Raw genomic sequence first — 72,089 nt, forward strand, 5'->3', positions numbered from 1 at the left:
TTTTTTCGAGCCCTGGTATACGGCAAGTATTATTCGAAACAAACAAAATGCAAAAAAAAAAATAATAATGTAATATTAACTGTATATAAATGTTAGAAGATGTCAAATGTGCACAAACGATAAGTGCATTTTTCGACGCCTTAAGTTCTTAAACGATCATTTGTTAAGTAGGTGAAAGTGAATATTCAATCATTAACCTGGTTATTATTAGTAATAAGCAAAAAAGTTTGGTCAATGTCATAATATTTAGCGCATTTGCTATTGTTGTTATTAATAATTTTTGTCATTAATAATATTGTTGTTATTAATAATAGCCAGATTTGTTACTGTGACTTCAACATAATGTATTTCACTGAAGTAAATGCTTTAAAATCAACTCGTGAGCTGTCTCGAATTGCAGACAATTTATTAAATCTATATTTGTAGAAAGATATCAAAATTTATGAACTCAAAATTTCGAAAAATATCATATATATATGTTACAGTTAAAGTAATAAATCCGGTTATTATTGATACTAACCGGTCAATATTAATAATAGCCGCTTCTTTTTCTTCAAAGTGAGAAATAAAAAGGGGAAATTTCCGTATCGTGAAGTTTGGCAGAAAAATTGCCAAGTCAGAGCAACTTACGGGCAGCACCCTCGAGAAACTTAAAAAAAAATTAAAAAAATTCTCAGAAAGGAACCAACACGAGGGATTATAACTCGTAGCCACCCTTAGGGAAACATCTACATGTTTTTTGCTTTTTTTATTTAAATTTTTCAGTTTAAAATCAATTTAGGGCCTTGGCGATAGTAGTTGGCATAGCAGATCACGATACGGAAATATTCCCAATAAAAACGAGAAGGAATGACATTGATCAAACTTCATTGGTTATTATTAATAATAACCGGTTACTGTGATAAATACGCTTAAACTATTCACTTTAACCGGCTTTACTTGGTTATTATTAATATTGACCAATTAGTTTTAATAATAAACGACTATTCACATTGACCGTAACCTATATATAAGCCAATCAAATTAAACTTTTAAAGGTATTATTTTAAATTCAATTGTGTTCCTTTCCAGAATATTTCGAGATTCCGTTGCATAAAATTGTTTTTATTGCAATTACGATTTTTATTCGATTTTGTAAATATTGCTTTAAGCAATGTAGCGTTTTACTTATTTTCTTTCTGCATAAACGGAATACAATTTTGAAATACTTTACATTCTAAACTTTTTTAAAATAGTTTATCTTTGCATGTCTTTTTTTTAAAAATAAATTTCTGTCATTAAACTGCACCTTCACTTATCCAGATTATGTCGATATTAAGTTTAATACATTTATTATTTTGCATTCACGGGTTATTAACCGATTTTATACACTTTCTACCTATTATTTCATCTATGTGGAGATCTATTTTATGCATTTAATACGCATTTATAATTCTTCTCATTCAAAAATGTTTTTCGGCATAACATGTCCAATTTTTAGACCTAGTGTCTTTGAACCCAACATTCAATTAAATTCCCTTCTAGATTATGTGGAGAGAATAAGCTTCACTTTAGCTTCGTACATTACTAATATATTAAAAGGGATTAAGTTAGTAACAGAAACTCCCCTCCTCTCAGAATATTGGCAGAGTATTGATTTAATTAGAATAGTTACATGAATGCTTTTAGACTTCAGATTAAAGGAGACCCAGATAGCAAAATAAGGTTTATTTTCACTCAGCAAAAACCTTTTAATGTAAACTTCAAAAGGTTTGTTATGCGGTTTATGTCTAAACCTTTTAACGAGATCTGTCACTATATGCTCCATTCTAGGCACATTACCCTCATCCAAAGACTTGGAAAACAACCTTCGATATAAAAACCTTAAATCGAGGTTGTCTCAGGGTTCAAAAAAAGACTGTAATGCAATTATTTTGGTGGCCTGCGGCACTCTTCTGAATTTAGACACTTCTGTTTTCCACCAAAATCCCCAGACATGAACATTATTGAAGATATTTAGGATGCCTTGCAACGTGATGTTCATAAGATATCCTCACCCCCTCTTACTCCCACTGGTTTATGGATAGCCCTGCAGGATTCATGGTGTCAATTATCTCCAGCACTACTTCACACATTGATCGAACCTATGCCACGTCGTGTCGCGGCACTTCTGCGTGCTCGCGGGGGCCCTACACGATATTAGGTAGGTACACCAGTTCTTTTGGCTCTTCAGTGTATTATACTAATATATAGTTTGATATAATAAATGTTCTATATTTATATAATATATCGTCTAATTTATCTTATCATCAAATTTGTATTATACATCGCTTAATTTGTTACATTAACCCACGAACGTAAACAAATACAAACTGGTTTCTGCCACTTAAGAACAATAAAGCTGTATAGTATCACCTGATAACAAAAAATTCACATAGAATCTTATAGTGCGTCGAACATGTTGTTATTTTATGAAGTTTATAAGCATTTATATTTTTAGAGACATTTTCAAACCAACAAACAAATGCTCAAAAAAACGCTTTGAAAGCAAAAGTCATTAACTTTCTTCATTAATCAGATTAAAACGTTCCCTAAAGACAATTGAAATGTCATTAAATCCTTCATAATCTATGATTAATAATCCTTCTTTAGGAAACTTCTTTCACTCATTTAACCTTCAAAATGGTTCGCAAACTTTATAATTAAGAGCTGCAAATGATTCACAAAACTTTTATTCCGTTGAAAAAAATGAGAGAGGAAAAACCTCTCTTTTTAATTTGTGCGAATGTTCGAGGAAGTTAATGGTCAAAATTCTTTTAAAAAGTCTCATGCAGTTTAGACAATGGTCTGAAGAACTACGTTTTTTGTAGTTAGATACCGCAACAACTATTTTATTACAAAAGTAGTAAGCAGGATGATACAATATAGACTAAAATTCATAATTTAAAAAAAGATTTGAATATTAAAAAAAAAAAACTTAAAAAATGGTTTAGAATAATAAAAATGAATTTAGTTTTGATGAATTTTATTATTTCTCGCCTTTTTGCATTTTTCTTGACAGCAAATATTTATTTTTTTATTTAATATTTTATATCCGCCGTTGAACAGTCGATCCAATCTTGGGTTTACGACTACTAATGTTCAACTCCGTAGTCTTGTCATTTTGCACCAATCCAGAAGACAGGGAAACTCCTGGACCCCCAGAAGTATTGATTTGTTATGGAAACATGGAAGACTTTGCGATTCGACAGATTTAACGTGCATCAATCACCATTTACTACGCGGGGTATCTTCGACCGGCGGGAATCGAGCCCACGAACAATTGGATATGGGTCCAGTGCTCTACCAACCAGGCTATCCCGGACAAAAAATTTTATTTTAAGAAATGCTAAGAAAGTAACTAATATTTGATTTTTTTAAGTGTTTAAAATTTAAGCTACTTAGCTATTAAAAAGGAAAAACACGCCCCTTTTGACTTCAAATAATCAAATTAATTAAGACTAACCGTGGGTGGTTTTTGAGTTTTTTTTTTCCTTTGTGTAACGTCAATGTGGATAAGTTCCATCAAAAAGGTTTCAGGAAGCTTAATTATTAATATTTACACTATCCCAGAGAGCAAAATGAGGTTTATTTTTACTCAGCAAAAACCTCTTAATATAAACCTAAAAGGGTTTTTATGCGGTTTACGTGTAAGCCTTATAATCTTGAAACGAGACTGTGACAATCTGGTCCATCAAAAAAGTTTCAGGAAGTTTAATTATTGATATTTACCACTATCCCAGATAGCAAAATAAGATTTATTTTTACTCAGCAAAAGCCTTTTAATATAAGCCTAAAAAGATTTTTATGTGGTTTACGTGTAAACCTTATAATCTTAAAACGAGACTGGGAAAATCTGGCGTATTCTACGCACATTACCCTAATACAAAATCTATAAAAACCATAAATCGAGGTTGTATTAGCGTGAAAAATCTTTGCATAAAGCTTGTCTTAAGTTGAAAACAATCTTAAATCTAGATAATTATAAGGTTTCTTATCGCAATGTCTTGTACGCTCAGGTAAAATCCGCCTTGTCATGAAATTTCAATGGACAATGCAATTTGATCCTATCGCTATGTGTGACGTCAGATAGAACGTCATTATGGACCTAAGTGACCATTTTACCTAAGTGACAATACTTTAAAAAAAAAATTAAAAACAATTTCTTAATCCTTTTAGGATGAAAGGTTTGAAACTGCAATATTTCTGCTTTATAGAAAAAAGCTTTTTAGTAACAACATTTTTCTGACAATAAAAAGAAAGTTCCGACACAAGGTTGCCGTAAGGTTATTATGGGTTGTTGTTGTTAATTTACGTCGCACTAGAGCTGCACAATGGGCTATTGGCGACGGTCTGGGAAACATCCCGGAGGATGATCCGAAGACATGCCATCACAATTTTGATCCTCTGCGGAGGGGATGGCACCCCCGCTTCGGTAGCCCGACGACCTGCGCGCGAAGTCGAGCACTTTACGGTAGTACAGTTTAACGAGGACCCATACCGCACACCCTCGGTACCTACGCAGACTGATCCAAGTGGTTACCCACCCGCACACTGACCGTAGCCAGTGATGCTTGACTGCAGTGATCTGCTGGGAACCGTGTCTTAACGATCAGTCCACTGCTGGAAGGTTATTATGGGAATGGTTTCTAATAGTAAGTTTTGTTTGTAATTTTAAACGTCGTGAGCGGTAAATCAATTTAAGAAAAATATTATAATGACTTTAATAAATCACAAGGGTTGCAATGATTTAAGTGTTATTCTGAGTTTCTTATGTTTCCATCTGAAGTCAAACGGATTTTTCATATTGAAAGATTTTTTTTTTAATGGCGGGCACTTGGGGGTTGTCCCATTGGCCATAGAAATGCCAGAACTGCTACTCTTTTCTCGTTACCCAGTGGGCCCCTGTCACGGCGGTGGGGCAGCGCCGCCCACGTCACACAGCCACAACCCGTTTATAGGGCGGGTCACATTCACACAATCACACACAAAGGGGAAAGGACATTGAACACAGGGAGAAAGAAACATCCATGCCCTGCGCAGGATTCGAACCCGCGACCAGCGGCTCCGCAGTCAAGCAATGCTAACTACTCGGCCACCAGGTCGGCATATCGAAAGATAAATAACCATATTCTAAACAGTACAATAATAATTAAAGATGACGCGTTTTTAAGTACAATGGTATGAATAAATCTGTAGTAATATACTTGAGAGCATGGTTTTCGAAATCATGTATTTACCTGTGTTTCGATTTACACTGTTTATTATCCGTAAGCTAAATGGAGTTATTAAGTTTCATCTCCTTAAGGAAACTGAAATATAAATTCTAATTCTTTACGCATTCCCCTTGTTAGGGAATAGGAGTCATATTAATATCTTTGAAATTTTTACTTCAGTTCATAAATATATAAAATAAAATTCATTTATTTTCAGAATTCTGTTACGTAATTTTAAAAATATGGTACCCACAATTTGGTAGTACGGGGATTTTTTTTAACATAGTATAATATTTAGTGATTTTATGTAAAATCTTAATTATCAGGTGATGCTATACAGCTTTAGGAGTCATAGGGATCGTAATAGGAGTCGTATACATATTAATATGACTCCTATTCCCTTGTAAGGGAATAGGAGTCATATTAATATCTTTGAAATTTTTACTTCAGTTCATAAATATAAAAAATAAAATTTATTTATTTTCAGAATTCTGTTACGTAATTTTAAAAATATGGTACCGACAATTTGGTAGTACGGTAATTTTTTTTTAACATAGTATAATATTTAATGATTTTATGTAAAATCTTAATTATCAGGTGATGCTATAAGCTTTACTGTTTCTACGCGACTGCAACCTATTTGCACTTTTTAACCCTCCTGTATCAATTGGTTAAATTAGACAATATGAAATATAAATTCAACGACTAAATATTTTAAACGATATATTATATAAATATATTTAGAATATTTTCTACATCAAGCATTATATTAGTAAGAGGGCTATTTTTTAAATAAGGGCCGTTTAAAAATAAAAACCAAATGAAAGAAAATTTTCATGATGCAAATTTATTTTTTGATTCTACATACGTTTCTCTTTTTTTCAAAACAGTTGTCAACTTTGTTTAAGCACTTATCATACCTTACAACTAGATTTAGAATACCCTCTTCAAAGTAACTTGCCGCCTGCTATGATAACCAAGAGGCAACCGTTTTTCACGTCTTCCTCATCGTTACACTAGTTGCCCCCAAAATGATGGTGCTTGAAACATCGGAAAAGATGAAAATCACTAAGCACAAAATCTGGTCTGTATTGAGGGGTGGTCCAAATCTTTCAGCCCTCGTATATTATAATAATCGGACGAAATTATTAGACGCTCTATAGTACTTTAATAATTGCATGTTTTGCACGAGTTTATAGGCCATACTTTTATACTTAAACATACACGTAATGGATTTTTATGAAAAAGATTTTTTATACACTTTCTATTTGTATTTATCTTTAGCGTATTGCATTACAGTGTCAACCAATTGATACACGGACGCAAACAAATATAAACCGGTTTGTGTCGCGTAAAACTAATAAAGCTGCGTAGTATAATCTGATTATTAAGATTTTATAAAGAATATTATAGTGTGTATAATAATTTTTCCAGGGACTGTACAGGTGAGTATTTGTTCTGAAAAGTTATATTTATAGGCAAATGTCTGACAAAACTCAAAATTTATTTGAATTATTACATCCTGGAAAAAAAGAAATGTAAATAAAAGCTGGAAATGAAAATACAGTATAGATAGAAATCCAAGGTTTCACACTCCCCCTGTAAAAAATTGCTTCTAAAAAAGTATAAAGAATAAAATATAGAATTCGTAACACTTAATGCGTTATCCTAACAAATGCATACTTAATGCATTATCCTTCTAAACAAAATCTCCATGAAAAAAATGGCGAAATCATCAATTTCGTTTCTTTTCACAAAACTTTCTAATGAATGAAAGCACGCAACCCTCTTTTGAAGTACGCCTACCGTCATAGGTAAAGAGGACAACTTTACCTGAAAATGTCATTAAGTTAAGGGCTTTGTTACTTCAAGTAGTAAACTATTCTCCATCTGAAAAAAATACAGTTTTTATGTTTCAAAGATACAAGCAGAATGACGCGAAAAACATTTTCCTCTAACGCCTAGAAAGTGGGGCTTCAAATCAAATGTTTCATAGCAAAAAATTCTCACAACCGACGCTTCTTAAGAGTATTGAACGTCTAACAGCGCCAATTACAAAATAAAATAAAACTTGTAGCCTATCATGATCAATCGAGATTATAATTAGGATAAATGAATCAAAACGCGTAACTAACTTACAGTCAAATTATTAGACACCCTATAAGATTCGATGTAAAATCTTAATTATCAGCTGATATAGCTTTACTATATCGCTTTATTTTTATGTAACTGAAACCGGTTTGTACTTGTTCACGTTAGTGTATCAATTGGTTAAATTAGGCTCTATACAGGGTGTTCCAAAATTCTCTTTACAACTTCAAAAATTCATAACTTCGAAAATAAACAAGATATTTATATTCTGTCATTTGCATGTATTACTGCAACTAATAAAGTTTTGTTTAGTACACTTCAACATGCGCACCATTGGTGGCCCTAAGCACTTCCAGTCTGTAATCAATTTCAAGCCAGGTGATGTAAAGATAATTTTGGAACACCCTGTATAATATAAATTTGACAATAGGGTTAATTAGACGATGTATTATATAAATATAGAATATTTATTATATCAGGCATTATATTAGTATATTATATTAATTAGATCCAATTATTAAATGTACTGTAGTTTTTCTAATAATGACACGATTTGCACGAGTTTATAAGCAGTACTTTTATATTTAAACACACATGTAATGGGTTTCTATTCAAGGGATTTTTTATATACTTCCTATTTGTATTTATTTTTAACGTATTGCATTACAATGTTAACCCACTGATACACGAACATAAACAAGTGCAAACCTGTTTCATCCGAGTAAAAACTATAGTATCACCTGATAATTAAGATTCTGCATGGAATCTTATAGCACGTCTAATAATATAACAAAGAACTGTACAATAATAATATAGTGATTATAGGATATGTGAAAACTTATTTAAAAAAAAATCAATTTTTTTCACCTTACAGTGCCAGTCTTGAGTTGTTAGCATAAAAACCATTTATTCGGTTAAAATTGCTTTTTAAGTGTTGTATTTTAAACTAAATATGTGGTGGTATTGTCTTTTTGGCTGTTGGTCAGAAATACAACGAACTAATCTTCCCCTATTGCAAGGTTTACCCTCCCCCCCCCAAAAAAAAGTAAAAAACTGCATGACTTCCTTCTACATCTATTATTTGAAACATTTCACCCTACGTAACATTCATAAAAGTTTTGAAGAAAAATAAATAATCAATATCGTTAATTTTTTTAGATGTTACTAATTAATCTATTTTTTAAAATTATTTCTTACGTTCGAATGCTTATAAAAGTGGCAAAGGTATTAAGGATTATTTATTGTTACTATAACAAAAGTTTATATATGAAACAAAACAAAAATAATGCAGTGAAGTTACTTTAATTTTAATTGGGTTGTTTTTGACTTTAAACAAAGTATCTTCATATAAAATCTTGCGCTGGGAATTTAATCAAGTTATATATTATGACCGAGTGCTTCAATTTTAAACAAGCTATATGAATTTTTAACCTAGTTTTAGGCGCGATATAGACATCTATTTTTAGAATATAGATATAGAATATAGATATAGAATATAGATATAGAATATAGATATAGAATATAGATATAGAATATAGATATAGAATATAGATATAGAATATAGATATAGAATATAGATATAGAATATAGATATAGAATATAGATATAGAATATAGATATAGAATATAGATATAGAATATAGATATAGAATATAGATATAGAATATAGATATAGAATATAGATATAGAATATAGATATAGAATATAGATATACCAATTGAGTAGTTTAAGTAATTTTGAACCGCGATGGCTCAGGAGATAGAGCGTTCGCCTCCCAGTGAGGTGAACAGGGTTCGAGTCCCACCGATAGCTGGTGGATACGAATTCCGCATCCGACTTGCACCGACCACAGCGCTGACGTTAAATATCCTCCGTGGTAGACGGATCTCGGAATGAAGTCCCTTTGCCGTCAGGCTAACTGTGAGAGGTTCCCGCGGTCTTCCTTTCCATGTGACAAAAATGCGGGTTAGTTCCATCAAAAAAATCCTCCGCGAAGGCAAACTTTCTCCCAATACTCGATCCAGGAGTTCCCTTGTCTTCTGGATTGGGTTCAAAATGACAAGGCTGCGGAGTTGAACATTAGAAGTCGTAAACCCAAAAATTGGGTCGGCTGTTCAACGACGTATATAATATAAAATGAAAAAAAAGTAATAGATTTTTCTTTTTCTTTCTTTCTCTTCTTTTACTAGAAATGTCCTTTTTATACAACACGGAGAATTTACTAGAATGTTTTTTTCCACGTGTACATTTTCTCTACCGACAAATACATTTTAAGAATGGGATTTTTGCTTCTCAGAGATATTTAAAAAAAAAAACAAAAAAAAATACGTAGTTTAAGTGCTGCTGCTAATTTTATTGGTTAAAAGTTTTCAATGTTCTTCAACGTTTGTTTTCAATTGAAAATTGTTGAAATACTTTAAAGTCTTTTTTAAAAAAAAGTGATTCACTGAAACTAATTAGTTGTCAGGGAATCTCGCTTAACCGAAGAATTTTAAAGAGGAACGTCGATAGTATCCTTTAACAATAGCTTCATTTTAAGAGGATGTAAATAGCTGAGCAAATGTAAAGGATGTTTTTTAGTATATTTAGAGTGTTAACAACAAAGTTATTCGAATTTTGAAAAAATGGAGTAAAATATTCGTTAAAACAAACCCCATTATCAATTCTATTTGTCTTTAATTTAAATTTAATTTTTCTTTTCTTCAAAATTAATTTTTGTAAATAAAGAAAATAATAAGAAACTCAAACATAAAAAATAATTTTAGTTCCGTTTTGGGGAGGTTCAGTTTCGTTTGTCAGCATACAAAAAAAAATCCTTTTTAGAAATCGGAGCTCAAAAATTTATAGTTTTTTTTTAATAGCTTATGAACTTCAAATATATTGATTAACTATATTTGAGAAAATATCTAAACATAAAAATATAATATAGATATGTAAAAATATAATATAGAAATGTAGAAATATAAAAATTGAAATTTCAAATATAGATAATTATAATTATAATAGTAGTAGATAGAAACTTTCGCTGAAATTGATAATTTTCCCTCAGTCTGATACCTTAAGAAAAGACAATTAAAATAAAAATGTGTCCCTAATTGAACTAGGGTACTAGTTCAACTAAAATTTTAAATTATAAAGAGTTTTTTTTAAAAATTAAATGAATTGCTTTGACAAAACGTTTTGCTTCAACATTTCCCTTTACTGCATTAGCAAATTGGCAAAATTGAGAAAAAAATTATGATCAAACCTATAAGAATATGGTAAAATTTAATGCTTTTCTTTCACTTTGGAAACTACAAATAATTTGGTAGTTTTTACTGAAGAACTCTGGTAGTTATGTTCGAAAATTAATATAAAATGTGGTAATATATTAATTTGTTAAATATTGTAAAATTTGGTAATATTATCATGATACATTATGCTACGGTATAAAAACCATTTATTCGTTTAAATTTGCTTTATAGTTTTGTATTTTTTTAGTAAATGTATGTTAACAAGGACTATAAATTTTAAAATTAGAATTTACAGTCAACTCCATATCATATGAATAGTTAGTTGTTCTTGCTGTTTTCGGCAGGGTTTGTGGTTGCTCTGGGTTTCCAGTGGCGCCATCTATGGCCAAGAATTCGACTTCTGCCACACACATACGTCACATCCATTTATAGGGTGAACCCATTCATACATACATTCATTCATCCACAGATCGTTATATTGACCTGAATCAGAGAACGATCGATCTCCAATGCAGTACCCCCAGAGGCATTGATTTGTTATGGGGACATGGAGGACTTCGCGACTTGACAGATTTAAAGTGCATCAGTCACCATTTACTACACGGGGAGTTTTCAGCAGTTGGAGTTCGATCCCACGAACTCTTAGACATGAGCCCAGCGCCTTACCGACCAGGCAATCCCAGCACATATGAATAGTGAATTTAGGTTTTTATTGCCATCAGAATTGCAGTTTTCTTGATTACCAGAAAGGACACTGGCAGTGCGGTAATTGTACCAGAATTTCCTTCTCTGTGTACAATTATAATGCGAACATCTAATCGTCAAAAATCAAAAATGTATATGATCCATTTCCTTTTTTAAATGCAACAAATATAAAATTCATAAGCTAGCACAGAGATTCATAATTTTATTGTAAGTTGCAGATTACAAGCATTTAAAATCATTTTTAACAAACGAAAATGCATAAAATTTCGATTTTGTACATTTTAATGCTGTTTCTCAATTTTGATTTTTTTCATTTAATATTATTTCTTTCAGAGCAATAAGGCAATCCTGAAAAAAAAAAATAGAAAAAAGATATTAATAATAATTAAACAACAAAATTATATTTATTAAAAAAATATTTTACTCCGTCCAAGGAAATTTTTATTTCTGCTTAGTTAGTAATTCTTGGTCAAGTTGTTCTCTGTTGCCATTTTAATTTTTTATTTTTATTTTATATACGTCGTTGAACAGCCGACCCGATTTTGGGTTTACGACTACTAATATTCAACTCCGTAGCCTTGTCATTTTGAACACAATCCAGAAGACAAGGAAAACTCCTAGATATTGTAAGCAATGGGCGAAATTTGCTTTCGTAAAGGACTTTTTTTGATGAAACTAACCCGCATTTGCTTCAGAGGAAGACCCCGAGAACCTCTCGCGGTTAGCCTGACAGCAGGAGTAATTTAACCCATGATTCGTCTACAACTGAGGATATTTCACGTCAGCACTGTGGTCGATGCAAGGTGGATGCGGATTCGTATCGACCAGCCATCGCTTGATTTCGAACCCGGTTCAACTCATTGGAAGGCGAACGCTCTATCCCTTGAGCCATCATGGCTCCAGACTGACCCTAGACCGGGATCGAACTCCGGAGCCCTCGGTCTGCAAATTTCTTTGCCATATGCTACCTACTCTACTGACTCCACGCTCATACGCAAAACAAACGCCCAAACTGGGAATCGAGCCCACGACCCCGATATTAAGAGTCTCGTGCTCTAAATACAGATATTAGCGCTAATGCATACATCAGCGAATTATAATTGTTGTTTGTTTGTAACAATTATTCATGATTGGTAGGATCCATTTTGCCACAATGTAGTCAGCTCCCTATATACTCATTTTGAAAATGCTATAGCATATAAATGTAGACTAAAAACTATAGTTTTGTTAAAATCTATTTTTCACTGCTAGAAACATCACTTCAACGCTGCTTGACTTGGAAAAACAGTGCTGCCTCTGCATGGTCTGCAAATACTTCGTCAAATTTAATGCATAACTTTCATCAAATTTTGTGAAATGATGCTATTTGTCGAACACTATGCTTATAACTTCTGTATAACTTCTGTAAGTTTAAAACAATGACTATTGGGTCAAGTTCTGCCCGTCTTTTCTATAGAATCGAGTTAACATGTCTTATATTCTGGTTAATTGGAATTATCTACATGGAGAAAGTCCACTACAGTCTACATGGAGAAAATTCACAGTTTTGTGAAAATGAAAACTATATGTGGCCTAAACGTTTATTATTTAAAAGTTTAACGCAATGCCGCATTTTCTGGGCTTATAAAAACTTGCTAAAACTGAGAATAAGGCAGTGATTTTGATAATTTCCATCTGGGGGGAAAAATGTCGCCAAATTGGAGATTTAAAAAAAAAAAAAGTAATAACTCTTAAAATATTTAAGTCATTTGTCCGTTCTAATGTTCAGATAATTCTTCTCCGCAAGACGGTATATGTGGTTTAAAATTGCTTCAAGTGTAGGGCATTTGCACTGTTGCTTTTTATAAAAATTTCTTTGGTGAAAGAGTTTCGAAAAACTACGTTATCTGAATGGGCTTTGGAATGGACAAAAAAGCCTAAAAATTTAAAAAAAAAATGAATATTTATTTCTTTAAATCGCCAATTCAGTGTGATTTTTCTTCTTCAGCATAAACTATTGATTTTCAATTTTTTTTTTAACGAGTCTCGACATTACAACTATGCAGTAACTTTTCAAACAATAAAAATTAGGTCACAAGCTCTTTTCGTCTTCACAAAACTGTGGCTTTTCTTTTCGCGCTATTTACATAATGAGCCTAGAGAGCACTGGCTAAATGCCGGCAAAGCTTAACCATCAGGTTCAACTGTTACAAACTTACAACAATTAACCATACATAGATGAAAAGCAAACTTTTTTTTGTGTGATCTTTTTCAACCTAAATGTCATTAAAAGATTTGGTATCTGGTATGTTTATATTTTATATCCGTCGTTGAACAGCCGACCCAATTTTAGGTTTACGACAGCTGATGTTCAACTCCGTAGCCTTGTAACTTTGAACCCAATCCAGAAGACACGGAAACTCCTGGATCAGTACCCCCAGAGGTATTGATTTGTTATGGGAATGTGGAGGACTTTGCGACTCGAGAGATTTAACGAGCATCAGTCACCATTTACTACACGGGGAGTCTTCGGCTGGTGGGGATCAAACCCACGAACTCTTGGATTTGGGCTCATTGCCCTACCAACCAGTGCTATACCGTCCTCAGGACAACCTGGTCGGTATGATGTTGGACTCGTGTTCGTGAGATTGTGAGATCAAATGCTGCCACCCGAAGAATCTCCATGTATTAAATGTTGATTGGTGCACGTTTAATATGTCGGGGCCACAAAGTCCTCCAAGTACCTATCAATACCTCTGGAGGTTCTTAATAGGAGATGGATCGTTCTCTGGTTCAGGTTAAAATGACTGTCTGTGAATGAATGAATGGAATATGAATGGGTCCTCCCTGCAAAACGGGCTGTGATGTGCGAGTGGATAAAATCGTATTCTAGGCCGTAGATGGTACCACTGAAAATAAGAAACATACCCTTCTGCCTTAAATTCGCTTGGTCTCACATAGGATGCTTGGGGCCGGGATAGACTGGTTGTTGGGTACTGGGCCCATGTTCGTGGGTTAGATCCCAGCCAGCTGAAGACTCCCAGTGTGGTAAGGGGTGTCTGATGCACGTTAAATCTGTCGAGTCACAAAGTCGTCCATGTTCCCATAACAAAATCTTGGGGTACTGATCCAGGAGTTTCTTCCAGGAGTTTACTGGAGTTTCCCTGTCTTCCAGATTGGTTCAAAATTACAAGGCTACGGAGTTGAAGTAACCTAAGTCAGTTGAAGTAATTAGTAGTCGTAAACCTAAAATTGGATCGGCTGTTCAACGATGGAAATAAATATAAACATAGGTTGCTTGCTGGTATTGATGTGTGTAACAGCAACAGACTCTGTATCTTTAATGTTTATTGAATCATGCTATGTGAAAAGTGCTCCAGCAATATACTGCCGAATAATAGAAAAAAGCGACGCAAGTTAAAAAAATTCAAATTTTTATTTTTATTTATTTAGCACTTCCTTATTAAAAACTACTCATTGCAAATTTATTTTTAAAAAAAATATATGAATTTTTCTATTTTTGCTTCAAAATTGCGCGGCAACATAATTATTTGCACTGCACAGTGTAGGAATGATTATGTAATCCAAAAATAAAAAGAAATGATTTTGCATGTTTTTCAGAAAAAAATTAGCAAAAACGAAGTTTTAACTTTACGTAACTAACTAATATTTTTAAACGATATCGATATACTCAATCGAGGCAGAGTTTTATGATCTGTATTATTTGCTATCGAGTTTTCTGTAGTTTTAAAATACTAAGAAAACTGAAAACTAAAAGAAACTTAAAAAACAAAATCAACAAAAAAGTTGTGATCGCCTAGTTGCAATCACAGGTTACCCATGGGTCAATTTTTTTTTTCTGGAAGGACTCCGTTAAGCATTTCAAATCATGGGTTGCAAAAACTGTCTCCATTGATGTTTGTTGCTCGGTTTGATCCTGCCTATGTACCTGTTTCAAAATACTTTTCCCTATTCAGTATTCATATTTATATTGAAATCACCGTCAATCCAGTCATTATGCGTTCATAATGGAAAAAAATATAAAAATACTTTAAATTATTTTTATGTTAATAAATTAAAAATGCCCGCTAGTGAAAAGAAAAAGAAAAACAACAGCAGCCGCCATAGCAACGCACTGTGGACAGAAGACCATGATCTTTGACCAAAAGTCAAAAATTAAATTTTCAATTAAATTATGTGAAGGCAGTTTTAATGTAGCCCATATTAAGTATTCATCATTCCAAACATTATAATTTACTTTTTGAACTGACGAGAGTAAAATGTAATTAAAAATATGTTAAATTTTTTTTAATAAGTAACTTTTAAATTTTATTTCAGAAATATATATAGGAAATTTACCTTACTGTTACATTTTTATCAGAGTAATTAGTCTGAAATTATAGCACAATTTTTCAATGTGTTGGATTAGTTAATGCTCTTGACAAACTTATAGTTTACATCTTATCATTTGACATTTCACAATGTTTGAATGACTTTTGAAACTTAGTTCCAAAAAGCTCCACGAGGTAATTAGCTTAACCTTTTTTTTTGTTCTCTTCTTTGAAGTTTCTTCGTTTGAGAGAACCTGCCCCATTTTGCCCGTATTACAAAGGTGGACTAGATATACCGAAAACGTTATTTTGTAATATTACTTCGGAAATATAATTTGCTTTTCATTTTTAGTATAAAATTACGAAAATTATTATATTTTCATTGCTATATTTAATTATTTAAACGTACTATATTATTATTTTCATTTTTGCTCGCCATATTTCAGTCGCCATTTTTTTGGGGGTATTTTTAGTGTATTTCAAAATTTCCACTCTGAATTCAATCTACCTGCACATAAAAACCCCTAAATAAAAAACCTCCAAATTTATAAATTTTTTTTATCGAAATACTAATTTTGACCATTTAACCTTGGATGCTGGCCCACTGTGCATCAAAGGCAAAAGTGTCCTTTTTGAACCTTGGGCCATTAAATCTCAATTCCCATTGAATTAAACTGACAACTAAAAAGGGACTCGTGTCGTCTTTAAAACCACGACAGATAAAAAAAAAGTGAACCTGCTGAATGATTAAAATGCAAAACGTATTAAAATGCAAGCATACTTACATGACATTTCTGGAGTCGAATTTTATACTCTTCGCCCTAAATTAAAAAGAAGAAAAAAACAAATGGAAAAACATAAGAAAAAAGATAAAACTTTGTGGTGACATATAAATATATTTCATTATTTTTTAAAGGTAGCTTTGTTGTGTATTTACCATTACAAAAATACAATTCCAAATCACTAGCATGTAAGACATGTTAACTCGATTCTATAAAGGGGTACCTCTTCATAGATGATAGTTGACAGGGTCGATAACTACTCACTCCCCAGATTGGTGACCCGGACGTGATGTGAACACACTTACCTTGACAGAAACTCCCACTTTGAAATGAACTTGCGTATCTTAACAGTAACGCCCACTTTGATTTGAACTTCAATACTTGGATGGATTGTCCACATTGAACAGTTGACTTGCTACTTGCGACTGCGACATTGTCCTTCTCACGCTGTTGCTTCTCAGTCTCGATCACACACACACATGGTACAACGTATACACTCGACAGCTAAAGGCAACACAGGAGCGACCACAACCGTGATCTTAATACAACTCTCCCGTCTTCTCACAAAACAGCAATGAATCAACTGGTAGTATCCGTTCATAGATTTCTATCACAGCTATAATTCTGGTGGGGGAGTACTGTAGTGTATTTACCCTTACAAAAATATAATTCCAATTCACTAGTATGTAAGGCATGTTAACTAGATTCTATGGTGGGGTACCTTTTCATAGATGACAGCTGACTTGGTTGATAACTACTCACTGTATCTTAACAAGAGCGAACAATTAAAATTCAGAAAATAATTTTTTTTTATTAAATACTGATCTTTTATTAAATCATAAAATAGGCTCTTTGAAAACTGTTTCGTCAAATTTTTCGTACAAGAAAATAATTTAATTTTTCTGAAACTCATTTCCTTTTAAAATATTTTAACGTTAAGTTTTAAAACTGTCCTAAAAAATCGTATCTAGTTAAAAAGCTATTCTTTCGTGGGTCAATATTTTGATGGTATCCTCATGGACTGCGAAGCAAAATGTATTCAGTGGCTCAGACCAACACCAAATTCTTTTTAGATTGATTAGAGTGGGTTTTTAAACACTTCTGTTACCAATTATTTTGAAAAAAGAAAAAATGCAAAAAATCAGCCTATTTTTTTTTCATTTTATTAATAAATACAAAGAACTGAAGCAAAACATAACGTACAAGTTTTAAGTTGAAATTTGAATTTTTTTTTATGTGTAAGAAACCTTTTATTTAAAATCAGTTTATTATCCCGAGTTATTTCGGGGAAGTTAAATATTAATCTTTGTAGGATAGCTCATAAAGTTGCAATATATACATGACGTATGAAAAGTATCACTTTGTGAAAAGTAACACAAAGTGATACTTTTCATACGTCAGTGAAGGAATACGCCATTTTTATTTACCCTTTTTTCTATTCAACCATCGTATATACAATTGTACAAAACGCGTGTGCAATCCCACAATCCAACAGCAAAACTCCCAAATTAAACTTGGCAAACTTCCAACAACAGCATTTTTTGGCTTCCGACCGAGACGTGATAAAACATAATGTACTGGCAAATTCTACTAAGCCCGAGTTTTCTCGGGATGACAAATGTTTGCAATATATACGTATCCGAGATAACTCGGGATAATCACGGAAGCGGTTAACAACTCCCTCCAAAATAAAGTTAAAATAAAAATGAATTTTAATAATGAAGATCAATCTTTTTAACAACAAAACGGATTTATAAGCTTTTAGATTGAATCACTCCATGTTAAATTTACATAAAAAAATCTTTTTCGTTTCTTTTCGGGAAATGTTCAACCAATCACAGAACCATCACGCTTCACCACTTCCCTGATTATCCCGAGTTAACTCGGGTTTGTATATATTGCAAATATTTATCATCCCGAGATAACTCGGGCATAGCAGAATTAGTTTTGTTTTATCACGTTTTTATTCGGTTGGAAGCAAAACAACAAATAACAATAATCCGCTGTGATTGGAAGTTAACCCATTTTTGTTGGGGAGTTTTGCTGTTTGTGGGACTGCAGAAGTGTTTTGTACAATTGTATATGCGACGTTGAATAAATTTACATAGAAAAAAATGGAGTAAAAAAATGGCGCTCGCGAGCGAAAGTGAAAGTAATGCAGATTATGAAGATGTGAACATATACAAAGACTGATATTTAACTTTTTTCATTTTTGATTCCTAGTATTTTTTAATGAAATCAAAAAATATGTTGATTTTTTGAATTTTTTTTCTTCAAAAAAATTGGTAACGGAAGCTGTTAATTCGCTCCTATCGAAGTGTCCTTTAAATCTAAGAATTCTTTTTAATCTTACTTACATGTTCAGAAGAGGTGGTAAGCTCATGAATGATACAATGTAGAAGCTGCAAAGAAATAAAAAACTTTTTTTTAAATAATATTTATGAATAAATTATTAAAGCAGTTTAGTATTATTAAACCACCCATTAAATTTAAAAACTGTAAGAGATTACTAGCATGAACTCGACTGTTAACGTCGTACTAAACCTTCTCTAATGGGCTATTGGCGACAGTTTTGGATTCATCTATAAGACATTACGATACTCAGACAACGCTTGCTCACTACACTTCTACAATTGAGTCCAGACGACAGATAAGGGTAGTATTATCCCCGGCCCACGCAACCTTTTACAGATTTCTCTCCACTTCTAAAACCATTGAGTGCATTACCTAAGGGTGGATTCTGAACCACTTAAATGCAGGATCATATGACTAGCTTCCTGCACGGTTGATCCAATATACAGTCTCTTTCCAAATTCTTAGACGCACTCTAAGATTTTATGTAAAATCTTAATGATCAGGTGATACTCTATACAGCTTTATTGTTTTTACGAGACTTTGCACATATTTACGCTCATGTATAAATGGGTTAACATTGTAATGCAATACGTTAAAAATAAATACAAATAGGAAGTCTATAAAAAATCTCTTGAATAAAAACCCATTCCATGCTTGTTTAAATGTAAGAGTATTGCATGCAAACTCGTGCAAAACATGTCATTATTAAAACACTTCAGTGTGTCTAATCATTGGGTCGAATTATTATAATACGCTAATATTATGATTGATATAATAAACATTCTATATTTATATAATATATCGTCTAATTTATTCGATCGTAGAATTTATATTATATATCGTCTAATTTCTACAATTAATACACGAACATAAACATGGTCAAACAGGTTTCAGTCACGTAAAAACAATAAAGCTGTACAGTATCACCTGATAATAGTCCAGCAGTGAACTGATCGTTAAGACACGTTTCAGTGCAGATCAACGAAGTCAAGTAACCACTTTGATTAGCCTGCGTTAGGGACAGAGGGTGTGCGGGATCGGTCCTCGCTAAACTGTTCTACCGTAAAGTGCTCGACGTCAAGCGCAGGTCGTCGGGCTACCAAAGCAGGGGAGCCACCCCCTCTACAGAGGATCGAAATTGCGGTGGCAGGTCTTCGGATCATCCTCAGGGATGTTTCCCTGACCGTCGCCAATTAATTGCCCATTGAGCAGCTATAATGTGACATAAGTAAAATACCTGTAACTACCTGAATTTTTACATAAGAGATAAACGGTACTGTACGCTTCATGAAGATATTTTACTTGAAGAATACGATAATATCACACATGTTGATTAAATCTGCTGACACGTTTCGACAAAGAAAGAATGAATAAAATGGCGGCGAGCTAGTGGTAGCATACCCAACCTTGCATGTAGAGTTGCCTTATAACCTGAGACTTACCATCTTAGTACTTATGATCTATCTGAGTTTGTGTCCCGCAGTGGAATGATCGTTAAGACACGGTTCCCAGCAGATCACCGAAGTCAAGCATCACTGGCTGCGGTCAGTGTGCGGGTTGGTGAACACTTGGATCAGTCTGCGTAGGGACCGAGGGTGTGCGGTACTGGTCCTCGTTAAACTGTTCTACCATAAAGTGCTCTTCTTCGCGTGCAGGTCGTCGGGCTACCGAAGCGGGGTTTGCCGTCCCCTCTGCAGAGGATCAAAATTTTGATGGCATGTCTTCAGATCATCCTCAGGGATGTTTCCCAGACCGTCGCCCATAGCCCATTGTGCAGCTCTAATGCGACGTAAATGAACTACAACAACAACTATCTGAGTTTGTTGCTCACCCTATAAGCTGTGTTGTTGTTATTTCCAATGTCACTTGGCATTCTAGCAAGCCTGCTTGGTGAAACCGAGCAAATTTAAGGCAGAGTGTGCGTTTCTTGTTTTTCAGTGGCGCCATCTATGGCAAAGAATTCGACTTCTGCCGCACCATACGTCGCACCCGTTCATAGGGTGGACCCATTCATTCATCCGCAGATCGTAATTTTGACCTGAAACAGAGAACGATCGATCTCTAATCCAGTACCGCTAAAGGTATTGATTTTCTATGGGAACATCGAGGACTTTTGTGACTCGACATATTTAACGTGCATCAGTCACTTTACTACACGGGGAGTCCTCGGCCGGCGGGGTTCGAACCCACGAACTCTCGGACATGGGTCCAGCTCCCTACCGACTAGGCTATACGTGCCTGTAAGCTGTTTTTCTGGTATAGCATACCGAACCGAGCAGTTTCCCCGCGTCATTAGTCACGTATTCTAAGAACTAGACTTCTCTTTTCTTTGGTTCCGTGGCTTCACATTACATTAGACATTTTAAAACATATCTTGAGGTAATGTATACTTCAAATTTCAGTATGAATCTAACAAAGTCACTATGAAACTGTGCACTCAATTGTTATTGCGAAGGAGAATTTACGGAGGGCTGACCCCTATTTACCCCATCTTGCATGAACTTATGAAGTCCGTGATTCCTTTGGCCCACAACTGAGTTTTGCGAAAGGGTTTTACTGTAGAAAAACCGAATGGGAAAATTCTCTCTCTGTCCGAGTTTCAGGAAGCCAACCCTATCGTTTGGCAGCTACTTTTTATTATGCTAACCGGTAAGAGAGGCTTCGAGACGAAGGAGATGAAATGCCCCGTTTATAGAATATTCATTTTTTACACCACTTCCAGAATAGAATATTTGAAGAAGACTCTTACCTCCGCCACTTCGCTTACTTCTTTTTGGCAGTTAAATTGAATGTATGTTTCCACAACATTATTCTCTTTTTTGAATCCATCGTAGCAACCTTTCACTAATTTCCAAACCTGAAAAGAATCCATAGATCTTATTTTTCTTTCTGAGTCAGAAGCATGTCACCTTAGGGCAGAAATTTTTTTTTCTTTGTCACTAAAATTTTTGCCCTAAAAACCTTTTTTCAATGAAAAAAACAATGCAGTTTCAAACCTTTCATCCTAAAATAGTTAAAAACTAATTATTTGTAAAGCTTTTTTTTTTAAAAAAAGTATTGTCACGTAGGTAAAATGGTCCCTTAGTTTCCGTAATGACGTTTTAGCTGACGTCACACAAGCGATAGGATCCAATTGGGTATACTATAGCCTACGTCACAGGTTGTGTTATTCCTACTAAATTTAACCCATGAACGGCATTTTCTGCGAGCCTAACTTCAAACCACAAATAAACAAACGAAGTGCTTGATCGTTTAAATAGCTGCTCGCCAGATTTTATTGCATTATAAAGAAAAGTAATTGATATTCGATGTTTGATTAATAATTGATTTATGTGGATAGTGGCATAGAATTTAGCATTGCGTCATGGTAAATGTTATTCCTACTAAGTGGAAGTAGTTGTGTTTTTTTAATATTATACCCAATTAAGGCTCCTATACTATCAGAGCTGACCTATCAAGCAATATTGGAGCAAAAAAGTTCACAAGTTAACGTTATGTTAGTATTGTGCTCATGTTAGCTCTTTGGAGCAAAAATAGATGATGAGTCAGCCTGTCTAATTCAGGGGCTCTAGCTCTAATGGCATTGTTCATTAAAATTAACATGACAAGGTAGATTTTAGTAGAGAATACAAGACGTTGCGAAAAGAAACCTTATAATTACCTAGATGTAAGATTATTGTCATCTTAAGACAAGCTTTACTCAAGGATTTTTTTCACGCTTGAAAACATTAAGACAAACTCGTTAAGGTTTTTGTATCGAAGGTTGTTTACCAAGGTTTCGAATGAGGGTAATGTGCGTGGAATAGAGCAGATGATCACTTATCTCGTTTTGGGGTTGGAAGGTTTACACGTAAACCTCTTAAAAAAACCTTTTTAGGCTTACATTAAAAAGGCTTTTGTTGAGTGAAAATAAACTTTATTTTGCTATCTGGGATGTGTTTCAAAAAATAAAATGGAAGCAATAGATTTTTAGTGTTATACTTTAATCTGGTTGTATGTACGTAAATGTAATTTACATATATTACATTTATCACAGTTTATTACGTAATTTAACAGATAAATGTTAAAAAAAACTGTTTTATTTGAAAAAAGTCACATTCGATTACTTAATTTAACAGATAAATGCTAAAAAATGCTGTTTTATTTGAAAAAATCACATCCGATTACGTAATTTAACAGGTAAATGAAATAAAAAACTGTTTTATTTAAAAAAAATCATATCCCGATTACATCATATCCGAATTTTTTAAAACAAAATCATGAGCTCTTCCAGCCCAGCTTAGTATGTTCTTGTTGTTTTTTCTTATAATCTGTTTTCATGGTGATAAACCGTCGCCCTCCCCCCCACCTTGAAAGTGCCCGTATACAGTATTTCATTTATATTTTCATTACAAATTTTCATAAACAATCACTTTTTCTCCTTAGGTCGAATGCTTTTTTCCTCGAAAGGTGAATTTAATAACCTGGTTTTTTGAAACGGAGCACATCTTTCTGAATGAGACAGTCTGTAATGAAAGCATAAATACTCGATACTCAAACTTCTGTCAATAAATATTTTTTCTCTCCATATATATTATAATATGTTGCATTATATATTGTATAACATTTTATATATTATATATTCGTTAAAATTACGTTACTTCACCCTTGTATTAAATAGTTCGCTTTTAATCTTTCACTACAGTCTCTGGTCAAATTGTGAGACGCACTATAAGACTCTATGTAAAATCAGGTGATACTCTATACAGCTTTATTTGTTTTAACTCGGATAAAACCAGTTTGCACTTGTTGACGTTAGTGTATGAGGGTTAAATTAGGCGATTTATAATATAAATTGGACTGTTGGATAAATAAGACGATATATTATATAAATATAGAATGTTTATTAAATCAAGCATTATATCAGTATTTTATAATAATGAGACCAAATTATGAGACAGACTGTAGTGTTTTAATAATGACATGATTTGCACGAGTTTATAGGCAACACATTTATACTTAAATATCCATGTAATATTTTTTTTCCAGGAGATTTTTTATATACTTCCTATTTTAATTAATGCATTATTTTTTAACGTATTGCATTACAATGTTAACTAATTGATACACGAGCATAAACAACTACAAACCGGTTTCAGCAGCGTCAAAACAATAATGCTGTATAGTATCCCCTGATAATTAAGATTGAACATAGAATCTTATAGTGCGTCTAATAAAATGGCCAGTAAGTTAGCTTAAATTCTCCGCTGTTAACCCCAAAAAAAAGTTCATCGGTTTTATGACCACGTCTAAGCATTTTTATTTTATATAGATAATGATAAAAATGTCACACTTTTCTAACTACTCATAGTTTTGAATTTAAAAAAAAAGTACTTGTGTTGACATTAATTTTTACTTACGTCGACTTAAAAGATATTTGAAAAAAAAAGAATGACTTACGTCAGGTCCGTCATAATGATTCATGCATCCTATCAGTTCTTCTCTCCACTTTGCGTATTCTGCGACTGTAAACAAATAGCGACAATTGTTACTTGTAGTAGTAATTGTTAAAAATGTAGCATTTTGAACTTCATGTGTTGAAGGGAATGGGGGGAAATAGTGTGGAGTCAACACCAGGACTCGAACTCCAGTTCTGCCGGTCATGAGATGGACAGATAAACCGGCTCGGTTATTATATGTAAGCAGTTGCAAAGATATAAGTAGCTTCATGTGCTAGTGGGTGCGATAAAATTCTGGTTGTTTAACGGTATTAGGTGAAAGCAGTTAATAAACAGTTTTTCTCAAATTTAGCAGTTTAATTACCATTTTATTTATGGTCATTTGACTGTTTTGATTAAATATGGTAAAACAACCATTCAATAAAGTGTTATTTAACCATTTTTTTCAAGAAATTTCTAAAATTGTTCCATTCAATCAATTCAACATAGAGAACGTCTCACCAACTGGGATACAGTAACAATATTAAGTTATCAGTAAAATTTGAAGAATAGTGTAACATAACTAAGATAATTAACTGTAATTTTTAGGATTCTGATGGTGTAGAAACGCTCCTAGAAATCCAGGTCAGTACATAAAAGTTTTTTTGTTTTATTTCAATGGCAGATTAGAGGATAACTGTTGGCAGAAAAACAAACTGTAGAAATAGAACAAGAAGCAATAGAAATAACAGCAAACAAAACTGAGACCACAGTAAGTCTATAAATCGATCTTCCCCTGCCGAACTTTCGAGTTCAGTGCAGGGCAATGACTCAGGTGCTTTGCTTCCATTTCTAAATGAATGTTGCACAATTGACAGAGAGGACATCAATATAAGGGAAGCACATAAGAACCGCCTTCCTTTTATGTGTTTGTCATGCTTTAAGGGTTGTCTCCATTTCAAACGCGGAGATGTTTCTCTTCTTACTCCCGCGCTGAAGCGAACTCTGCGTTCGAGGAGGTGGAGCCAAGTTCCGACTCCTGCTGAACGAACTATAGCATGACATCCCTCAGAACATTACAGATGTGCCAAGGCGATTTGAATTGCTGAGATGTCAGCACCATAGGCGGTTTTATACCTTTCGACAGGAGTGTAAAATGCGAATAGAAGAATGAGAATACATAGAATGTTGAAACACATAATTTTTTTAAATTTATGCAGTTAATTATATATATATTAGCAGCTTTTTGCATATGTTAGCATTTAGCAACAATAATTAATTAGCAGTTAATATTAGCAGTTTTTTGCAAAAATGACACTTCTAAACTTATAAAAATATTATGGGTATTTTTTCTGTCGTGGTAAACTACGTGATCATGAACACCGATCCACTCAGTGGAAAGGCAGTTTTTTTCATTTTCAATTTCTGAGCCTAGAACCCAGAAGACAAGAGAACACCTGTTTAAAGAAAAAGGATCATACTCCCCTCCGAGGAAATTCTTCTAAGCGAAAACTATCCAGCATTCGTGTTAAATGCAGGAAGAGATCAAGAAAACTTCTCATGGTTCGCCTGATACCAATGGAGCTCTGATATGTTTCGACCAAAGTGTGATTCGCATCAGCATGGCAATCTCTGCAGTCAGAGACCGAAAAAAATTTGCTCTATGATTCGTTCATAACTAGATTTAATATCTCTCCGCTGAGCCATACTGATTTTTATGAAAAAGTTGCCATTAGTTTTGTCAAATACACTTATCATTTCATATTTAACGCTCACTATTTTAGGCGTGCATATCTTAATGATTGCTGATAAGCTCCTTGGATTTTCAATTTGAAAAAAAAAATAATTCAAAAAAAATTTTGAATTATGTAAATGGGTGCTATTTTAATATGTATAGTTCATTCACCAGGAGTTGGCACTTGGCTCCGCTCCGACGTTACTATTTCGCTATTTTGGGGAGAAAGTTGTGAAAAATCCTGCACAAGATTAGTATTCGGCGATCGTATGAGAGAAATATTTATTTCGCAATCTTTATGTGCATTCTTTTAACATTAAATATTTCATAAATTTGATGATATATTAGTTCTCTCTTTTCAGTGAATACTTAGTCCTTTTTGAGACATTTTGCTACTATATATTTAATTAGCTAGAGTAACGAAAGGTATAATAGTAGATGATGAAGCGAAGTAAGTGGTTGAAAAATAATTCACTGTTCACGTTTGGCGAGCATTAAGGGTTGTCTCAATTTCAAGTGCGGAGACTTTCAGGAGACTCGTGTGGAGAAATCAAATATTGGAACGATCATGAACCTTCTCCCCCAATGTTGGAATTCGGACTGATGGGTCAACCTAAAAAAAAAATTGTTTGATGGTAGCATACATATCCATCATGGACCATCACGGACCATCATGGATTGTTATTCCATTAGAATCCTCCTGATGGTTAACCACCATAGTATTATAGTAGCATTTTCCATCAGAGAATGATGGAAGTTTGTTGGCATATCAAAAACCATGAATCCATCATGGAAAATGTTGGACGATGGTGACCCTCAAATGATGTTGAACCATCATGAATCGTACTGAAACCAACACAAACCATCAAAACGCTTTGATGGGACTATCTAGAATTTCGAATCGGGTACTAATATAGGTACCTCGATTTCTACTGTAAGTACTGTAACTATACTATGACAATTAGCTTTTACAGCAGACCGAATAGGAAAAGAACCGTAGTCAACTGTTGATTATGGTAATAATTGACAATCAGGTGCTGACCTTCAGCAATAGCATTATACCAAACGATACTGAATGTTAATACTATTAATTTTAATAAGACTGACTTCTAAAAATGTGTTTTGCTTAATCTAATAACGTAAAGCCATGAAGAAGAGCAACACGTAATAAATAAAATAACTGGAATTGTTCTTGATTTAATTGTGTCTGGATATCTCTTTCAATTTCGTGCATGATTTATTGATTATTACCGATTTATTGATTATTTAGTTTAGGTTTCAACTAATATTTATCTTTAGCAACGCGTATTTAGCTTTTAACAATAATAATGAACTGAAAAAGTTGTATAAGCACAAAATAATACGTATTTTCAAGACGACAGTATTTAAACAGTGACTTTAACATTCTTGCATCCACACTTTACCTGAAAGATATCGGATGTTATAGTTCGATTCAGTTCAAATTTCAGCGAATTGACCTAGTTATTTTGATATTAACCAAGTTTTTTTAATTAACACTCCTATGGTTGTATTATATTAATTCTTTTAACCTAGTTTTTGGCGATGTGAAGCCAAATCATGGTGCTTGGGCTAAAACTTTGTATCGTTCACTCAGAAACAATTTAGATTTTATTTATTAAAAAAAAATGGTGACTCTGGATAACTTTTGATCTAATGATCGAATCTTCACGTTATAGGACTCAATTTTAATTGTTTGGGGGTGACTTCAAATATGATAATTAATGAGTACACCCGATATTTTAAGTTCCAAGTCAGACACAAAAACGGTTTCTCTCTGAATAAACGTAACTTTTTTTCCCGAAGGATTTAAATTTCTGATACACAAAATAGAGGAGGCGGCAGCTATCTATCAAGCATCTAACGTTATTAATATTTGATTTCTCAGAAACTATTCAACAGAATTTGCTCAAATTTTGTATTGAGTCGTGTAAAATTTTTTGCTTTAAAATGATGTAAAAAATTTTATATTTTATTACTCAAATTTTTTTTTACTAATATTAAATAAAATAATAAGAAATAATAAATGTTTACTTAGTTATTTTATGAATGGAAGTAACTTTGGCCATACAAATTATATAATAATTTGTATATAATAATTTTTATAATTTAGGTATACAAATTATAAAAATGCTTCAATTCGCTTTAAAAATAGTCGAGATATGGCGAAATAGACAAAAAATTAAATAAACATGAAAGGGTCAAAACTTTCAATCTCCCTCTTGACCAAACTATTGGGACTCAATTTCTCAGATTACGGCTAACCCCTATATTTTGGGGAAATCCGAATCCGTTGAAAAAAAGGTATTCAGAGAAGGTACGTTTTCGAGTCTAATTTCGTAATGTAAAAAATCGTCTGCGCTTCTTAATGAGCATGAAAAGTCGCACGGGCGAGTATCTTTAACCCCCCCCCTTCAAAATTTATTTAAGCATTATTAAATATATAAAAAAATATCTAATTACATACCACACATGACTTTTTTGTAGAGACCTAAGCCTTCAAAATCGCCGACACCATAAGCTGGGGACAAAATTGCCAGAAACACAGTGAATACAATTGCATGCATCCTCAAAGTTTTTCACGTAAAATTCGAAAGTATTTATTTTAAATCTATATATATATATATGCAACCATAGGGAAATTTAAAAAAAAAATGACATAATTCGAAGAATTTGAAAAATGGACTTAATGTCATTGAAGTTATTTACTATCTTTAATAATGAAGAATTATTACACGCACGCACTGCAGTGAACGTGAAGTTAAGGAATAATAAATGGGTTCAATGCAGTTGCGTACTTTTCGATGGATTTGTTAAATACTCTCAAATCGTATGGAGATCTCTTTCTTTTACAGCCATGTTATTAGACGCACTATAAGATTCTATGTAAAATTATAATTATAAGGTGATACTATATACAGCTGTATTGTTTTTACACGGATGCATTTATTAACGCTCCTGTATCCATGGGTTAACATACGCTAAAAATAAATACAAATTGGAAGTATTTGTAAAAAATCTCCTGGAAAAAAATCCATTACATGTATGTTTAACTATAAAAGTATCGCGTATAAACGGGTGCAAATCATGTCATTATTAAAAAACTGCAGTGCTTCTCACAATTTGATCTCATTATTATAATATAATGCTTGATATTGTAAATAATCTATATTTATATAATATATATCGTCTAATTTATCTTATCGTTGAATTTATTTCATATATCGACTAATTTAACCTATTGATACACTAACGTAAACGAGTGCAAACTGGTTTCAGTCGCATAAAAACAATGAAACTGTAAATGTAAAGTACGCACTCCATTTTTTTAATTTATTAGAAAATACCGCTAGATTAGAAAAAGTAATTTTGCCTGGAATTTCATATTTCGCAAAAAATTAATTATCACAATTTGTTTAAAAAGCGATTTAAAGGTGAGAACAGTTTCGCTTCATTTGCTTTCAATTTATTTTTCGCAAGCAGTTTCTGGTATATATATAACAACACTTTTACATTTTCTCTCTTAAATGAGAAACAGAGATTAATTGTGTCTTCGGCGTTTCCAGTAAATTGCTATCCGTTTTAATACAAGGAGCTATTTATTTTATGGAACTTTGCAATAAATCAGCGTAAAACAATTCAACGTATTATTCGCAATATACTAAATATTTTTTTTTTTTATTGAAGGTAAACGCAGTGATTTTCTCAAAGATTTCTCGCTTTTCTTAGTGAATCACTAGGGTTGTAAAATAAAAATAAAATCAAACGAGTAAAAAAGAAAAAACACAGATATAAAAATATAACATTAATAAGCATACATAAAAATGTTAATGGAAGCATCTGGAATTCAGCTGAAATTTATATTTATTTTCGCATTATTCTAAATGCTTTACATTTCTGTATAAGGCGTGTTAGGCGAAACAAGTACCTGCTTTCGGTGGTTAATGAAAGAATTTAAAACATCTTAAAATTTTGCAGCATGTCAACTTTTTTATGTACTTTTTTTTTAGTTTTATGTAAGTGCATGCATTCTAAATTTTATGCCAGTGCATTCTAAATTCTTATTGAAAACTACTTTTTATTTCATTTTATATCCGCCGTTGAACAGCCGACCCAATTTTGGATTTACGACTGCTAATGTTTAACTCCGTTGCCTTGTCATTCTGAACACAATCCAGAAGACAAGGAAATTCCTAGATCAGTACTTCCAGAGGTATTGATTTGTTATATGAACATGGAGGACTTTGAGACTAGACAGCTTTAACGCGCATCAGTCACCATTTACCACACGGTGAGTCTTGGGCCGAACCCACGACCTCTTGGACATAGGCCCAGTGTCCTACCAACCAGGATATCCCGACTCTATTGAAAACTACTGCCTTAGAAAAAGTAAGATTTCCGGTTAATATGATAACGCAAAGGGGAAAGTGAGGGGAGTAGAGAAATCGTATGAACTAGAGCCGCCTATATTTAAATTACAAAGAATAATAATAGTATTTTACAGACTGAAATGTTTTGTAAGCCGTTTGCTTTCTTTTTCTGTGTCTTTACATTATCAGATGTTAAGTAATTTGATTCATAAGAAATCCTCTAAAGGAAAAATCCTAAAGAAATCCTCTAAAGACACCTCTGAAGAAAAATGAAATTTATTTAGTATTATTAAAACGATGCCAGTCAGGATTTATCACTATCAAAATGTTCTAATGAATCGGCATTTAGTACATAAATTTAATTTATCTTTTATTCACGTTTTTTTTAAAAATCAATAGTAACTTGATATAGATTTAGTTAATAAAAATGAGTTTTAAAATTGTTAATATCAACAAGCGAAAGCGTTTTGTACATGTACTTTTAAGAATGCGTATTTTTCGATAATGTAGCACATCACAAAATAAAATGATTCATATTAATTATATTTATTCTAATCTGACTTAGAGAATGAGACAGTTAAATAATTAAAAAACAACCTGCTATAAATTACGTATGAAACTCTTTTTTGATTAAATAAAGCTGAAAGTCGGAAAAATATATTTACTTAAACCTACGGAAAACTATTTTGTTTCTTCTTTACAGTGGATAATATTCCACAAAATGGTGGTTTGAGGGAGGTATAAATCAGAAAGTGTCGAACGATGCAACGCGTTCTCGAACAAACGTATATCAAATTTGCTGCGAATCATTTGAGAATCGCCCATTTGTATTTACAAGATAAAGCAAGATATAAATCTGCACTAATATAAAATATGCTTTGCCCCTGTGTGCATTAACAGCAGATCACCGAAGTCAAGCATCACTGTCTGCGGTCAGTGTGCAGGTGGGTGAACACATGGATCAGTCTGCGAAGGGACCGAGGGTGTGCGTTATGGGTCCTCGTTAAACTGTTCCATCGTAAAGTGCTCGCTCGATTTCGTGTGCAAGTCTTCGGGCTACCGAAGCGGGGGTGCCATCCCCTCAGCGGAGGATCAAAATTACGATGGCATGTTCTCGGATCATCCTCAGGGATGTTTTCCAGATCGTCGCCAATAGCTGTAGTGCGAAGAATTTTAGATTGATATTTTTGTGTAAGAAAAAGAGACAAAAACTAAATGTTTCGGTAAGTAGCTTATATTATATTTTGATAGCATTACTTCATTTCTAATTAACTGTTAGTTTTTACCCAGAAAAATGTTAGTTGAAGCATCTAGAAATCAGCTAAAATGTATATTTATTTTTGCATTATTCTAAATACTTTAAATTTCTGAATGAAGCATATTATGCGAAACAAGTACCAGATTTCGGGTGTTAATGTAAGACTTTAACACATCTTAAAATTTTGCAGCATGTCAACATATTTATGTACTTTTTTTTTTAATTTTCTGTAATTTAATCTGTTAATAGGAACATGCTATATTCTTTGATAATATGCGTCTCAAAATCACATGATTTTCCTCTCTTGTTACCATGGTTACGGAAACTTCCCCCTATAAAACTTCCTTCCTCCTTAAAATTATAATTTACACTACACCTCACTCCACAATTCAAAACTATAGCAAAAGGTCTTATAGGCCTTACTACTTCTCACAACTTATTTTATTTACTTATTCATAAGCAAATGTATGTTTAAGTGATATATGCAAAGACTCAACTCAATTCGGAGGACAGATACCACAAACGATAAAGGGACAGCACAACGATATACCCAAAGGTGGAGGCCAACCTGGACGAGCAGTTTCATCCACCAAACGCTGTGCAAAGCGTTGAGGTAGCGGGTTCGAATCCCGCTGTTACCCTGGATGTATCTTCGCGCTGTCCCTCTGAGTATTGTGCTATCAGCTCTTCCAGTTGACAAAAGTTTAGAAGCCTAAATTGAGCACACAGGCCTGCAAATTTATGTAAAACCAATAAGCCCATGGGTGTGTTGGGATTTAAACTCTGTACCTCAATGCTTCTGATCATTTCGTGGTAGGTTGATACTCCTCGCAGGCTAATTTAGCATCTCTTTATTATTGCTTTATTGAACTTGCATACATTCGCAGGCTTATTTGTTCAATTTAAGCTTGTAAACCTTTGTCAAGTAGAAGGACAGATAGAACAATTTAGAGAAGGACGTCACGACGAATACATCCAGGGTTAGGAAGGGATTCGAACCAGCTACCTCAACGCTTCACACTGCGTTTGACAGGCGGTACCGCTCGGCCAGGGAGGCCTCTTAGCATCTCCGCAAATTTGAAAGTAAAGAAGAAAAAAAAACAGTGGACGGAAGCGTTCTCACGTGAAGTAGTCGTTCTATAAAAGCGATTCATTTTGTGTTTCTTTTCTTTCTGTACAAAACACTGTATATTTTAAGCATACGGGAAAGTGTGTTGCGTTTCTAGGTTTATAATCAAACTTTGGATGGGCGTTTTCGCTTCGTCGTAGTTTATTTCTCTTGTAAGTTTGTTTTCTTTTATACTCTTGGTTATTTAGTTGTGTATATGATTGTTTAATTAAAGCTTTCGAACATCCAAATCAATACAGTTGAATACTTCTTTTAAAATGTCATTTCACTTTAGTCTTGCTACCTTACGACTTCTGAACAAATAAAAATGCAAAATTAGGGTTTAATTAAAAGTAATTTGTATTGTTTTTGTTATTAAAAAGCAAAGCAATTAAAAACTCTAGATATAAATAACCTGTTTATAACCTCCAGATTGCTTTGATGTTACTAAAATATTAAAGTAGATGACATGAGTTGATAAATTTGTGTTGACAAAAACTTTGTATAGAACTTTTGTATAATAGAAGCTTGTTTTTTAAATTACTATGTTTATAATATTAGTTCTTGTCGGAAGGAAAGGAATAATAGCAAATTTTATCTACTTGTCTTTGTTTTAAAATAAAACCTCAAAGTTTTATTTTCGTTTATTTTTATATTGGTTGTCAAGATAAACATGCATATGCAAGATGCAAACTAAGTGTAAAATTTTCCCAGAGTTTCGATTTATGTTTTAGTTTGCTTAAACTTATTCCAGATTTTTCTCAAGAAAATAAATTTCTCATCTCTCATTAAGTCTTCATCTCTCATTTGTATTTACAATTACTTATTAAAATAGCATTTATAACTCAAAATTTTAAAAAGCATTATGTTGGTGCTGCAAAATTGCGAATGAAAAAAGACAGAATTACTTCCCACAATTTTTTATACATAGTGTTCGATTGTGATATATTGAGGTCATATTATTCTTTTGGTATAATTAATATGATTTAAGCCATGGATTAGCCAAATGTTTTAATATAGTATAATTTGGCTGCAGGTTTAGCTTTCTTCTGTGTGAAGTGTCAATAACAATACATAAACTAATCTTGCAGGTTTTGAAAACTGTTATTAATTCTTTCCAAATATTTTGAGTAGCCAGCTTAGACTTTGTTGATAATGAACATTCGAAGTGCAAATATTTATATACAATTTGCATCAATTATCAAAAATTTACAAAATATATATGTATAGATAATTTAGTTCAATGTTAATTTTAATATTATGTAAAAGCTTATAACGATTTTCTACAGAATATTTAATTATTTTAATAAGAAAGACATTGTGAATTTTTGAATATTCGTTTTGATTGAAACATTGCAGTTTAACAATTCTCCTGTGTTCTATAGCTATCTAGAGATGCATCATGTATATTCTAAAATATTTAAAAAAATATCTAATAAATGTTATATTTGATGCTTTTTTTGAGAATTTGAAATTTTCAGATTTCAAAACCCGTTTTCTTACAACTCAATAAAAATGAAAATTGAATACTTTTTTGGTTTAATTTCTCGCTTTATAGATATTTTCCTAATAAAACCCACTAAAATGAATTCCAAATTTAAACCATCAAGTAAAATAGTTGAAAATGACTTGATATTTCTTTCAGAAATGGAAGAAGCTAAAATAAAGTCGGACAATTGTTCAGTAATAAACCAACCACGTTTACCAATTTATTAAATTGTTTATAATTATTCTGTAATTTGTGAATAAAAATTCAGTAATTAGTGAAAAAATGCAGCAGTTATTGAATTCTTGGGTCTACATCATAAAGTTAATTGACTAATAGTATGCAATAATAAAATTTATACTAAGCATATTTATTTTGAAATCTGTTCACCTTATCTGAAAGTTATTTAGAACATTCATACTTAAAAGTATTTAGTAATGAATTGAAAATTGTGAATACAATATGACCTTCGTATTTATTGATTATGATTAATATGTAATTTGTCCATTTAATTGCATCGATAAGATATGATAGAAATGTTCTGACATTTCTTTGTATAAATATATAAAATATGAGTTCTACTGTGCTTTTTTACATAAAACATTGGAGGAAACTATATATTTTTAATTTTTCTTTTAAGAAACTCGTAAATTTTTCCAAGTCGATGCTCTCTCATGTTCTCTTATTTTATAATGAGGTATTAAATACCTTGGAAATTTAATCACTTTATTAAACTAGATAGCTATTAAGAAATCTGTTTTAGTATTAGAAAACTAGTTTAGTATTATGAAGTCCTATATAGATATTAAGAAAAATATCTGAGTGTTTAATACATCTTTCACAATAAACAGCTCTGCATCTTTCAAAATAAAAAATTCATTACGATCCTAAAAAAAATTGACAGTTTCTAGAAAATTCAGCGACATTGTGATAAATTTTAAGTTCGAATAAATTTCTGTTTTTCGGACAGGAAAATATGTTAATTCAAATAAAATAGCTTCGCATTCAACATCAACCATGCACCTCCTAGACCAGGGATGGGCAAATTACGGCCCGCGGGCAAACTGTGGCCAGCTAGAATGTTTTATTCGGCCCGCGGGTGCAATTTTAACTTGCCAATTCATTTTCTTGTCTCCTTTGTTTAAAGTTATTTTTGTCATTTCTATTTTAACAAAGAACTGATGACCTTTTATTTTCTCTATTTTTGTTCCACAAAACATAAATTGATTAAATTAGTTAGCTCAGAAAGCTTCAATTGTTAAAACTTCGAAAGCAGAAGTTCTTTATAGAGTAGCCGTAGATTGGCACCCTCTGAAGCAGTTGTTTCTAAGTATGCCAAATTATGAGTTTTACAAGTCATTTCCAAAAGCTAGTTTCCCAAATTTAATATTTCATGTCCAGAAAGTGAGTGCTATGTTTGCTTCAATTTATATATGTGAACAAGTGTTTTCAACTATGAACCTTAGTAAAAATCATTTCACAAGTAGACTAACAAACATTTGGCCTTGTGCCTCAAAATAAATACATCTCACTTGGGACCTCAATATTAGGATCTTTTAAAAATGAAATCGCAATTTAATTCATCTCATTAAATATTTAAATTAAAACTTGTATGTAGTTTTTTTTAATTTTAGATGTTTTTACTTGGCCCACCAAACTTTTCTCTCTAAATTTTTTGCCCTCGACCAAAATTTCCTAGATCAACAAAACAGGGTTTCACGCGGCTGTAAGATAAATTCTGACGCATTAATAGGTAGGATTACCATATTTAAGGTTTTCGAAGCGTTTATTCTTGACCGCGCCAAGCGGTGCCTAAAGCGCGAGTCTTTCCTGGAGTGTAGCCGGCCCACGAAGCGGGTCTGCGGCTTTTCGGGGCCACTGCGTAAAACTGCATCCCCTACTGGAGGTCCGAAAGGCATAAGTCCCTCTGTCACGGAAACCGCAAAGTAGACGCCCAGAAGACGCGTGTGCGGTCCAGCGCACCTAGTGCCCAATCCTACAACCATACAGACCCACTAAGCCCGTCTGTCTAAGCTTGCTGTAAGGGAAAAAGGTTAATGCATGGAAAACAATTAAAGCGAGATTTTAGAGATTTTGATTTTTGTTAAGTTTTTAATTTTTAATTTCCTCTTCATTACTGAGGTCTGGTTTTTATACTATAACCTTTTATATGGCCTTTTTTTTCTCATGTTGCTAAAATCATTCTGGGATTGAGATTAATTTAAAAAAAAATTATTTAGCATTTTACATAAAATTAATTGTTAAAACCATTTTTTTAAACTGGAATTTGAAAAGAATGTCTTATTGTAAAGAATTGGTATTAAACATGAACCGATAAGTAAAAGTTTATAAATTATGTGATGAAAACTAGAAATAAGCTGGATGAATAATTACGAAATGAAGAACTAGTAAGTGAAAATAGTCCCCCCTGCCTCTTTGACAAACGTAAACTTTACTATTATCCCCATTTATGTAAATAAAGCACTTTAATTGGTATTTTTAGAAGGCACCTGAAGGTAGCCATACGAATAATTATTTAAGATAATAGTTTACCATTTAAAAATGAACGAAGTTGCCGCACGGCCCTGTGTCAAATGTTAAATTGGTTTACTATTCTAAAAATATTATAAATATAAGGCAGGGGTCCCCAACCCTATGCCCGCGGGCACCATGGCACCCTTCGATCGGATTAGGTGTGCCCGTTGCTTGTCGCCAACGATGAAATACTTCAGTTTTCCATTTCCCGTAAAATGTTATGCAATATATTTTGCTTTTTCAATATGAATGATAAACAGAACCAAAAAAGAAATCGCCCTCCCCACAGATATAAGCACAAAGCAAAATATAGCTGACCGCTCGCAAATTGCATATATGAACTCATACTTTGTATGTTTTGCAAGCAATTTCGTAATAATTTATTTTACTCAAGGATATTAATACTAATTATATTCATATGTTAAATTAATTTTTAAAATTAAACTTTTTGTGCATTATATGCAGTGTGTATTATTTCCTATGTCTACCAACTATAAATTTATCTTGAAAAAATAAATGGTGCCCGCCATTCGACCGATATTCTGGTATTTGCTCTTTGGTGCAAAAAGGTTCGGGACCCCTGATATAAGGCGTGTCCATACAGTGCTTTGGTTGTTATCAGTTTAGTTAACCTCATATTATACTCTAGAAAATAAGGATATTTAAATTTTTAAGTTTTGTTACTAGCACTTAACATTGCAAGAATAAAAATAAATTCAATAAGGAAAAAGTGCAAATGTTTCAGTGAATTTTTCTTAGATCGCTCGTTCTATTTCAAATTTAATTTTTTGACATAATATACAAAAATTATGCGTTCCCAAACTAAGTTATTTCGAATTTCGGAGGCAAATAAGTATCTTTCTACCATTAATTACGAAAATTCTGCACCGATGTTAAACTATTTAGTTTAATTAACGCGCCTTCAAAAGCGTGACTTAAAAGTGGATTAAGATACTTTAGTTTCCTCAATCCATTTTTGAGTTTGCCTGACATAATGAATAGAGATTAAAAAATAGTTACAGGCAATTAACAACGTTTTTTAATATACACTGTTACAAACAAATATATTTTAAATATTTGAGAAATAAATCGTCAGCAGCTAAATTTATAACAGAGGCTAAACCAGTGAGAAATAAATTTAAACTCCAAATTTCACTTCCAAACAATGTAATTAAAAAACTTTAAACTATTTGGGATTGGTGACTGAAACTATTCTTTTTTGTCGATGTTAAAATTTCAGGTTGCTAATAAATTTCACTTCAGAACTTATTAACCTTTGTCAATTAGGCTCAAAGCTCCAGTTTAAATGTGAGCATTCTAAAGTACTCGTAATGTGGTAAGAATATAGATTTACCATAATTATATTTGTCGACAAAATTGTGCCATAATTGGTTCTGAAGTTACGAAATTCTATACAATTTATCTAAATGCATAGTGAGCCTTACGATTTTGCCATCCTTTGGCCATTATGGCCTTAGAACAGTGTTTTCCAAACTTATGAATTTTGTGTACCCTTTCTAATTTTTTCGCAACGCTGTGCACCACCGATAAAAAAAATGAATGTATTTTTTTAAAATTATGTTTCTTTTTCTTTGGTACAAAGTTTTGTTAATAAGTTTATTTCAGAGTTTCTGTTATTTGCATCAGTGAGAACGATGATATTGTTTTTGCTGTGATGAAAAAATCACACGAAACTTAAAAATCGTAACTGGCTGTTGACACCATTCATTATTAGCTGTTAACTCATCAAAAAATAGCTAATACAAAGAGACGTAATTGTAAATTTTCATGGCTAGATTTGTGTTAAAATAAAAAATATTTGAAATTTTTGTTTGGGGTTTACCCTTGGGGGTACGCATGTGGTCAAAAAGTGGGAAACACTGCACTTTGGGAAACACTGCCTTAGAATAATGGTCACTGTTGGGGCTGTAGATTTGAGCTTTCCTTCATATCTTTATCGAATGAATCCTGACCTTACGTTCAATGCAAGAGTATAGAACATTTTTATTTTAATTTCCCGTCCATATTTGAGGTTAGATTTTTACTGACATTTCATATGACCTTTTTCCTAGTGTTGCCAAAACAGTATTTGGGATTGAGATTAATTTAAAAGAATTCATTTTGCATATTACCTAAAATTTGATTACTAGAACAATTTTTGTGGTGGAGACGTGAAATTTTAAACGCAGCTACAGTAAAGAATTCACTTTCTATATGAACTTTAGTGCTACATTGGGCACCACTTTTTGACCACATGCTAACCTTTCCTGATACATACATTTCTGTAAAACACTTTTTTCTTGTATTTTCTGTAGGTATGAACAAGTCGCCACACAAATAATAAGTAAAATTAGTTTCGCACAGGCATTTAAAGAATGAACAAAACTGTCAAGGGTTAAATTGGACTTAATATTCTAAAAATGTGATAAACATGCTCCATCCCGTGCGTAGGTTGTCATCGGTTTAGTTATTTTTTACACTAAAAAATAAAAGAAAATAAATTTTCAAAGATTTCGTTACAAGCATTTGTTTTGCATTTTAAGAATAAATTAAGGAAAAACATTTAGTCTCAGTGAATGTTATTTAAATTTTATTTTCTTGCTCATGTAATTTTAAATGAAATTTTGCGAGATATAATATTGGGTTAATGCATAAGTTCTCGCATTTTTTCTAAATTTTTTTGGACATAAAAAACAATTTAATCAATGTTTTCTTCTTTGCTGTTTACGACTTCTTCACAACGTTCAACGAGTTTTTGATGCCTCTTCCGTAGAAATGACACAAAAACGTCTCGAAAAGTCGTCCAACCAAGCTCGTAATTAGACGTCATTATTGAACAAAACTCAGCGTAAAGCACTTGAGCAGCTCTGCGCTTGCTCTATCTAGCTGTTTGGCAACTTAATTAAACGCAAAAGGAAATTGCTGTCGGAAATGCTCGTTTTTGTCGACTTGACGCTCCAATTAAATGCTCTAAAAATTAACAAAATTAAGGTCAGCAAAAAGTGAAATACACTATTTTATAGAGCGAAAAATTCTCTTTTGAATAACACGAACAATCCTGCCAAAACATTTCATTTTCAACGCAAATTTTTTAAATTAAAAAAAAACGCGATAATTTAGGCATCAACCCAATATATAAAAATCATGCGTTGCCTAACTAGAAGTTAATTACGATAACAACCACATTTTCTAGAAGTGGCTCAAAATTAATTTTAGCATTAAAATACATTCAATTCTTATAAATATTTAATACGAATTTTTTATTCACCTCTCCAAATTGATTTAAAAAAACTGTTTTATTAAATACGATAGTAAAACAAAGTTTTCATATTTTCTGTACGAATTTGTTTTACACAGTACAAAGTAATTTTCATATGGCAAAGCATGAAGCCAACTTTCCTTAATTCAAAAGTAGATAGATAACATAAGCTTTTTTAAAATTTAATCTAGAGATAGTTGTTTTAAAGATTATTACTATACTTTGAAATCCGAATTAGCTTAGAGAACAGATTTCTGATTTTGTTTCAGCTTCATAACCTTAATTTTTATGCAAGACAAGATTTCTCTTAAAGAGAAGTTTTTGTTTAAAACTAATCTGCAATGTGTTAGGCTCATATAATTTAAGAATATAAATTTTAATCAAAATAAAGCTATTACTTTCTACTATACTTTTCGTAATTTGAATAGACTTCTAGGGTTACGTTGTTTCTCCCACAAGTTTTCGAAAGTAACAAAAATGATACACTATGAACGTTCTGAGATAAGATTTCAAATGTTTGAAAGATTTTCCAAAAAATTGAAGAAATGAAAGTTTATTGAAAACATGGGTAAACAGGCTTGAAAAAAAGGTTCCGAAATGGTTGGGCGAGCCCGAATGGGTAGCGGTAAACGGCCGTTCTGCTCCCTCTTCAAACTCGTCCATCCTTTTTGGGACTTGAATTTTCAAGTTGGTGCAGTACGGTGGAGTAAGGGCCAGAGTTTCTTCTAATGACAGGGTGGACCTGGACTGCTATTCTAGACCGCATGTTCGTGACCCCAAGTCTCTGAAGAACCCTAGCGCTTACAAATGATTAATATATGCTTTCGTGATGCTTAGAATTCTAAAGATAGCAGCATCGTTGCATTAGTGATACATTAAGAGCTGGTTGGTCAATAGTAAGGGCCTGGACTGTGACATTAGGTTGCAAGTGCGTGCCCTGAAAAACCCAAATAGCTTTAAATGTTTGCACAACTTGGACGTTCATAGTGCTTAGTGCCGTTCATTTCGATGACTACAATAATTTTAACGATATTAAATTTCAAAGTGCTGTAACTTGTTTAAAGTTAAGAAATAATTCAAAATTTGTTAATTCAAATTAGTATTTAGGACTTCATGATTCGGTTTTAAAATTTCAAAGTATCTAAGAATAAAATTTTTATGCAACAGATTTGAATGACAAAAAAGGAGTCGGGGCCATTTCTATATAATTCGTCTGAAGTACAGCGAGAAAACGAATATTTTTCTGAACTCAACGTTTCGTAGAAAAGTATTTTATCTCACAGGATGCTCAGGAGGCTGTGGCAAGAAAAGAAAATAATCAAATAACTCAGTATTTAAATTACATTTTGTAACTTAAGTGCTTTAAAGTTGGTTCGTTTAGTTATAGCAACATCTTAAGTATTAGATCCCTTTTTAAATAACCCATTTAATCTATTTCAATTCTAGCAATTAACATCCCAAGTTAATTGGTTTTATTTTCTCATTTTAATTTTTAATGTTGCTCTAACCCCCTTCTCGAACTGCAAGCCTAGAGATGGGCTTCAGTAAGTGTGTAGGATTGGGTAATAGGTGTAAGGGACGGCAAGAATTGCTTCTGGGTGGCAGGTTTTGCTACCCGATTGGCCTAGACTTGTCAACTCTCCAGAATACTAGTGATTTTTTACCTTAACGACGCTCAAAGCCTTAAAACTGCTTCGTGGGTCAGCACGCCACTTACGGCCATATCCCAGTTTAACTAAAGCATGTTTATACGATGACATCTCTGAGAATCATTCTTTAATTAGTTTTATATGAGAAACATTTATTTGCATATTTTAATTTTAAAATTATTTACTTTTAATTTTATAATGGTTGAACATAATTGATTGCTTAATGTAAATAAGAATATGTAATGTAGAATAATTAAAGGAACATAACTAAAAAATCTAGATTTGTTGAACCTGTAGCTGGCAAATTTTTAAATTTACGGCAAGTTAATCATAGTTTCTATTAATCAGAAAATACCATGAAACAAATATTTCATACTGGTACTTGTTCAATAGTGTTATTGTCAAACTTTTTCTATTTTACGTATTGTGAATCTAGCAATCAGCTTAGTACATTAGTGATATTTTCTATTAAACAAATTAATGATAATTTCTATTAAGCAGAAAACACCATGAAACAAATATTTCATACTGGTACTTGTTCAATAGTGTTATTGTCAAACTTTTTCTATTTTACGTATTGTGAATCTAGCAATCAGCTTAGTACATTAGTGATATTTTCTATTAAGCAAATTAATGATAATTTCTATTAAGCAGAAAGTACCGCGAAACAAATATTTCATACTGGTACTTGCTCAATAGTGTTATTGTCAAACTTTTTCTATTTTACGCATTGTGACTCTAGTAATCAGTTTACTACATTAATGATAGTTTCTATTAAGCAAATTAATGATGTTTTCTATTAAGCAAAAAGTACCACGGAAAAAATATTTCATACTGGTACTTGTCCAATAGTCTTATTGTCAAACTTTTTCTATTTTACGCATTGTGAATCTAGCAATTAATTTAGTACATTAATGATAGTTTCTATAAAGCAAATTATAGTTTCTATTAAGCAGAAATTACCACGAAACAAATATTTCATACTGGTACCTGTTCAATAGTCTTATTGTCAAACTTTTTCTATTTTACGCATTGTGAATCTAGCAATTAATTTAGTACATTAATTAATTTGCTTAATAAAAACTATCATTATAGTTTCTATTAAGCAGAAAATACCACGAAGCAAATATTTCATACTGGTACTTGTTCAATAGTGTTATTGTCAAACTTTTTCTATATTACGCATTGTGACTCTAGCAATCAGTTTACTACATTAATGATAGTTTCAATTAAGCAAATTAATGATGTTTTCTATTAAGCAGAAAGTACCACGGAAAAAATATTTCATACTGGTACTTGTCCAATAGTCTTATTGTCAAACTTTTTCTATTTTACGCATTGTGAATTTAGCAATTAATTTAGTACATTAATGATAGTTTCTATTAAGCAAATTATTTATAGTTTCTATGAAGCAGAAAATACCACGAAACAAATATTTCATTCTGGTACTTGTTCAATAGTGTTATTGTCAAACTTTTTCTATTTTACGCATTGTGAATCTAGCATTCAATTTAGTACATTAATGATAGTTTCTATTAAGCAAATTAATTATAGTTTCTATTAAGCAGAAATTACCACGGAAAAAATATTTCATACTGGTACTTGTTCAATAGTGTTATTGTCAAACTTTTTCTATTTTGCGCATTGTTAATCTAGCAGTCAGTTTACTACATTGATACGCTTGAGTTTGTGACAATTGAAACCTGCATTTAAAAACTCAGACTAGTTAGAGCATTGATAGCTCTAGGGCTCAGTGTCCAATGACAATGTAATTCTAAATAGTTTCTTGACCTATGCAAGGAGAATTTATCGACCTATAATCACGAAAGCGATTTAATCTTCAGTGTACATTTGACTCTATTTCTACATGAGCTAGAGTGCTTAACTAAATCACAGTGCTTGTTGACAATACAGAATTTCTAGGGTTTCAGGACTATCAAATTTTTGACATTTTTTTTCACCAAATTAAAATTATGTTTACTTGAAATTTAGAACACATTGCGAACACCTGGAGTGCTCAAATTTCAACTGTGCCTAATAAAAAGCTGACCTTTCCTGTCCTATTGTTCAAATCAAATAGTTCCTTCAATTTATTTCTATTTGTACTGATTAACCCTAACAAAGTACACATCAATCAGCACCCGTTCTTTCCTTTTATGCAATTACATCAGTTGAATATTATCGTAAATTAAAGTTATGTAGCTTAAATTATTTTTACAAATTGTTCACTTTTCTGCAAGAAATGTTGGTTAATATCTGTGTTCTATGGTACAAAGAACAAATATGTAGAAATTTTCAAATAAAAATTACTCAAAGTCTTAAATTAGAATCTTTTAAATGTCTGCATTAATTTTTTTAAATATCTTATTTCTGCAATAGAAAACCTCAATGGATTAGCATTAACTCCACTTTTTACACTATTTGAGAATTGTCATTAACAACTTTTATTTTGCATGGTTTGGATACCGCTAATAGTTTCCTTACATTAAAGTAGGACATTGCTTAAATTTCTTCCATGCTGCTGAAATTCTAAGAAAAAAATTCACTGTTTCAAAATGTGTGTTTTCAGTTACATAATAAGGATAATTATAATTTTCGAACAGCTGTAAATTTTATTCATTATAGTACTTCCTGTTAAGCTTAATTCAAATTCATATCTGTACTATGTAGGCCTCATTTCTAAAATTGTCAATTTTTAAATTGTGTGTTTGCCTCCTATGCTATTATTTTAAGTTGATAAATTTATTGACTCTAATGTGCATCTTATCATACTGTCATAAATTTTAGTGTTATTGAACAGTAAAGCTGGTGTCAACTATTTTACATCAAAAGTAGAATATCGGAACATTCAAAGTGCTTCTTTTAGTAACTTTTAGTGTTGAGATTTTGTGAGGCGTTAAATGGTTTATAACTATTCAGATTAGCTCCTCTCAACAATCTACGGCAACTCACTGTGAAGTGTTTTAAAAGCCTTATAGATGTCCTCTTTCTCGCCAGGATTTCCCAGCTGTTCACTTCTAGTGTTTTGAAATTTCCATTAATGAAGCCAACCCACATGAGTCTGGTTCATGTTTCAATCCGTTTAAAATGAGACTCTAAATCTAGACTCTCAAATTATATTTAATTTTTTTTGTATCAGCACTTTTGTGTGCCCTCAAATTTTAGAAATGTTATAGTAAAAAATTATAATACTTTTTTAATTGCGTGAGCAGATCAAATTAAAGTAAATATACTTTTCCACGCTTTAAAGGCGTAAGTATCTTCGTCGGCGATAGTTCTGTCTCTGCCAATATTCAAATATTTAGGAAAGTTAATGACTATTAAAATTACAAATACACAGAAGCAAGGTAAATATTAACTTAAAAAAGGAAATAAATGCTAACCATTGAAATAAACTATACAATTAATAGTTATGAACAGGATAACAAAAAGCTAACAATTAATAATTAGAAAAAAAAACAAGTTAACATGGAATCACAAAAAATAACATAAAAAAACTAACAATTAATAACTATAAAAAACAAGCTAACAATCTATAAATAGCAACAAAAAAAATAACAGTTAACCTGTAATTAATCCTTTCATAAACCTACTGTTTGAGTAGTACATATTTAATTTCACATTCTAAATTATAATCATAGACTATTTTATAAGTTTTTAAGTAAGCAATTATAAACTTTTTTTTTCTTTGTGTGCCGTCAAATTTCGAAATAGTTAAAAGTGTACCGCGACGAAAAAAAGGTTGAGAATTTTGCTGCTCTAAATGTTGATGGAGAAATCAGATATACGATTGTTACTTAATGTGCACAGAATCCAACTTATCTCTTGAATATGACTAGCTTACTTTGATTTTCACATAGCCCAGGTTTTTGAGCCACATGCGAGCACATGTCTAATGATATTTTAATCTAACACGATTTCTGTTTTTCTTTCAATCATTTGATTAAAAAGAAATTCTTTTGGTGGCTCAGGGGATGCAATTCAAATGAGGTAATCGTAAGAATTATCCGTATCCGGCATGCACCAACCACTGTGCTGACGTTAAATATTCTCAGTGGTAGACGGATCGTGGTTTAGAGCGTCTTTGCCGTCAAGCTAACCGCAGAAGGTTTTCGTGGTTTTCCTCTTAACTTAACGCAAATGCGGGTTAGTTCCATTAAAAAACAGTCCTCCTTAAATTGATCCAGGAGTTCCCTTGTCTTCTGGATTGGGTGCAAAATTACAAGGATACGGAATTGAAAATTAGTAATCGTAAACCCAAAATTAGGTTTACTATTCAAAGACGGTTAAGATGTAAAAAGTTATAATATCCATTTAGAGAACGATTAGCAGAATGCGTTGTCTTATCTCAGTATTTTACCTTCACAAATTTTGATTGGTCAGTAAATAGTTGAAGTGCCTGCCTACTTATGTCTGTATCTCATCATAATGATAATTAATAACTATTTGAGTAGCAAGTGCACAACTCCCTTTTTAAGCATTAAGGTTTTTTAACACTATAAACGTTCACAATTAAAACTTTCGTGTCTTGCGTTTTCGTCTGATATTTACTAAAAACTCCTGACTTGGCGATGTCGTTGTAAAACGCAGATGAACGTGTTATGAAACGGAAATATTCATTGGAGTGAACTGAACAAGTATGAAATCCGAATTGGGAGTGGTAAACGGCCGTTCTTCTCCCTCTTCGAGCTTCACACTTGTTCAGCCGTTTCGGAACTTTTCCGTTCTTTCGTCTACGGTGCAGTAAGAACCAGGGTGTCTGAAGAACTGGGTGGTCCTGGACTGTGATGCTAGCCCACATGTCCGTGACCCTAAGTCACTGAAGAACTCTGGTGCTTACAGCTAAATATATTTGGCTTTAAAATTATCTAAATTATTATCCCGCTCAAATTAAAATCTAAAGGGCTGAGGTAGGATAGAGTAAGGTCCTGGATTGTAACTAAAGGTTGCCAATCCGTGCCCTGAAAAACCACCCGGCCCTTTACTAACGTTTAATCTTAGAGAAAAAGAACGTTTATAGGTGCTTGGAATTCATTAATTTCGACGTTCACACTATTTTCCGGTCGAAAGGGATGTTTATTGTTCTTAGATTAGATTAGATAACGGATAGGATGTAACATTTTGAAAATATTAATTATGATTATATTCCAATTTTGAGCTCAACTTGAATCGGGCTCTTAAGATTAGCGTTTAAAGGCTTCAGATTTTTATGTACGGACCACACTTTCTTAATTCCGAAATGTTTTTAGTTTAATGTTAGAAAATATAAATATTGAAGATTAAAATTACCAAAAACTTCTATAACCTGTTCTTGTATAGGGTTCAAAATCTTGGGCTACATCAAAATTGTCTGAAAATGTACTAGCTTTTTTTCGAAAAAAAATAGTTGTGAGGATTCTGGACGTAATATATTAATATTAAATGAAATTACGCATACAATGAGCTGTACATGCTGTATAGAGCTGAGTATTCACAACCACGATAAATTGCATACGATTTGCTGGACAAATCTGCCGAATGGACAAATTCTGAATATCCGGAATCTTTAAACAAATTGGGTGCCGCACTCGACTGATCGTGAAGACGTGTTCACTTTGAACAACCTGCAAAAGGATCGAAGGTGCACGGTATCAGTCCTCGTTATGCTGTTCTACCGCAAAGTGCTCGACTTCACGTACAGGTAGTTGGTCTACCAAAAGCAGGGGAGCCATCCCCACTGCAGAGGATCGAAATTGCGATGGCATGTCTTTTGATTATCATCAGGGATTTTCCCCAGTTCGTCGCCATTGTGCAGCTCCAGTGCGACGTAAATAAAGTACCTACATTTAAAGAAATTGGAACCCGAACAAGAGACAGGCCCAGAGAATAAGGTGAGTTGATTGCATTAATGAGGATTTCAAAGCACTTAGAGGAAGGAAGAGTAGAACTAAAATAAGATTCGTTAGTACTCGATTCACAAAAAGCTGTCAAAGAATTTCACAATAGATTCACGTTGAAACAAAACAAACTTTGATTAATTTTTACGGAAAAGTTCATTTCTGATTTGTTTTGGGAGACATTTTAGTTTGCCAAGAATTACCGTAAACTACATTTGCTAGAGCTCACTATTTCACAGAAGTCTTCAAATAATTCTTCCCTTTTCAATTAATCAAAAGAATGCATTCAATTTTTGTTAGTATATCACATGCTTGTAAAAGTTAAATTTTTAACGTTAACCCATTATATGCCTTTAAATGTTTCAGTTCTCTTTGGAAAAAAGTAAAGCACTTTCTCTTTTTGTTATTTTATAAAGCATGAAAACATACGAAGGTGGGAAACATAGTGTAATAATGTGTAGTTTATTTTAAAACTGTCATATTTGCTTTTTTAGCATAATGTTAGAAGACTTTTGCCTGTGATGAAATTAAATTAATCCTAAATTTCTAGATTTAAACTAAATATGTATCAAATTAGATTTTATATAAAATTCAATTTAGACTTTTTACGAAAGTATTTTCATGTCTTTTGAAATTACAAATTATTCGAATTGTTTAGAGCCAATTTTGATAAATACTTCTGTTCATTTCATTTCTTAACGATTAACTTGAAATCAATATTTTGGATACTTGTTAAAAACCTATGAGAAATCTGTCTGTAACAAAGACAATATAGATGAAAATCGAAACTCAAAGTAAAAATTCACAATTTAAGAACTCCATTTTTCTCGCATTACAATAAAATATATGAATACTGTTTAAATAGAAAGCATTTAGATCTGGTATAAAGTTCAAACTTTTAAATCTAATTTAATATTTTATTTTCAAAACTTGCTCGCATATAGCTGAAGTTAATCAAATTTCTTTTTAGTATCACCTTAGAATATTATTTTAAACTTAATTTTTTACTTTTCGCATGTTAGTACAAAGATACGCATGTTGGCACAAGCAATACTTCATCAGGGGACTATTTTATTTTTAATTTAGCCATCTGACTAAAAAAAAGGCTTCAGCATGTTAGCATGGCAGTCTCCCCTGAGGAAGTACTGTTTTTGCTAACATGCGTATCTTTAAAATTTGTTTGGTTTTAAGCTAAATTCTCCCTTTTTTTTTTATTAAAATTGTGCACTTTATTTCAAACTATTGGTTTAAATATCTGCAAATTCTGCGTCATCAGATTGGATGATCTCCAATAATTTATGATTTTTGTTATGTGCTTAGGTGCTGTTTTTTTCTCTTGTATTTTTCAGAATTTTCTTACTACTTGATATGCTTCTGATGAAATTTCAGATAGCTAGAACTGCACGGGATCAATTTTTTGATAATGCCAAGAGCTTGCAGCGCTCCCTAGTGTAGAGAACACGATCCATATTATCTGCTTTAAATATACTCGTTTATTCTACCCTATTGGTTTATATTGTTTAATTTGTCCTTTTGTTTTGTGCACAGGTACTGCTTTTGTGTCTTGTATTTTTCAGAATTGATTGTCTTGCTATGCTGCTGATGAACACGCTTCGGGGAGCTGAAACTGCTCAGGATCATTTTTAGATAATGCCTCAGACGAGTCTATGAAGAACGGAACAATTTGAAGATATTAAATGACTGTTTTGCAGACAAACCAATGATCCATCGCTTTCTTGCTGGCCTAGTGAGACGATAAGCTTTTCTCGTCCTTGTTCTTCTAAGAACTTTTAAATTAATGCACTTTTCATTTTTCAGAGTCTCAAAACATCACATTGTGATCCAACTGGCTTCAAAGCACTGCAAAAGCAGTAACCCGGAAGTATAGACAGTCGGGAGCTTGCAGCGCTCCCTAGTGTAGAGAACACGATCCATATTATCGCCTTTAAATATACTCGTTTATTCTACCCTATTGGTTTATATTGTTTAATTTGTCCTTTTGTTTTGTGCATAGGTACTGCTTTTGTGTCTTGTATTTTTCAGAATTGACTGTCTTGCTATGCTGCTGATCAACACGTTTCGAGGAGCTAAAACTGCACAGGATTATTTTTAGATAAAACCTCAGACGAGTCGATGAAGAACGGAACAGTTTGAAGATATTAAATGACTGTTTTGCAGACAAACCAATGATCCATCGCTTTCTTGCTGGCCTAGTGAGACGATAAGCTTTTCTCGTCCTTGTTCTTCTAAGAACTTTTAAATTAATGCACTTTTCATTTTTCAGAGTCTCAAAACATCACATTGTGATCCAACTGGCTTCAAAGCACTGCAAAAGCAGTAACCCGGAAGTATAGACAGTCGGGAGCTTGCAGCGCTCCCTAGTGTAGAGAACACGATCCATATTATCGGCTTTAAATATACTCGTTTATTCTACCCTATTGGTTTATATTGTTTAATTTGTCCTTTTGTTTTGTGCATAGGTACTGCTTTTGTGTCTTGGATTTTTCAGAATTGATTGTCTTGCTATGCTGCTGATGAACACGCTTCGGGGAGCTGAAACTGCACAGGATCATTTTTAGATAATGCCTCAGACGAGTCTATGAAGAACGGAACAATTTGAAGATATTAAATGACTGTTTTGCAGACAAACCAATGATCCATCGCTTTCTTGCTGGCCTAGTGAGACGATAAGCTTTTCTCGTCCTTGTTCTTCTAAGAACTTTTAAATTAATGCACTTTTCATTTTTCAGAGTCTCAAAACATCACATTGTGATCCAACTGGCTTCAAAGCACTGCAAAAGCAGTAACCCGGAAGTATAGACAGTCGGGAGCTTGCAGCGCTCCCTAGTGTAGAGAACACGATCCATATTATCGCCTTTAAATATACTCGTTTATTCTACCCTATTGGTTTATATTGTTTAATTTGTCCTTTTGTTTTGTGCACAGGTACTGCTTTTGTGTCTTGTATTTTTCAGAATTGATTGTCTTGCTATGCTGCTGATGAACACGCTTCGGGGAGCTGAAACTGCTCAGGATCATTTTTAGATAATGCCTCAGACGAGTCTATGAAGAACGGAACAATTTGAAGATATTAAATGACTGTTTTGCAGACAAACCAATGATCCATCGCTTTCTTGCTGGCCTAGTGAGACGATAAGCTTTTCTCGTCCTTGTTCTTCTAAGAACTTTTAAATTAATGCACTTTTCATTTTTCAGAGTCTCAAAACATCACATTGTGATCCAACTGGCTTCAAAGCACTGCAAAAGCAGTAACCCGGAAGTATAGACAGTCGGGAGCTTGCAGCGCTCCCTAGTGTAGAGAACACGATCCATATTATCGCCTTTAAATATACTCGTTTATTCTACCCTATTGGTTTATATTGTTTAATTTGTCCTTTTGTTTTGTGCATAGGTACTGCTTTTGTGTCTTGTATTTTTCAGAATTGACTGTCTTGCTATGCTGCTGATCAACACGTTTCGAGGAGCTAAAACTGCACAGGATCATTTTTAGATAAAGCCTCAGACGAGTCGATGAAGAACGGAACAGTTTGAAGATATTAAATGACTGTTTTGCAGACAAACCAATGATCCATCGCTTTCTTGCTGGCCTAGTGAGACGATAAGCTTTTCTCGTCCTTGTTCTTCTAAGAACTTTTAAATTAATGCACTTTTCATTTTTCAGAGTCTCAAAACATCACATTGTGATCCAACTGGCTTCAAAGCACTGCAAAAGCAGTAACCCGGAAGTATAGACAGTCGGGAGCTTGCAGCGCTCCCTAGTGTAGAGAACACGATCCATATTATCGGCTTTAAATATACTCGTTTATTCTACCCTATTGGTTTATATTGTTTAATTTGTCCTTTTGTTTTGTGCATAGGTACTGCTTTTGTGTCTTGGATTTTTCAGAATTGATTGTCTTGCTATGCTGCTGATGAACACGCTTCGGGGAGCTGAAACTGCACAGGATCATTTTTAGATAATGCCTCAGACGAGTCTATGAAGAACGGAACAATTTGAAGATATTAAATGACTGTTTTGCAGACAAACCAATGATCCATCGCTTTCTTGCTGACCTAGTGAGACGATAAGCTTTTCTCGTCCTTGTTCTTCTAAGAACTTTTAAATTAATGCACTTTTCATTTTTCAGAGTCTCAAAACATCACATTGTGATCCAACTGGCTTCAAAGCACTGCAAAAGCAGTAACCCGGAAGTATAGACAGTCGGGAGCTTGCAGCGCTCCCTAGTGTAGAGAACACGATCCATATTATCGGCTTTAAATATACTCGTTTATTCTGCCCTATTGGTATATATTGTTTAATTTGTCCTTTTGTTTTGTGCATAGGTACTGCTTTTGTGTCTTGTATTTTTCAGAATTGATTTGACAGTCTACTTGATATCCTGATGATGGACACTTATTGGGAAGCTAAAACTGTATAGGAATAAAGAATCAGACGAGTCTAGGAAAGGCTGCACTAATTAAAGATATGAATGACTTTTCACAAAAATCTTTTGTTTCCTTGCTGGTCTAGTAGGTGAGACTGTAACCTTTATTTTTATCTTATCCAAAGCCATTTCTATTTAAACTGGAAATTTGACTGAATCATTGGCTTCATATAATATTGATATTCATTGTGCACAGAATCCTAAGCTTTTCTCTCGAATAGGACTAATCTATTTGGCTTTGACGTAGTCCAGGCTTCTGAGCCACACAATAACAAAAGTCTAATGATGATTTTATGAAACATTTCCGTTTTTCTTTTTTATTCATTTCGATTAGAGAAAAATTGTTAATCCTTTAAGGGAACGATTTCCAGCAACAATGCGTCGTTTTATTTCCAGTAATGTTTAATGCACGCACAATTTTTGTGGGGTCACACTGATAACAGTAAATAGTCGAAGAACCTTCTTATATCGGTTTATTAAATAGTGCATAACTTTAAAATTAATGTGAGCATGTTAAACTTTTTAAGCATCAAGGATTGTTAACACTATGAACGTTCACAATTAAAACTTTCGTGTCTTGCGTTTTTGTCTGATATTTACTAAAACCTCCTGACTTTTCGCAATTACGTTGCGATGTCGTTGTAAAACACAGATGAACGTGTTATGAAACGGAAAATTTCAGAGGACATGACTGAACAAGTGTGAAATCCGAATTGGGAGTGGTAAACGGCCGTTCTTCTCCCTCTTCGAGCTTCATACTTGTTCAGCCGTTTCGGAACTTTTCCGTTCTTTCGACTACGGTGCAGTAAGAACCAGGGTGTCAAAAGAACTGGGTGGTCCTGGACTGTGCTGCTAGCCCACATGTCCGTGACCCTAAGTCACTGAAGAACTCTGGTGCTTACAGCTAAATATATTTGGCTTTAAAATTATTTAAATTATAATCCCGCTCAAATTAAAATCTAAAGGGCTGAGGTAGGATAGAGTAAGGTCCTGGAATGTAACTAAAGCTTGCAAATCCGTGCCCTGAAAAACCACCCAGCCCTTTACTAACGTTTAATCTTAGAACAAGAACGTTTATAGTGCTTGTAATTTATCAATTTAGACTTTCATAATATTTTTCTAGCTAAGGGGAAAAGCGTTTCTCTTGTGTTAGATTAGTTAAGTGATAGTTGCATTGTGAGAATGTTAACGATGTTGTTTTAAATTTGAACTAAACTTTAATCGGTTTCTTAAGATTAGCTTCTATAGTCTTGATATCTGTACGAATAAGAATTTTTTGACACAGAAATTATTAATTTAAAATATAGTTTTGAAGATTCTGGGAGCAATGTAAAGCAACCATTCATGAAAGCACATGTGTACAATGAACTTCGTAAGCTGTATAAATCTGTTATGAACAGCTGTATAAAGCTGTATAAGCTGTATAAATCTGTATCGAATTTGAACTGTATCGAAGAGAACAAATCCTCCTTAATGTTCAGAATATTAAAATAAATTGGAACCTGAACAAGAATTTTCAACAATTTTCAACAATTTTTTTCAACAAAGAATTTTTTTCCTGAACAGAATCAATTTTTTAACGGATGAAAACACCGATGTCAAGATAGGAAAATGCTGCAAAATATATAGTTAAATTTAAAACTTGTTCGATTTAAAGAGTATTCAAAGTGTTTACCATTATTTTTATAGATTGATTTATACTTCTGATCGTTTCATTTCTAAATTAAAACTGAACTGGACTTCTATCTTTGTTTGCTTTCTTTTGATTTTTGTTAAAATCAACATCTTTTGGAATTGATAAAAGAGTTAAAATATGAATAAAAATTAAAGCGCAAAATAAAAATTTATAATATGTAAGCCAATGAAGCATTTTCTGATAACATTCTGATAACATAAAAAGTACTTATTATATTTAATATTGTATATATATACTAATACACTACTTACTAGTATGCTACAAATATATAATATATACTAACTATACTATAACTTGTATTTAACTAATCTATTGTGATACGTTTATTACTGCAGATATTCTAATATTGTTCAATGATTTAATTTATCTCAAACAATATTAGTTTTGAATATAGGTTTTATCTGCCTTATTATTGGATTAGATTATGCTTAATTCAGCCTTTTTTTGTGCATCGGTACTGCTTCTGTCTCTGGTATTTTTCAGAATCTTCTTCTTGATATGCTGCTGATGTGAACACGCTTTAGGGAGCTGAAATTGCAAAAGATGAATTGTTTCGAATAAAGCATCTGACTAATCTCTGAAAAGTTGAAGGTCTTTTCAAATAAGTTGCTGCCTACTTCCAATTAACTTGCTGGCCTAGTAGGTGAGATGAACTTTTATTTTTCTATTGTTCCTCCAAGACCTTTTTACTTATAATAAATTTAATTTAGCAGAGAATGAATTTTGCGCCATTCTCCAGATTCAAGTGTTGCCGAGATTAAACATGAAATTGAAAGGGCCATTTGTTTGTCAAATGAGATGAGACTGATCTGTTCCTCGAAGATGATTTCATTCCCAAAGATGTGGTTAGAATCTCAGAATTTTGTGATCTACGTAAAATATCCTGGTTCGTGCGTTAAAATCACCATACCGTCGAGCTAACCGTGGAAGGTTTTCATGGTTCCCTCTCCATGTAACGCAAATGCGGGTTAGTTGCAGCGTAAGTCCTCCATGAAGGCTATTTCGATCCAGGAGTTCTCTCGTCTTCTGGTTTCAAGTGTGCGATCTTATGGAGCTGAACAGTCATAATTGTAAACCCAGAAATGAGTATGCCATCCAACCCTGGTTGAGCAGTAAATTAAATTCAGTTGGATATCTCTTTTTGCACTAAGCAAACTTGTTGGAAAGTTTTCGAGAACAGACTTCCGTGGTTCCTACTCTAAACCCTGCAATGACAATTAACGCCTTTCGAATTTTTCAAGCTGGCATTGTAGATGTTGTTCAATTTTGTTATTTATGTAAGACTTCTTTTACATAATGCATAGTTACATGCAATTCTGTGTCTTGTTCTACTCTTATTAGCCATGAATAAATAGCTTATTCTTGATATTTGGGTTTTGTCTTTTTCGTTGGTTGTCAATTTCTAGGATGAATTTAAAGTTACATTAAAGTTACCCAGTAAGGGTATATAGTTAAACTTCGATAATATGATTGCTTTCAGATTAACCAGATTTTGGAGGTCTTCCATGTTAAGACTCAAACACTAGCTTACATATTTTGTGAACGGCGCGAAAAGTGTTTCTGTGGTATCTGTTTCAATGCAATTGCGCAGAATAATCTATATCACATTGAGTAACGTTTTGTTCCAAATGATCTGATTTTCACAAACTGAGTGCCATTCTTAATTTTTCAGAAGAATGACTTCAATAGCTAGCAATAATTAATAACTAAGTATTTGTGACAAATTCTGTAGCTGAATAGTTAGCTCCAATTCTCTTATCTGAGGCTCCCCGTTTGAACTGCCACGTTTGGCACTTAGTAAAAATCTGATCATTAGAAAAAGATATGCAGGGCTTTATTTTGAACACTGCTTTTACTTTTTATTCTTAGTTAAATTAAAAGTATCATTTGAGACAAAATTATAATTTGCATTGGTATCAAATACAGAGATCTAGTTAAAATTTAAGCAGTATAGCTAGTCTGAAATGAGTCTAATTTTGATTGGAAATAAAGTTTTTCCTTTGCAGCATACAAGAAAATGGCAAATTTTATGGTCGCAAGGTAAAGAATACTAGTTGAAAATTAATTGCTACTCACTAAGTTGTTAGAAATGCGATTGGCGATAAGTTCTATTTAGCGACGCTATTTTTTTAGAGGAAAGGAATTCGAATTTCTTTTGTATAATGTTTTAGTGATGCAAAAACGTCTAGCTTAATAATAATCGCTGAAATAATTTCACTAAATTAAATTTCAACAAGTGAAAGTCTAAGCACATAGATTGTGGCGATAATGTAGGACAGATAAAATTAGATTCTTGAAAATGTTTATTCGTTTTTCAGTGATGCTTAACTTGAGATTTTTTTTCACTATTTTAATTTTTTTTTCATTAAAAATGTAAAAATTTATAAAGCATTAACTTTGCTGTTTCAGAATTTTTCTTTTCAAGCACGGATAAATAAATTGCAGAAATAAGGAGAAAAATTAGCAATAACCATACTTTGTTAATACCATTATATTGCAGAAAAAGGAATTAAATTTTATAAATTTAGAAATAGAAAACTATTTACTCATAATACTGAAGTACTAGAAAAGAATAATAATGAGAATAGATATGGGAATTTAAATATTTAATACATAGAAAAAAAACGATGAAATGAACTTTAACTAGTAAATATTACTTAATATAAATATAACTAAACATAATCTAGTAAATATTTACTTAAAAAGAAAATCATTCAACTCTAATTTTTTTTTATCTGAAGGTTTTTTAGCATTGGCACATTGTAACGATAATGAAAAGATATTTTTAAATACATTATATTTAGGAAAACATTGATTTTTATGATGTAATATCGAATAATAAAACCATCCCCTCTATATCTAGATGTATACTATTTCTATACAATCTGTTACTGATTTCAATTAAGTTTTAGGCTGTAATTGAGTATTATTTTAACTTAAACATGATGCGTAGCGTTTTTAAAGTGCTTATCCATTTAAATTGTTTCCTTTTTGATAGTTAGGTTGCTACTTCCAGTAGTGCTTTCATAGTGTGGTTCGTTATTTCTTGTTAATGCTTTTGGTTTTGCTGTGCTGATACTTTTAGTAATCTTAAGAGGTTATAACGTATTTTATTTCATCTTAAAATATTTTTCTTCAAATATTCTTCCAGTTATGACATTAGCAGTTGGTCGCTGTCACAACCAACGCTTAAACTCAAAAATAAACCACACAGAGGAACTGACTTTTTATTTGTGATGGAAGGGTTACTATAATAGGGGTCATATTAATAAAAATTAGAATATTACAATTATGCGAATTCAATATAGCATTTAGTCATATAATTAAACAAATTTAGAATTTTGCAATATTTATAGAAAATATCGAATATGGTTTAGTTTTTCTTCATACTTAGAATATTTTCTTGTTTTTTCTTTACAGCTGTGGAATTAAATTCAGCATTTGTTTGAATAAGTCTTCCCTTTTTCCCGATCCAATGTTCAAAAAATTTCCTCGTGGTGATCAATGCTAGCTATCTTTGTTGCTAATTCTTGTTCAACAGTCCTTTTATCTTCTAAATAAAAACAATAAAGAATGTATAAATACACTTCTCACATTTTTTAAGAACAAGATATTACAAATTGTTTAAGTAAACAAATAGCTACCTTAAAATAAAAAAAAGCCTTATTAACCATACTCAAGGACAACCTGAACTGAGATTAAATGAATCAATTTAATGTAAAATTAATAATACACCAAGGAAATTTTTATTTTAGGAGACTATAGATTTTACGATCCCAAAAACAAAATATAATAAATAATAATAATAATTTAAGAATTTGAGAGTTTTCTTCAGATTGATTGGTAACAATAGCTTACTGCCAAACAATAGGAAGTCATCTAGCAATGTTTTGGATTGCCTGGTCACATAGACTTCTCTGGAAAAATTTATGAATTTGTTATCTCTGCAACACCTTGTTTCTTTGAAAAAATTATGAGGTGAGTGTTTGTATTTACATGTTTGAAGTGGAATTAATTGCATGTAATAGTTTTAATTTTCTCACTGTGAGAATAAGAATTCAAATTATAGTTATTGAAGTTACGTTTTACTTTTTTTAAGCATCATAGCATAATAAAGTACTGAGATAAGGGCGTGCTTATTCACTGGATCACCAAGCGATAAAAAACCAGTGAAGAGCAAGTGTTCCTTTACTGGGTTTTTTCTAAGTTAATGAAAATGAAAGAAAAACTTTAATTTTCTTGCACTTTTAGTGATGTTTTGCATCAAAAGTATGTTGAAAATACAAAAAACAACTTCTAACCAGTAAGGGAACAGGCATGTTCCTTTACTGGGCATATATTTCTCAGTGAATGAACTGTATGTGTTAATATGTTGACACTTTAATTTTTAATTCATGATTACGAAAAAAAGTTAACAATTTCCAAGTATTTGTATGTTATAATTTCAAGAATAGGCTTGTTTTTAAATATTTGTACGACCATTTATAAAGAGTATTAAAAAATAACCAAAATTAAGTGTTCCTTTACTGGCTGTTCATTCACTGGTAAGAGCTGTTCCTTCACTGGGTCTTCTTACTACTTGTTATTTGAACCTCCAAAACTTTAAAACAATATTATGTAAGTTCTCTACAATTAATTTACATAATTTGAAATTAGTAACAAATATGTTGACACTGTCATTTAACTAAAATTACCAATTTTGAATTTAATATGATTTTTTAAAAGGCTAGCGAAGTGTTCCTTCACTGGTTAGTTTAACCTATGACGTTTTGTAAATAGTTATCTGTTTTAGTATTTACTCGATTGGTTAACATCTATGTATCGATGGTATATCGATTGGTTAACACTGTAATGCAATACGTTAAAAATAAATACAAATTGGAATTATATAAGAAATCTCCTTTATAAAAACCCATTACATGTGAGTTTAAGTATAAGAGTAATGCATGTAAACACGTGCAAAACATGTCGTTATTAAAACCCTACAATGCGTCGAATAATTTGGTCTAATTATTATAATATACTAATATAATGCCTGATATAATAAATATTCTATATATTTATAGAATATATCGTCTAATTTAACCAATTGTCGAATTTATATTATATATCTACTCATTTCATCAATTTATACGGGAACGTAAACATGGGCAAACCGAGTAAAAACAAAGCCGTATAGAATCATCTGATAATTAAGATTTTGCATAGAATCTGTCTAATAATTTGACTAGGTACTGTAGCTTTCGGCAAGGATTCATAAGGCCAGAGAGGTCCAGGTCGCAACTTGATTCATTGTTGCCAATATATTTTTTGTGTATTTTTCTTCGAGATTGTCGGTTAGAATCATCAGATAGCAAAGTTTGAAATAAAAGCACGCATTTACAAATATAGTATATGCTTATGCTATAAAAAGTTTAAAAGCATTGCGCAAATAAACGATATGTAAACACTTCTGTATCTAGGGCTTAGAGGAAATCTAAGGCCACTTGATTTCTGAATCAGGTGTTGGTTTTTGGTGTCAGTGAGGTGAATGTTGTAGAATGTTTCATTTATAGTGTCAGTCATTGCTGTTTAAATTGAAACATTCCTTTGGGTATATTTCAATTTTACCCTTCATTGTTTCTGTACCAATTTATCAATATTTAATGTTTTATTTTTTAAAATTTTTATTTAGAGGTTATCTGCTACATTTTAGATTTTCAAATTCATGACTCATTTCCAAAATTTTTCATATCAAGTCCTCGTATTGTTGCAGAAAAATGGCTTAAAGATTAAGCACCGTAATTTATAATTTATGTTGCTGATAAAAATGGCAAAAGGACATAAGTTAGAGCAATTTTTTATTTATTTTTTATATTCGTCGTTAAACAGCCGACCCAATTTTGGGTTTACGACTTCTAACGTTCAACTCCGTAGCCTTGTCATTTTGAACCAATGCAGAAGACAAGGAAACTCCTGGATCAGTACCCCCAGAGGTATTGATTTGTTGTGAGAACATGGAGGACTTTGAGACTCGACAGATTTAACGTGCATCAGTCACCATTTTACTACACGGGGAGTCTTCGACCGGCGAGGATCGAACCCACGAACTCTTGGACATGGGTCCAGTGCCCTACCGACCAGGCTATCCCGGTCCTAACGCAATTACTTTGGCTTTAATGCATAATAAGTTATTTTTTATGAACCAAGTGCAACAGCAACAACATGCAACTTAGCCATAAACTGCTTTTACGCCAATAACTTTCAACTGCCGGGAAGCCTGGTAGGTAGGGCACCATGTCCAAGAGGTCTTGGGTTCGATCCCCACCGACTGAAGACTCCCTGTGTAGTAAACGTTGACTGCTGCACGTTAATGCTGTTGAGTCACAAAGTCCTCCATGTTCCCATAATAAATCATACTTCTGGGAGTTACTGATCCAGGAGCTTCCTTGTCTTCTGGATCGGTTCAAAATGAAATAGCTACGGAGTTGAAAATAAATAGTCGTAAGCTCAAAAACTGGGTCGACAGTTGAAAGACGGATATAAAAAATAAAATTTCAACCAATTAAGCCAAAAATAGATGAGTGCTAATTAATTTATATTAGTTAATTTTCTTTTTTTTTAAATTAATTTTGTTAAACTTATCTCTAAAATTATTTTTAATTGCTTTCAATATTTCATTTTCCATGGTTTTACAAAGATAATTCTTATGAACGAGGGAAACAAAGGGAGACTACTCACAATGAAGTTCTAAAGTTAAATGAAATAATCAATTTTTGCATAAATGCTTTTAACTACTGTACGTAGAAAAGGATTTTCAAGCTACTTGAAAAATGAATAACAATGATGAAAGCATAATTGTTATTTTTTCTATTCAACACCTGCTAGAAATGTGTGGGTCACATTCCTGGTGTCACATTCTTAACCACTTCATATGGATTATACAATAATTCGAATATTGAAATATTTTGTTGGCATTACTAAAAAGCATTATTTATGACCAGTTTTTTTTGGGGAGGAGGGGGGTTTCAGCTAGTTTTTTTTAGTGCCAATCACTGGGATGCAAATAAATGGTGCAAAGTTTTTTTACGATGGTTTTAATTTAAGATGTTAAAAGCTTAATTTATAATTATGATGCTACGATTTATCGATATTTTTCATGCGCACATTAGCCTTCTGTTAATTTCATGAAACTATTTTTTAAAATAAATAAAAAAAGATGCATTTATTACTCTCAGAAAATGTTTTTCAAAAATATCTTTAAACTCAATCCGAAATACTTTTTCAATAGTCGCCGGGCAAACAAGCCACTAAAGTGAGATGTTACCGGATGATTTATATCGTCATACAACAGACACCTTGTTAACTTGTGTCCAGAAATAGTAAGTTTAGGGATATAAAACGTGAAATAGATTTCGGAATAGGCTCTTTTCTTTGTGAAGAAGAAATAGCCTGTCTGTGCTTTTTTTCTTCGGACTCTGCACTGTTTTTATTTTCTATTTACTGACAGGTGTCTGTGCTCATACACTTTATTAATTTTGACATTTATTTAAAACTGTCTTATGCTTACTAAAACTTGAAAAATGCAATATTTCAATTTAAGTGATTAGAAACTTAACTTAAAATATTTTTAAAAAAATATAAATATTTTAATCGAACTTCTAAAGTATGTATAAATTTTTTCCGATGCAATATTTAATCGTAGTCGCTTGTTATTCTTCGTAGTTTGTAGTGTAGTCAGTGGCGTAGCTACCAAGGGGCTAGGCGGGGCAGTGCCCCGGGGCCCTCAAGCTCAGGGGGCCCTCGAATCCTTGCCAGAAATCTCAATCAAACTGAACTTTTGGAAATTTCTCCCATTTTCAAAATAAATATGACAGGTTGCAACCCCACTTTAATCATGACAACTCAGTTGAGAGAAATTCAAAAGTTATGCCTAGGGACAAGGGCCGTTTTATCCATTAGGTACTGTAGGCAACTGCCTAGGGGCCCCACCTCGTTCAGTGGCCCTGTGCTACAGAGAAAAAAATTGACAATGTTTCTTAAACAGTAAAAATTTAATACGAAATTTCAATGACGATTGTCTTGCTCTGTACATTACATCGATGCTATTTTAGTACATTTCCGAACGCATTCCAAATTAGATATTAATATTATGGTAGTTAGTTCATATATAACGCAGTAATATAATCGCAAGCAATTTTATCGCGGTAATTTTAACGCCGACTAATCAGATGACAATGCAGGAAGAGCAGTTTTTTTAACACAACACGCTTGAAAAACGCGCAAAATTCTACGTTGTGAATGCACACTTACTGTTCTGGTACCTACCATAGGTATGTATATTCTATGGCCAAGCTACCAAAGAGTATGAAAAAATAAGGTTGGCAGTACTGGATGTATTGGAAAAGGTTAACTTTCAGGATGTCTTGAACGATTTTGTAACAAAAAAAGTTAGAAGAGTTAATATTTAAGCTTATTGTATGATTTTTTTTAAATGCATATATTAATTACTTATATTCTTTTCGTTTGATTCAATATTTTTATTGAATAATGTGATAATACACCTATGTAGTAAAAAGCAGCGTAATTATGAATAAAGTGTTGTGTTAGCGAAAAAATATATTAGGAAGTTAGAAGACGGTAGAGGGAGGGGGGCCGAGACGAGCATTGCCTAGGGGCCGCGACATGCATAAGCCGGCCCTGTCTAGGGAATTCCCCTAAATTCTTTCTGTAGGTTGGCAGAGTTGTCAATTTGACGGATAGTGATATGTGCGTTTTATTATTCATCGATGTGCGTTTTATTGTGAATTCGAATTAAGATTTTTTTTCGAGAACAGTTAAAAAATTAAAGCTGCATCAGGAGTAAGTAAGCTACTGTCAATAAACTTTTTTGTACTGGTCAATATAGTGGTTCAATTTTATTTGATTTTACCACTCATATTGATCTCTGTTAAGTCAATAAATTGTGTCAAATCTATAGATTTCGGCTACAGCTCATTGTATAACGCGAAATATCGTGATAAAAGGCAAGTCACCTGCAGTAGGTACATTAATTCAGGTCCGTGGGCAGGAGATCGTTCATGGTCTCTGTAATGCCTTTCCTTTCCAATAAATAAGCAGACCAGATTTTTAAAACAATAAAACTTAACTTTATTTAAAAACAAAAGAAATAGGCATTGTTTTCCAGTAAGAGCTTCCAGCTCTTAGAAGACCAAGGAGACCCTCTCCCGATTATATCAAACATACATCTACCTCTCTCTCTCTCGCATCCCTCCGACGGAATGACAAAATGCGCCAAGTGCGTCTTAAAAGATCGCCTAACAGTTGCCAACCATTACAGTCTCCACCGTTAAATGTGATAACACTAACGGCGATAATTGTTTTCCGGGGATTCCCCAACGACACTTGTGGCGTAGCTTTGTGTTTCTCTTTCCTTTTATTTTACTTTTAACGTCGTCAGTGAACAGTGAGTACCTACCTACTCGAGCACAATCTAATATTGTATTGTTTAAATAAATTAGAAAACTAAAATTATGGATAAGAAGAAGAAACCCAGTGGTGCATTTAAACGCAAACAACGCCAAGAAAGAGAAGGTAGTAAACAAAAATTGCCCAAAATTGACAAGTTTTTAGTCAGCCTTCTGCAAGTACATCTAGCCAAAATATTTCTATTGATAGTGACTCAAATAATGTGGTAACTGCAGTGTTGCTTGAGAAGCCTACTGAAGAAGATTCGACAATTATTGCAGTTTAAGATACCTCGGCCGCCGATCATGTGAACGTGGATGATGTTTGCATGACACACATAAGAGCGGAGGATTTGGAGGAACCACAGACCTCTACATTTTTAAAAAATGTGTACGACAAATTTTTTTATGAGTTGGGAAACTTCACGAAGAAGATATTAAGTGATAACGAAAAACGTCAAATTCTTGATATGGGGCCTTTACAGCCTTCAGGACCTTTTCCAACAGACATCAACCAGAACAATAGGTGTTTTTCAAAATCGTACTACGTTTCGTGTTCTAAATATGGGCCAGTTAATTGTTTTTGGTTGTGTTATTCCAAAATACTAAATACTAGACGTTGCCTATTGTCAACCCTGCTGGTTATTTGCTTCACAAAGGAATAATGTTTGGTGTACGGGAATTCGAGATTGGAAGCATTTATCAGAAAGAATTAAACAACACAGTTGTTCGAGTGGCCATTCGGAAGCATGTGCTGTGTAGGAATTTTGAGAAAAAAACGATACTAATACTATCGACAAGGAACTTGAAAATGAAATTCGAAAATAAGCATCATTGTGGAAAATGGTTCTTCAAAGGTTATTCGATATCATACTTACCCTAGCAAAGAGTTCTTTGGCTTTGAGAGGACATCAAGAAGATTTAAGTCAGAAAGGATACCACGGAAATTTTCTGTCCTTTGTAGAGCTTGTCGCCCGATATGATTACATTTTGCGGCAAGTTTTGGATATGCCCAAAGGTAATAATAATTATTTCTAAGTTTTTTTATCTTTTTATTTTGTTTATAATTACTAACTGTTTAATATCAGGACTTTTTTGAAATTGTGTTTTTTTTTAATGTTTTTAGGATCTACAAGATATCTGAGTGCAACAATTCGAAATGAAATGATTGAGAGCTTGGAAACCAAACTCGAAACCCATCTACTAGAACAAATTAGAGCGTCACCGTTTTTTGCCATCATAATGAATACGGCACAGGATATATCGAAGGTAGATCAGCTAAGCATTGTTGTGAGGTATGCAGTAATAACCAGATCGGAAAATGGACAGCCAATAGATATAGAAGTAAAAGAAGTGTTTCTAGGCTTTTATGCAGCCATCAAACATGGCGCAGTAGATTTAGTCAACCAAGTGACAACATTTTTCATCAACAAAAATATTGATTTAAAAAAATGTGTGGGGCAAGGCTATGATGGCGCCAGTGTGATGAGTGGTGTGTATAATGGTGTACAAAAACATATTAAGGATATCCCGCCTAACGCAGAGTACGTACATTGTGCCACTCATAATTTAAATTTGGTGATAAATGATGCCGTTAGCAGTTGTGTGGAAATACAGATTTTTTTCGCAACGTTGCAAGATTTGTATAACTTTTTCGGAAACAGCATCAAACGTTGGGATCTACTGTCAAAATTCATTGGCGAATCGGACACCACTCTAAAAAAACTAAATCCGACTAGATGGTCCAGTAGGGTCAATACGATATCTGCAATAAAACTTCGTTATTTTGATATTATCAAAGCATTATCAGAAATAGTTCTAAAGAATCCTAATAAAGATGAGCGTAGTGAAGCAGAGAGTATTAAAACAAAAATGCTAAATTTCGAGTTCGTGTTGCTTTGCGAATTCATGCACAGTGTATTGAACGACATCAATTATGCATCCAAAACTTTACAAAAATGCGTCATCAATTTGGGCGAGGCGAGTAAAGTTTTAGCAGAGACCAAAGCAAAGTTGCAAATTTATAGAAATGATTTCGAATTATTCAAGAGCAAAGCCAGTGAAACTGCAAGAAAATAGGCAAAGAAAAGTTAAAAAACATTTTGATGAATTAGCTGCTGATCACCGATTTCCTAAACGAGAAAAAATATTTAAAATTGAGATTTTCAATAATGTACTAGACACAGTAATATCTCAATTAGATACACGTTTTATTGGTATGAGTGCAGTCTGTCATATATTCGATTTTATAACACCAACATATTTATTACATGTTGATGAAGCAACTTTAGTACAAAAGTGTGACGAATTCCAAAAAAAAAATATTCAGATATAATAGGGCCCAGTTTTTCACTTCAATTTATTAATATTTACCACCTAGTTTTACCTCAACTAACTCAAGCATGAACTGTTCACCAATTATGTAAGGAAATAATGAGCAAATATGGAGTGCTAGAATGCGACCTAACGGAAGTATTTACAGCAATGTTATTATTCTTTACAATTCCTGTCACTTCTGCAGCAGCTGAAAGGTCATTTAGCAAATTAAAAATAATAAAAAATTATTTAAGAAATAATATGGGCCAAACTCGACTCCGACATTTATCGTTAATAGCAATTGAAAACAAAACCGCATCAAGCCTGGATTTAAACGAAGTCATTGATACTTTTGCGAAAACTAAAGCTAGGAAAAAATTGTAAATATAATTATTATTTAGTCAGTTGGTAGGCCCAACCTTTATATAATAAACCCTTGAATCTTCTCTATTTCGTTTTATTAGCCAAACCTACACCAAGTATTAATTGTAATTTATGTTGTTATTGTTTAATATTTTTATTACCTCCCTGCAGTGCACAAAAAAGAGCTTTTGTAGCTTAGCATTTTTAAAGTATTTGTATATTTCATATTTTTATTTGATAAAACCTAATCAGTTTGATAAAAAGCAGTGGGGCCCCATTTTTTAATTTGCCCCAGGGCCCTTAGTTACCTAGCTACGCCACTGAGTGTAGTGTGCTATTTTTTAAATGAAGTAGTTTAGTTTGTTGTGCGATACAAAAAACAGCAGTTTGTAGCGATTGCTGGCAACTACTTTTAAGGTTTACTAAAGAAACGAAGTTTAAACGACGCTAAATATTTTTCGAATCTGATTGGTGCAAATCCTTCAAGAGGACGCACTGAGAATGCCGCTGTGACAAAGCGTTTATAAAATCAACGTCTAATGCTCCTGAGCAGCAATTATTTCTTATTATATTCTTAAGTTATTTCATTTTTTTCTTTTATATATGTGTATATAAATTATTAAATAAAAATACTTCAAGAAAAAGGAAATAATATTTAAATAAAAATCAATAGTTCTATTTTTCTATCTATAAAACGTTTTAAATTTAGAGCTAATGGATAAATTAGAATTTTTTAATTCTTTATTTCTAACAGTTCAGATTTTCTAAAAAAGTGAATTAGGGTATTTGAAAATGTTTAGTTAAACGAATTGTTAAAATAACGAAAGATTTAACTTTAAATACGGATTTCAACTCTCAAGAAAAGTTGGATTTCTGTTACCAATGATTTAAAAATACCTGAAAAATTTTAAGAATAACAACTTTTAAGCTCAAAGTATTTCAAAATATTAAATGAAACTTCTTCAAGAAAAGAATTAAAATAACTTCGCACGTACCAAAATAAAAAAAAGAACTAGGATAAAGGAACCTTTTCCACTTAAATAGCTTTAAGATTAAATGAAACGAAACACTTGTTCAACTTTCTAAGCCCAGAAAAATTTTCTCCATCATAAGAAACGTTAAGTTTAAGCTAATACCACACAAAAAAATTTTCAAATAAATAAATCATTGCTCAACTTTCAAAAGCAGGGTTGAACATAAAACTTCGTTTTATTCTTAGTGCTGTGTAAAATTTTAAAGGAAAGGTTTGAAAAAATATAGTCCCATTTAAGTCGCAAAATGTATTTTACGCTAGATGGTAAATGAGTCATTTTTTCTTTAAGTTCGCAGATTGCAAGAAAAAGTTATTTTATTAAAACTTTTAGCTTTACTTTTTAATAAATCTTAAAGAAATGAACTCGTGAAAGTTTTGAGAAATGGATGAAATAGTGAACCATGTTCATCAGAAAATTGCGCAACGCTTTAAAAAAAGAATTCAATAGATTTATTAATTAAATATTTCAAGTAATTGTAAATATTAGGATTTGAAATTATTAAGAAAAATATTTCAATTAAACTAATTAAAAATGAGATATTAATTACTTTCTTTTGAAGGTTGGTTGAATTTCTAATATTCTCTTAAAGCTATATTTATACGAATTTTATTACTTACTGAAAATATTGAATTTATCAATTTTTAGACGAGTAGTAATTGCATACTGAGGATATAAAACCCTTACCTTTTCCTTATATAACATAACCCTAATAGCGAACGTGTTTAAAACTATTGGAGCAACTTTTCCTTTTTTTTTTTTTTTGAATTTTGTGCCGGGCACGCTTACATCCAATTGAATAGCTTACTAATCACAACTTTTATCAAAATACTATCAATTCATCTTTGCGTTAATAAGTGTAATTGGCATTTTAAACTGTACATAAATCTTTCATTGCATTTTCGATTCGATCAACTTACCAGTGTACCATTTTACCTGCTTATTACACTTTTTTTTATCTGAAATGTTTCGAATTTTGAATGTACCTGTCTTGCTATGTACCGTTTTACTAGCTTCACATTTCTTATGAAGATAAAATTGTGGTACGCACTTTACATTTCGATGTGACCATGTTTAACGCATGGTTTGGCGTAGCATGTGATCCTTTGTCCCTAAACTAGTCGTCCCGCAGTAGACTGATCGTTAAGACACGGCTCCCAGCAGATCACCGAAGTCAAGCATCACTGGTTACGGTCAGTGTGAGGGTGGGTGACCACTTGGATCAGTCTGCGTAGGGACCGAGGGTGTGCGGTATTGGTCCTCGTTAAAGTGTGCTACCGTAAAGTGCTCGACTTCGCGCACAGGTCGTCGGGCTACCGAAGTGGGGGTGCCATCCCTCCGCAGAGGATCAAAAGTGTGATGGCATGTCTTCGGATCGTCCTCCGGGATGTTCCCCAGACCGTCGCCAATAGCCCATTGTGTAGCTCACCTTTTCGTAAAGTAATGGACATTGGAGAGTGCCGGACACTGGAAATTCTTCGTGTGTTGAAGGGAATGGAGGAAATAGTGGGGTGTCAACACTAGGACTCGAACTGCAGTTCCACCGGTCAGGAGATGGACAGATAAGCCCGCTCGGCTATTATATGTACGCAGTTGCCAAGAACTAAGTAGCTTCATGGACGGTTAGTATTAGATGAAAGCAGTTAATAAACAGTTTTTCTCAAACTTACAGTTTGATTACCATTTTATTTATGGTTATTTGACAGTTTTGATTCAATATGGTAAAATAACCATTCAATAAATTGCTATTTAACCATTTTTTTGAGAGAAATTTCTAACAGTGTAAGCCTTGCAGATTTCAAAATTCAATTTATGCATTCAATTATGTTTTGAATTAAAATGCATATCCGGAAAATAATTTTACTATAAAATATACGCATTGTAGAACAGATTATTGAATCCATCGAATAATAAATTCCTTGTAATAAACTTTCTGAAAAGAGCTCAATGAGATTGTTTTGAACTATGAGCGTAGTTTTATCTTCAATAGGGATGGAGCTAATTTAGCAGAAATCACCTGACCAGAGCAGAAATCCTCGTGATATTAATTACTTTTGAAAATAGTGTTCTGAAAAGCACATCTCCCATACATAATAATCCCACTTTATATCTCTAATCTTGTCACTTAAGAAATTTCGTCCAATGGATGAACTTTTATAGTTTCTAAGAAGTAATTATATACTCTAGATTTCTTAACTTAAGTATTCGAGTACAGAGTTTTATAGCCTAGTGATCAGAGATACCTAATCTCTTTCGCGATATATAATGTGCTTCATTTTGATTGGAATCAGATTTATATTTGATTCCCTAACAAAACGCTGCGGTTCCCCAAACTGATCACTTCTAAGGAAATCAAGTCATGGAATTCATCTATCTGTGGTATATTACAATATGTAATTTAAATATGTGGATTATATATTTTTGCACGATTGAAATAAGAATATAAATAGTGTTCATAAAGAAATCGAATTACAATTATTTTTCAACAGCTTCCCATACCAATTTTTTTGAAAAAGAAATGCAAAAAATTAACATATTTTATTAATAAATACAAGGAACTAAAGCAAAACATAAAACACAAGTTTTAAGTAAATTTTAAAAATTTTTTATGCGTAAAAATCATTTAAGTTACCATCAGTTTACTATCCCGAGTTATCTCGGGCAAATGAAAAAAAAAGTTAAATATTAGTCTTTGTATGATAGTTTCTAAAACAAACACTAGTGAAGTGATACGCCATTTTTGTTTATTCTTTTTTTTTTCTTCTGTGTAACTTCAGTCACCATCGTATATGCAATCGCACAAAGTGTACAGTCCCACAATCCAACAGCAAAACTCCCAAACAAAATTTGGCAAATTTATAATCACATCAGATTATGTTTTGTTTGCTTCCAGCCGAGTAAAAACGTGATAAAACAAAACAAACTGACACATTCCGCTCCGCCCGAGTTTTCTCGGGATAATAAATGTTTGCAATGTGTACATACCCGAGTTAACTCGGGATAATCAGGGAAGCGGTTAAGAAAAATGTAAGATGATTTGCATCGGAGCATCTTATTTCTTATCCATACGTTGATGTTCATTTTGATTTTGAAAGATATTTCGATTGAACTGAGATTAAATGGTGCAGCACACGAAGCGGTGTTAAAATTAAGTAACGCATTCATTCAAGATGAAATGGAAATGAAAAAAAGATAGGGTAAACAAGTGCTTGATTGGTAATGCTTTTCTTTATTTTCCCGACAGACTCGAATGTAATTATTAGCAAAAATGTTTGTCAGAAGCATTTATACTGCGCCAATTTTGAAACGTTATTTTGAATTTAATTTAAAGAAGGTTGTATCACGTGGTTACTTTGGATTTGTGCAACTCGTATTTTTCTGAAAAAAGGTAAACCTGAGCCGTGATGACTCAAGTGATAGAGATTTCGCCTTCCAATGCGGCCAACCAGGTTCGAATCCCAGTTGATACGAATTCCGTATCTGGCTTGCACCGACCACAGTGTTGACGTGAAATATCCTCAGTGGTAGACGGATCATGGGTTAGAGTCCCTTTACCGTCAGGCTAACCGTGGGAGGTTCTCGTGGTCTTCCTTTCTTTGTAATGCAAATGCGGGTGAGTTTCATCAAAAAGTCCTCAACGAAAGCAAATTTGTCCCAATACTTGATCTAGGAGTGCCCTTTGTCTTCTGGATTGGGTTCAAAATGACAAGACTACGGAGTTGAGCATCAGTTGTCATAAACCCGAAAATTGGATCGGCTCTTCAAGAACGGTTATATATATATATATATATATATATATATATATATATATATATATATATATATATATATATATATATATATATATATATATATATGTAACATAAAAAGCTTCTATTAATCTTTTTACGTTAGTTTCTTTGCTATAAAACTTCATCCTAATTAATTATTCTAAACGAAATACTTTCTCACACTTTTAAAAGCCACATCCTGTTCTTAAATCTATTTTTGGCTCAACTATGCATTTAATTAAGAGCAGGACATATCTCCCTATGCTCTGTGTGGGAAAAGCGAGTTTTCTTTCATAAACCAATAGTAATCCTTATCACTTCCCTTTTCCCCTCAAATATAACAAAATAGAGGGAAATTCCTTTGCTACTTTCCCTAAGATAAAAACTTAAGCACACAGTTTTTGAGTGCGATTTGGAGCTCCGCCTTTGCTAGAAAATGTCTTAAATATACTATGTGAAGCTAATAAAATATTTTTTGCCTTCCAACTGCTATCTGCGTGGCCTAACATCACTCACCATGACTGCTACCCTTTCAAGCCTAGCAGGATAAATTTTGCAGTTGGTTTGGCACTTTTTTTTTTCACTGGCTCCATTAAAAAAAAAAAATGCTCTTTTCAAATAAGTAAAAAATATATAAATATAAAAGGAAAGAAGAAAATAATGGAATGAAGTTTTAGGAGATGCCGGCGTTGCTCGTGAAACAGATATCCTGACTAAAAGAATGAGAATTTCGGGACTTTCCTTCATAATGGATCCAGACGTTGCCTCTACACCGTTGTACCGGAATCGCCGTTAAAGAATTGATGTCTTGGCTGTTTTGGTTTCGTTTTCGCCTACCGTGTGTTACCATCAACAATTATCTTCTTGCGGATTTATAACAAGTGCTTGCTGTGTTGCCCTACTTGCTTGCTGCTTGTCGGTCTCATTGAGGATTGATAAAGGTTCAGCATATGATCGAATTGATTTCGTTTTCTGGCGATTTTCTCGAGTGTTCTGTGTTTCCTTGAACGGAAGATGACCAAAAATGTGATCTCAAGTGGTAGCTATGATTCCGCTCGCGTGTGCGCGTGATTCATCAAATATTAGAAGTGATTTATTGGTGATTAATTACAGATGTGATTGATATTTACTCTCAAAAGTTTAAGTTTTTAAACGTGAATACTTTTGAATCATTTACGCTCATATATTGAAATAGGAACATATAATTTTATGTTTATTGTTCCAAATATTTATTCCGGTAATAGTATATTTATCTATTAATATTTATATTTTGATAATAGTTCCATTTATTGATGCTATTATTCAATGGTTTATAATATTATTTGTTTAAATTAAATAATGATATTAAAATTTAGTGCTATCACATATTTTTTTTTCCACTTATAATTCAGTATGATTATAGTTTTAATTATTATTTAAGGAATCTTTTTTTTATATTGCATTATATATCACAGTGTATAATATATTGATTGTAGAAGTAAAATTTAAATTTTTATTTAATTATGGTGTTTAAAAAAGCAAAATATGTGTTATTCATAAATTTAAATTTTTTTCCTTCTAAATGTTATATTTAATTATTGAAATTTATTTTGGTTATTTTAA

The 72,089-nt window shown here is 32.7% G+C and overlaps 2 protein-coding genes and 1 long non-coding RNA gene across 4 annotated transcripts; 2 read left to right on the forward strand and 1 right to left on the reverse strand.

Moving 5' to 3' along the window:
* Positions 1–11,457: 11,457 nt before the first annotated feature.
* Positions 11,458–28,456, reverse strand: LOC107456107 (uncharacterized). The gene is made up of 6 exons (XM_087160414.1): positions 28,347–28,456; positions 24,149–24,213; positions 21,459–21,566; positions 18,712–18,756; positions 16,358–16,393; positions 11,458–11,610 (listed from the first exon to the last, which is right to left on the reverse strand). The coding sequence occupies exons 1-6, from the start codon at positions 28,444–28,446 to the stop codon at positions 11,557–11,559; spliced, it is 408 nt and encodes a 135-aa protein (XP_087016540.1). The 5' UTR covers positions 28,447–28,456; the 3' UTR covers positions 11,458–11,556.
* A 4,174-nt stretch (positions 28,457–32,630) lies between these two features.
* On the forward strand, positions 32,631–54,921 carry LOC147812571 (uncharacterized). 2 transcript variants are annotated; one of them, XR_015433289.1, is made up of 3 exons: positions 32,631–32,788; positions 48,969–54,204; positions 54,275–54,921. It is a non-coding gene; the product is annotated as an uncharacterized LOC147812571 (long non-coding RNA). The 2 variants fall into 2 exon arrangements; XR_015433290.1 differs by having other exon boundaries at positions 48,998–54,204.
* An 8,929-nt stretch (positions 54,922–63,850) lies between these two features.
* On the forward strand, positions 63,851–65,880 carry LOC147812572 (zinc finger MYM-type protein 1-like). The gene is made up of 3 exons (XM_087162355.1): positions 63,851–64,025; positions 64,134–64,865; positions 65,858–65,880. Exons 1-3 carry the CDS (start codon positions 63,851–63,853, stop codon positions 65,878–65,880), a joined length of 930 nt encoding a protein of 309 aa, XP_087018481.1.
* The last annotated feature ends 6,209 nt before the right edge of the window (positions 65,881–72,089 follow it).

This window comes from Parasteatoda tepidariorum, chromosome 4 (genome assembly GCF_982258835.1).
Source record: "Parasteatoda tepidariorum strain Cologne lab strain chromosome 4, Ptep-v5.0, whole genome shotgun sequence".
Lineage (NCBI taxonomy): Eukaryota > Metazoa > Arthropoda > Arachnida > Araneae > Theridiidae > Parasteatoda > Parasteatoda tepidariorum.

Coding starts and splice junctions, on each gene's coding strand:
- LOC107456107 (XM_087160414.1), bottom strand. CDS start 28,446: ATGCATGCAATTGTATTCACTGTGTTTCTGGCAATTTTGTCCCCAGCT. Junction 16,394..18,711: donor TTACCACCTCTTCTGAACAT/GTAAGTAAGATT, acceptor TTTTTAATTTAG/GGCGAAGAGTATAAAATTCG. Junction 11,611..16,357: donor TTCGACTCCAGAAATGTCAT/GTAAGTATGCTT, acceptor TTTTTTTTTCAG/GATTGCCTTATTGCTCTGAA.
- LOC147812572 (XM_087162355.1), top strand. CDS start 63,851: ATGGTTCTTCAAAGGTTATTCGATATCATACTTACCCTAGCAAAGAGT. Junction 64,026..64,133: donor AGTTTTGGATATGCCCAAAG/GTAATAATAATT, acceptor TAATGTTTTTAG/GATCTACAAGATATCTGAGT. Junction 64,866..65,857: donor TGAGCGTAGTGAAGCAGAGA/GTATTAAAACAA, acceptor ACCTCCCTGCAG/TGCACAAAAAAGAGCTTTTG.